Raw genomic sequence first — 69,602 nt, 5'->3', positions numbered from 1 at the left:
CAGGGGCCTAGGACATGTCCCTGGTGCCCTTGTTTTGAGGAATCCTATAGAGAAGAGCTGTCCAAGGCAAGCCGGCTGTCCTGTATGCATTAGCAGCACAGCATAGCAACAGATTATTAAAGAAAAAAAGAAGTACTATCCAGATTAACCTTTAATCCAAGAAACACATGCAAGCTGTTAAGAGTTTCTGGTGCCAGCCAGCCTCTGCAGCATTGGCAGAGGTAGGAAGAAACAATTTCGAGAGCAGGCTTTCCCGTAACTCTGCACTGCAGTTCCTTACAACTTCACCTGACTCACTCACTGGTGCCAGAAACTAAGTGGCTGGCTGGAGTCCTGCTCTGATGCCATCACTCCAATGCCTGGCTGAGGTTAAGCTTGCCAGGGGTGCTTTGGTAGCACTGGCAAGACCTAGCTACGCTGCCACATGCGACTCAGGAAATGCACCCCACCCCCTGCCACTTGTGCGGCTTGTGCTTTGTGACTGACATCATAGCTGCGTTGGGCTGCTTCGCTCCACGTTATAGCTACCAGAGACGTCTCAGACAGCCCCATTTGCCTGCTGAGGTGCCTCCATTAAGAGCCAGCTTCAAGCCCCACTGAGGATGGAGAGGCAACATGCCTTGAGGGAACAAGTCAGAAACCAAAGTGGACACTTAAGATTCTTTCCATGGAGTATCAGTATTCGTGGAGTATCAGAACTTCTACGATTCAGGCTCCTCACCTGCCATGAATCAGGGGGCCACACTCCACCCAGGAGCTGTGGTGCTCCTGGGGAGCTTCGTGAAGCTCTGCAGGAGGAGAGCTGCTTCCCTGCTGGCAACCAATGTGGCAACCCAGTCATTGTATTTTCTCCGTTCCTGCAGGAGATGCAGGATACAGGGCACACCATCGCTCTGCTGTCAGCAGAGCTGTCCTGGCACCACAGCTTTGCGCGAGGACATCAACAACTCCCTAAGCCCAGAGGAGCAGCCACCCTCCCTCCCATCAGCGTGCTTCAAGTTCTCATCCATCAAGGACCACCCATCCCAGGTCACCTCTGCAGAGCTATGACTTATCCCGTGGGTTAAAAATTAGTAAGATCCTGACCTCCTTGAATCAAAGTACTGAGTAATGTCAGAAACGGCCTTTTGCAAGCTCCAGTCTTCATCTGTCCTTCACTGGCCTTTCTCACGCACGCACATATATTTTCCATTCTTTTTACAGCCACACTGCATGTTTATACCAACAGAAGCAACTGGCGGAAAATAATTCAGCTGTGGAATTAAAGCAAGAGGAAGTAAATGACCACACAGACCATTAGATAAATGTCAGTTCTCTTATTTAATATTTTCATAATTTTGTTTGCAACATTTACCACATAAATCATCTAAATAAATAGATGCTGTACAGTCTCTTATCCATATCAGTACAAAAATAAAACCACGCTTTGTGTCAAATTATACTTGAGCCTGCCCTCCCTTTGCTATTACAATCTCCTTTTACAGCACATATTTGCTCAGAAAAGGCATTATACTCTGATTGGTTTGCTTGGAATTGGTTTACTCCCTATTTCCCCCCCTCCCCAAATACATTCAATTAGTCTGTACAAAAGATAGAAGCTCATTCTGTGCAAAAGGAAGCTTTCCGTGTGCAAAGACTCAGATACTCTAGCGTGTAACAACAGCAACAACCGAAGGGACAAGAACAAAAATAACCAAGGACCCCTCCTCTATCCAACCCAAGCCCCCATCTACTCCTCCTTCTCCCAGCTGAAAGGGAGCGTACCAAATTGGATGAGTCAGTGTGCAAAAGGGTCCCAATGCTGTGCATACGCTGAGGGGAAAGGTTGGTGCTGAAACCCGGGGTGGGGGGAGAGCTGGGGTTCCCGCGGCTGCAGAACTGGCTAGGTGAGGAAAAAGAGATTATCTCATCTTAGCCTGCTTAAAAGGTTCTCAAGATACACAGAACAAAAAGCTTCATCTAAATGATTTAAGTTCTTTTGTTGCTGTTATGCTGGGGATAAGGTGAGGAAATGGCCTCTAGAAAAATCCAGCAGCTACTGCAGACAGCTCCTGCTTCACCCGCCCTTCCTCTCCCCGTTCCACAACAAAGCTAATAAGGTGCAATTTTTCAGACAGTAAACTCTATAAAGATGTCTCCAGAGCTGGCATAAATGGTCGTAGTTCCAGACTAGGACCACTCAAACTGAAACTCAACTTCATTTTTCCCTTTCTTCAGACAAAAAGAGGCCGTGAGGGAGGAAGCCAACCCGGTTCCCAAAGGTGAACTTGGTCACTCTCCCCAACTGGGAAGCCTGCCTTTCCTTGGTGCAGTGGAGCATGCTCCCCCCTTCAGCCAGGCAGGGAGGCAGAGGTCTGGGTGGCAGCTCTGGGAGAATGATAAGGAGCAGCCAGTGGCCTGAAGCAGATACATCTTTTGCTTTTCAAATGCCACTTTTAGGCGGACAATAAGGAGTACTTAGCACTCCTAGTGCTTTGCATTTCCAAAGTGCTTCAAAACATACTTCAGATTTAAAAGCAACAGGAACAAAAACTTAAAAAGCTGCTTAATATCTGACAGGTTTGCAAAAAGCTTCTTTGTGCTGACACTACAATTTCTGGTTAAAAAAATAGTAATAAAGGCTTTCCACTTCCTCCTCCTCCAAAATCCCACCCCCAGTGCTCCAGTAACGAGATAAACTGGGTAGAGGTTTGGACTGATCTTGGGAGCTTTCCTGTTCCACATCTTACCTGTACTCTCAGACAAGAGCACCTGGTGTCTTTGCAGAGCAAATGATAACCACCTCAGGACCAAAGCTTGTACGTGATCCCAGCTCGGTGGCAGCCCATGTCCTTCTGCCAGCCATTATGTGCTCTGCTTCTCCCTCCAGCTCCTGGTCAGCTGGGGATCATCACTCACCTGCTCCCTGCTAAGCCACTGCACTTTGAGAAATTAAGGGTGCAAGGGAAAGAGAGATGGAAGAGAAAAAGGGGTCACCACTCCAACAAGTGCCTATTACATGAGGGGATCTGAAGGGTCTGACCATGTCGTTCCACACCCAGAAGGTTCACCTTTCTCTGCGAGGAAAGTAAAGCTCAGCAGGCAGAGGACAACATGGTCTCTTGATCAAAAGCTATTGTCTCAAAACAAATTTACCACACCCCTGGGAAAACTGTTTTACAACAAGCATGGCAAAACCAACGCGTTCCCTTTACCTGTATGTGCCAATGCTATACATTCCCTGTGCGAGCTGTTAACAGGCAGGTGTACACATCTCCCTTGCTTTCCCAGATGGTAAAAGATGGATATATATATGCAGCACTGACCACCTCCTCTCTACAGGACCAACTCAGAACTCCAAGAGGCATCCATCCACTGATGCAAGGGGTCAGCTTCACTATAAGGTCTTTGCACTTTTAACATGGCTTTTCTCTCATGCCAGCCCACCCACAGGCCAGTCCTCAACCACCCACCAAGAGCAATTCTGAGGTAACTCCTTTCTTCCCTCCCTTCCTTGACAAGCAGCTGCCCCTACTGCCTTCCTAGAAAGGCCCACTACCCTCTTTTTTCTGGGGTTGCAGGTAAGCAAGTGGCACCAGAAGACAGGTAGATACCTATTAGCTTTGAAAAGGAGGGGTTTGCACTTCCCCGACTTCAGAAAGCACAAACTTAAAGCTTGAGAGAAGAGGAAGGGGTGGGGAGGCGGTGGTAGATTTAGCTTTGCTCAAATACCTGGATGTGGCTGACAGTGCTCACTGCTGTCATCCACACCCCAGCCTCTGTTGTGGCCAAGGGTCTTTGTGTGAGCTATCCTGCCTATTTTCTGTCCTGTGTGAGTCTTCCTATCTCTGTTCCAGTGAAACCATCAAACAGCACTGGCATGCAGCAGGAAACAGTACTGGGGCCAAGGCCCCCCCATGAGGTGAACAAACAATTTTATACATTCAGTCACAAAACACCAGAAGAACAATTCTGGACACTTTCACAACACTAACAACAAAAAAAGCGCCACTCATTTATCAATAAGCTTCTTTCTGTCTGAGGGTCTTACCTAAGCAAGGGTCAATTCACTAACAAATTTGAGCTTATTTTGGCAAATAGAACTGCTTTTGGGTGTTCTCACAGTAACATCCTGACCTTGCTTTAAGAAGAAAAAAAACCCCAAAACAAACAAAAAATAAAAACCCCAAATCCCCAAACCAAACGAAAAAACCCCACCTTGGTCTGACTTCACAAGCAGAAGGGCCCCCAGGCAAGTGCAAGACAGTAAAGAAGCATGCAGGAGCTTCAAGGCTACTTAATGCCACTATTATGTGTTGAAACTTGCTGTTCCAAAGCATCACACAGAGCACTAACATCTAGTTTACAACCATTCAGGAACAGAGGCAGTCCTTTCCGCTACTATTTTTGGTTTTTAAACACAGTTTTAACAATAAAGATTTTCCTGCCTCACAAGCTCCTCAGTTCTGTCATATATATATATACAGCAAGTTCACTGTGAGAAGATCTATGAAAGAAAATCTTCTGTCCCCCAAACGTGGCTGATGACTTCTCACATGGAAACAGTTCAAAGTATGACTATTAGAACAGTTCTTCATCAAGAAGTTTGTTTCTTGAATACAGTTCAGCCATTTCCACTGGCTGAAGTTTGGTTTTCTGGTTTACAGCCATGGAGCCAAACGAGGTGTGGGAGAGTTAACCCATTTCTATTCTTGGCTTGTGCTTCAAATAGAATTATTAAACTGAGCTTCAGCTGGATGCTATTCTGGCTCTTCTAATCAAACAGAATGCTTAACAAAGCTCTGAGCACAGCATCTGATTTTCATCTTAGCCCAAGAAGCCCCAGCTCGATTTTCAGATTTTGGGTTGAAATGGCAGATGGATGGTGTTGGAGAGAAGAAACAAGTAAACCCAGAGAACCTCTCTTGCCATCACAAGTAGAACCCCCATACATCTCTACACCTGCAGAAGTGGAATAAAGGTATTTTTTAAAGTCCCTGAAGACCAGCTCTACTAAGGAAGTTTATGATAATATGTCACCAGACAATATGGAACTGAGCCACATTTTAAACATATCAAGAGAAAAATCTCAAATCTTTTAAGATAAGCAAGAATTCAAGAATGCAAAAACAAAAGTCCAACCCAACACAGTAACTGCTTAGTTTCCTACCACAAACTCCTCCTCACACTCACAAACCAAACCCACGCACACGCAACTTGCTGCATCTTAACCTGATGAGGGTTAACTCCTCACTGACCTGTACACAAAGTAGCGTGGCAGCCAGGTACTTTGTACAACACTTCATGTGGCGAGATGATTAGTCACCAGCGGAACACAAGCTAGACTGATCCAGAAAATGACTGAGATATGAAGCTGTGGGTGGATTCTCTTTGAAAGACCACCACAGGTCTTTGAAAACTCCACTGCAAGAGGAAAAAAAGATGTTTAAAGAGAAATGCCAAAACAAAAGGTTGAGAAGTCTCAGATGGTGAGTGGAGAGAAAAGCAGAGGATGAAAAATTTCTTTAAACTGAAAGAAGGGAGATTCAGATTAAAGGAAGAAATTCTTCCCTGTGATGGTGGTGAGGCCCTGTGGCTGCCCTATCCCTGGCAGTGTTCAAGGCCAGGCTGGACAGGGCTTGCAGCACCTGGTCTAGTGGAAGGTGTCCCTGCCCATGGCAAGGGGCTGGAATCTTTATGATCCCTTCCAACCCAAATCATTCTATGACTGTGTGAAATCCAGTTTATTAGAACAAGCTCTTCCCTACCACAGGACTGAGAACACTTCCCGTATCAGGTGAAGACAGGAACCTTAGAAAGTAGGAAGCTTTTTTGGTGTATTTGTACACTGAGATGAAGACAGGGCTAAAGCAGCAGTAGCTGCATTAAAGAAACCAGATCCTATAAAAGCCATGAATATTTAGCAGGATGAGCTGGAGTTCAAGACTTTTTAAAAAAATAAGCTAAAATATTTTGCTTCTGCAGCTGTAACTACCTGACCTGCTACAACCCTCAAGATAGGGCTCAGCTGTGTGGTGTCCCCACTGGTGACAAGAGAGAGATGCAGGTATTCAGAGCATTTGACAGGTGCTGGGAAGAGGGGGGCTGTGGAAGTGATGACAACACTGTCTGACCCCACAACCTCCAAAAGTGGGTGCAACTCCAGATACAGAAGCCTCGTGCTGGACACCCACATTCAACAAACATCCTCAGCCTATACGCTTACCTCATCGATTTGCCCTTGCTAGCTCTTGCAGGCTTCCTTCCCACTCGCTCTTCCTCCCACTACATTAATTCCTCCCCCTGCCAGCTTCCACTTCTCACCCTTCCAGATTTCTCCACAATAAAACTCCTGTGTCACTTTTGAGAGACAGAAGGTTCATCCAGAAAGTCAAGATCTTCCCAGTGGTCCTGAAACTGCTGTGACACAGCGAAAGAAAGGCCTGCTCAAAAGAGATTTGAGATGGAAGGGGAGATCCTGAGTCTACACTGAGCTGCTATATATCCTATCTGAAGTAAAACCCACTTTTAATGAAAAAACATGGAGGAAGTCCAAGCACTTTGCAAAAAGCAGGTGTTTTGAGGACTGGAAGCCCTGGAGCTCCCAAATTCTGCAGGCCAACAGCCTAGCCCTTCAAAGGAACACAGTGAGGATTTCCATGGGTGTCCTTACTTCAGAGCTCAGAAGGCTCATAGCTTCATTTAGGATAAATACAGCAGGTAAGAGATGCTTCAGGAGGGGCAGGGAGAGAAAACAAAGAATTTAAAGGACACTAATCATGAAGGTAGTCAATGTTACCTTGCAGCACTCTGTCCTGCAGTTCCCACCTTAGATTCTAGCCTACTTTTCTTTCTTTCCATAGGAAAAGGTCTATATTTAAAAATCTAAGTTATTTAAATAAAATTTGCTTTCAAAAAAAATTGAAGAGAACATGCATGTGCAAGAACAGATGCTATGCTAAACTACCAACTCAAAATACAGCAATTCTTCACACACCTCCAAGTGTCACAGGCAGTCCAGCACAAGACATTTTTAAGTGCAAGTTCAGGCAGGGCCTATTGAAATGCAGACCGCTTTCCTTGGCAAAGATTTTTAAGCCTTCCAAGGGGAAGTTCCTATCAGAAAAGCAGTACAGGATCACAGATACTGTGAGGAGAGTGGAGTCACGGAAGATTATTACTCAGGCAGTACAATCCAAGAATTCTTATTGCTCAGAAATGTTTTCCCCTCCTCATGCCTTCCCCACATGTTGTTTACCTTGGACCTCTCAATGGGATCCAAGAACAGAGTTTTCTTCTAATCAAGGTCCATTTCTAGCTCAGTCCTGTCCAACTCCTGTGTCCTGGGCCTGTGCCAGTATCTCATATGTCTTTGCAGTGCCAGGCAATGCTTTGGTTGTCCTATTAGCCCCTCCTCCCAGGGGAGAGGAGTCAGTTTTCAACTAGCTTATTGCCACACATTCAGGGCAGCATTTGTTACTAATACTGAATTTTGCAAAGGGTAAGAACACCCCACTTTCCATAACACATTCCTCACACTGCAGAGCTGAGCCTGGAAATCCTGTTTAGCATATCCAGAACGGTATGTTCTCGTCTGCGCCGGGCTTCTGAGCCTTTAATGAGAGCAAATTGAATGTACATCACCAATCTACATTGCAGGGATGTACTTCAGTCTTTCCACATGATCAACAATCAAAGGGAGAAACCTCCGCAGTCTGTACGGACCCATGCTGCAAGGACTGACCACAGACAGGCAAATATGGTTCTGAAGTCCTAACAGCAGGCCACAGGAGAGAAACTCCTAACAGGCTGGAGTTATCTACCCAGGTAGGATCCATCGCCTCTCACTGCTGCAGGAAGAGAGGGAGGAGGAAGGTGGGAAGAGCAATGCACAGAGAAGAATCTTTATCCAAGGGCTATCAATTGCAGAGCAAGGCGGCAGGACAGAGACCCAGCTCTCTTTCAACCTCCACATGCCCTCTCCCCACAAATGCAGCTGCCGCCACTTGACAGGATAAAAGGTGAATTGTTCAGCTTGCTTCTTTTACATCTAGGAGGGTAGTCTTTGCCAAGGAAAGGGCTGTCAGGTTTTCAGCTGGACAAAGCAATGACAAACACAGCCCCTACACTGCTCTTTTTTGCGTATCTGAGAGGGAGAAAAGGAAAAGGGAGGAAAAAAAAAAAAAAGGTCTGTGTAAACATTTTAAGAGGAGACATTTTGGATTTGTTTTTTTCTTAAGGGATAAAATAACCCTTCCCTATAGCCCCACCCTCAAAGCACTGGTTTTGGGGAGCACTGAAAATGGAGATTCAGAACTGTGCGCTCCGGTCTCGGAAGAAGCCCTCAGCCACTTGTGCTTCTCTGAAAGTGACGGTAATGGAGTTTGCTGTGATGTCTGTCACTGTCACTTCGCTGGGGGGCACAGTGGGAATCCAAGGGAGACTGCCATCCACATCTGCTGCAGAAGGAGAGGCAGATAAGAGCATGTTAGTGGGAGAGAGAGGGAGGGTGATGGAGAAGGAAGAAGGAAGAAGAGAGGGAAGGGAAGGACTGAAAAGGGGTCTCCCTTCTGACAAACAGTGGGTGAAATGAGCCAGTACCAAGTCTGCACGTACAAGGCAAGAAAGAGCATGGGCAAGCCCTCCCCTCACAGGCTAAGGGAAAATGGAGGATCACTGCAGGATATAATGGGAAAGGAAGGAGAAGCAAAGGTTTCCAGACACACAGGAGCATTGGAGCAACCTACGCAAAGGTCAAAAGACCCTGTAACAGCACACAGCTCATCTAACCTTGCACAGTTCCCTGGTAACTCTCACTCCATCTCAGTCCTTAATTTGGCTCTGTGTCAGCAAAGCACACTCATCCAGGTGTGAGCTCACCTACTTGTACATGCCCTTCCCTGCTGAGAAGTAAAAAAATTACACACTCTTACACATGCTCTTCAGATATTCCTATGCGGAGTCAAAGGGATCCAAAATGGAGGGTCTTCCTTGTACTGCACCTGCAATGCAGCCTGTGCCATTCTCCCCAAAATCCATCAATACTGCTTCACAGAGAGGTCTCTCTCCCTTTCTCGCACCCCTCCTTTGCTCCTGGATACCTCCACGTAAGAAACCCAAGCATCCTTGCATCTTCTCACTCTAAGAATAATTATCAGTCCCTCTGCCACCCAAAGCCTCACTTCCCCCAAACCCCCAAAGGCAGCCACAAAAATATAGAGAAAGGAAAACATCCCCTCTCCCTGTCACTATACCTGTACTACATACCTTGCTGTCCCAGGCTGAGCAAGGAATGAGGGCCCCTTAAGGCCTCTGTCTCAAATACCTGGGGTGCCTACTTTCACTTCAGAAAGAGCCCAGTCCCCCCTAACAGTAACTGGAATTCCATGCAGGCTGTGTGTCAAGTGGATAGCAAAAACATTTCTGTACTGCTGTCCACTCTTCTACTCCCCAAGTGCTTTAGAGCCCAGTGCTTCTACGGGTGAAGCAGTCCCACACATTTTCTTGTTGCCATGATGCAACACTGGGCACCTCTGTGCTACCCTCATTGCTGCCTTCCTGGATTTTGTACACTGGTCAAGTCCCTCCCAGAAAGGAGGCCATAGTTCTGATTCCCAAAACAATGCCCTCTTCCTAAAATCCTGTATAATCCAGCAACTCCTTGCAAGGTGTAGCAGGATTCCCTTAGCTACTACAACCAGCACAAGCCCTGTTTTCCACTCCTCAGGAAAGCTACGCCTTCAGAAACTCTAATAATGCAGGGGTAGAGTTTCCCTGGTAACTCAGAACTACGCATGCATCCCACAGCCCTCCTAAACAAGATGCTGGTATCCCTCCCCAAAATGCCAAATGTGCTTGGACATCTCCCATGCCTACATTTGTGCTGCCTACTCAGTGGGATCAAGCAAGATTTACCATCCTCACTTCATCTCTCTCATCCCCTCTCATGTAGCTCTATAGCAAGGAATTTTAGAGGACATGGGGTGTAGAAAGGAAAGAAAGGAGGGGTCAGAGAAATGCACTACAGCTTTCTAGCGGCATTCCTGTATGCTCCTGAGAGCAGCACCGTGAGAAGAGTTCTGGTGCCCAAGCCTGTCCACTGCCAGCCAAGCTCCTTTTAGCAGGGCAGCAGACTGAAAATACGTGGATGTATGGACAGAGGCAGAGTTCAGTACTACCACACCTGCATGTCACCTCTGCTGTGAGCAAACTGGCAGAGAGGAGTAACTTGCAGCATTGTCCACGTTTTCCAGCCCTGTGGGGGGCATCACTGATGCAAGTCTACAGAGAGGCAGCACCAAAAAGCAGATTAACCTGTGCTATTCATCCAAACGAGAAAGAAACTTGCAGACAAGAGTGTGAGCCAGTGAAAGCTGCTCTGATCTGACCTATACCATAATCCCAGGATGAGGCAAGCAAGGAGGAAGCATGCAGAGCATCCTTCTTATGCCCCAAACTTCACAGCCAAGGTGTGTCTGGCCTTACCTTCTTTGTTGGTGTGCTGCATAGCCTCCCAGTCCTCAGGGTCCTGCCTGGCCTCCAGGCCCACTGCATCATTCAGGAAGAACTCATGCCTGCAGTTTCGGCTCTCCAGGCTCGAGATGCGGGGGAACTTCTTCCTTGACAGTCGCAGGTACTTCTGGTTTTTGCGCTGCTTTCGGAGAGAGAATGGCAGGACCGCTCCCCCAGTCTTCTCTGAGAACTCTGCCTGCCCTGGCTTGGCCCCTGGCAGGCTGCTGTCTCCTCCTCCAAACCTCCGTGCAAGAGAGAAGCAGAGCTTCTCCTTTCCCTTGTGGGCACTCCTCAAGTCCATGCCATACAGCCGCTGCCAAGACATCAGGGCAGCAAGGGTGAGAGCGGAAATCTGATAATACAGTCAGGGCTCCCACCTGGGAGCTAGGAAGCTATTTTTCGTTCAGTCCCTGAACATATAGATGAGTAGGGTAAGTTGTGCTGCTTCTAGCACACTGCTTCTCTCACCTCTTCAACTGCCGTCTAAGCTCTTCCTAATAGGGACTTCCTAGGAGTGGATGTTTTGCTCAACAACAGTAAAAGCATGCTGGAACTCTGCTTCCAACCAGTGGCTACCTTTAACACGATGGGAAGTCCAAGCCCAGCATGAAATTAAAAGAGCACAAAAACCAGGTAACCTGCAACCAGCCAGGCTCAAAGTTTCTAAACCCCTAGTACAGATGGCAAGAGCTGTTGTTAGTTTGTTGGGGTTTTTTTGAGGGAGGAGCTGCTTTGGTTTTTAAAGACAAGTTAGCTGGCTCTTCAGCTAACAGGTTAGATCTAGCTGCCTACCAACTGATTTCATGTTGTTGTGTTGCTTGTTACCACCCATTTTGTCCACCTAACAGCAAATGGACAGCTTCCACCTCCCTGCGAGCAGCTAACAAGTTAGAAATACACAAAAGAGCAAGAGGCTACCTGCAGTAGGAGACGCTTTGGTTTGGGGCCTCTTTTCCTGTACCCTGATGCACGGTCTCTCTCTTCCCTGTGAAAGAGGAACACAAATCACACCAAGTACTAAATACCACAGGACATCTACCTTTTGCAGCACAGCTCCCTCATTTCTTTCATTAAAACCCAATGGTGACCACTGGGCTTTGAAAACATTCCAGAATCACTTCTGGTAGGAGTGAAAGCCTTGCAGTAAGGGAATTTCTCTGACTTAGCTGATCAAGGGTGTATTTAGAGAAACTTAATCACCTCTCATCACTCCAGTCCAGCCCTGGACCTGATTAAAACCTAAAACTGATTGCTGTTCAGCTTAGTGCTGCTTGTTCTTGGTGTTGTTTCTTAAACACTGCTAATCAAAGCTGCTTTAACCCTTTTTTGTCCACCTAAGCCAACACCAGGGTACAGAGGTCATGCAGGATCTCATCTTTTAAGTAGGGACAGCATGGGCACTTTATGCACACTGTGAAATAGACACTATTTCCTTTTCTTGTGTGCAGGGAGAGAAAGAACATGCGCCCTTACTTTTCTTCATAAGCCACTACCAGGCGAGGGTCCAAGATATGATCCTCTGGCTCCCATGTGCTGTATCTGAAGACAAACACAAGGCATATAAAATAAACAGTACTTTAATGAAGTATTCTCTCTGCAGGCCTATTACCAGTGTATTATGGCCCTGGATACTGTCTTCACAAGGGTCGGTGGGGCCTGCCACGACATTGTGAGAGCTCTGAGGAATCTCAGCCATTCCCTCCCCAACTTCCCATAGACACCACCTCCCTTTCCCAGAACATGAAGGGCCAAGCTTCAAGCAGATCTTTGTAGGAGAACAAGGAAGACATTCCTTCTCAGGGCCCCCTCCACGCTGTTTGCAAAGCCTGTATGGACACTCAGAAACTGATTTTAAATCAATCCTAAACAGGTCTCATCTGCAGCACTCCCTCAAGCCCCATGGAACAACGAGACGTGATCAGATACAGCTTTCTGGAAAATAGGTCTCTCTTAATTTAGAGTGCTCAAGGAGTAAGTACGCTTCCTCACCTGCATTATTAATTACCTTTAATCACTGGAACTGAAAGTATTCATTTAAGAGGAGTTTAATTTTTCTCCACCGCTGGCATTCAACTAAACATGTTTAGATCTGGGCCCTGAGGCAAGTTGATGGCGGCTTTCCAACTATTCCTCTTACTCGACTCCCCCTGCAGGTTATTTCTATTTAGCAGAGGTCATCAGTGTTTCCGTACCAGCACAAGGAGGAACCCAATCGCCCTGTGATTAGGGCTACCAAAACTACTCAAAAAAAGCTTGATGCTTTAGAAGTAGCCTGTGAACAGTGTCACTCACTGCCCCATCTCCCTCCTCAGCTGCCAGAGAGCTGTGACAGGAGTCAGATGCTCAGGAAAGGACTGAACCCACCAAGAAGACAATGCCAAAACCAGTTCCCAAAAAGAGCAGCTGCACTTAATACTAGGGAGAAGCACCCAAAACCTCCCACTGTAGAAAGCATAATGGATCACAAGGTGGTCCTCGTGGCATATTTGCTTCTAAAGGAAAGGTGGCATGTCTCTACCACACAAACTCAAAGGCAAGAAAGCAAGTCTGAAACCCTGAATGCCTCAGAACATTAATTTTCCAGGAATGTGAGGTCCAGGGCCTGGAAGCAAGGACCCTCCCATCCCCTGGGGAGGAGGGTCAGAAGGCAGCCACACTAAGGTATGTAAGGGTACATTTGTATCAGTGCCTTTAAACAGGGGGGAAAGCATTTCAGGATCTTTATGTTTCTGGACAAAGTGCAGGCTGTGCATGAGGACATGTGACGCATGCACATATGTACACAGGGGAAGTGGTTTGGGAATGCTTTTCCCTTTCATCTCTCCATTAGGTAGAAGAAAGGTAGGAATTAGAGGAGCATTCCTGGAGAATGGATCTAGAAATGAAAGTACAGTTCTTTTGTAAAAGGGAGAAACAAAGTGATGAAATTCAGGTATCCCTAGGTGTACTGTATATCAGAGAGTTAAGAACAGCCATGTCTTCATAATCACCTGATCCTTCCCTCCCTCCTTTGCTGAAGCCTCCTGCAGCAACCTGGCAGTAAGCTGTCAATGCCAAGATACTGTTGAACAGAGGAAGGTTTCCTCCCAGCTGCAGGGATTCTGGCACTCATTCTACAAATTTAAGAAAAATAATAACACAAGGAAGGTGGAAAAAAAAAAAAAAAGCCACTGGATTGCTTTTCATGGGCAGAAGGAAAAAAATAAATAAATAAATAAAAGGATTTGCTTTAGAAAAACAGCCAAACTGGTGGGTGTTGCCTTTTTCTCTGCAGTTCAGTTTCTGGCTTCGCTGCAGTGGCAAAACACTGCATATAAAAAAAAACCCACAACCCATGGTTCAGTCTGAAACGTGCGCGCGCGCACTCAGAGCTGTATATACGGGTACACACAGCCGAGGCTGCAGCAGAACTGCAGAGAACAGGCACTCTGGAAAACAGATCATATGATCTTCCTTCCCCCTCCTTCTACTCCTCCTCTTCCCCCTCCCCTCTTAACTCCAACACAAGTTGTAAACAAGCTTGTAGCTAGAATCAGACTGTAACTCCTCCATTGCCTGACTCCAGCAGCACAATCCAGAAATCTGAGGTACAGGGTACTGACACAGATTTTTTATTAAAAAGAAAGGAAAAAAGTGAACTATCAATTACGTGGGAAAGCAGCAAACTACTAACCTATCCTCATTCCCTTCCATAAAGCCTTCAATGGGAATGATGGGATAACTGGTACAGAGATTAGAAAAAGCAATGCAACAAGGTTGGGGTGGGGGGAATGAAGAGAAACACAACAGGGGATGAGGAAACAGAATATATCGGAAGACAAAGATGCAAGCAGCGTGTGGTGCTGCATGCTAGCACAGGCATGTGTATGTTTAGCAACAAGGAACAGAGACTGCCAGCAGGATGAAAGTGACTTCAGTGCTCAAAGCATCTTGGTTTAAAGCAACTCAAACCACTGAGTGAACAGTTAAAATGGAGCTGGGGGGTAAAGAAGAGAAAAAAAGTCAGTGCTCCTCAGAGTCTGAGTGAGGAGGGAAGGTCTTTGGATATGTAACATTCAAAAGAAGGGAACCCTATCATCCCCTTGCTCCCTGAGCAGAAGGCTGTGCTTTTAGCTCCCAAAAGGGAGTTTCTGGCACCCCCAGAGTTCTAAGGTGCAGCGCAGGGAAAGGCAGCAGTAAAAATAACGGCTGCTCTACCCAAGGAAAAATTACGCCATGCCTCACCCCACCTTCTTGGCAAGTGGCCTTAAAAGAGAAGGACCTCAATGCATTTGTTGAAAGGAGAATGGGATAAACGTCGAAAGAGGATGGTGCCTGACAGGTTACATTTCCCAACCTCTACCAGTGATTAAATAAGGCTACTTAGAAGGCTGAAGCAGTTCAAGAACTGATGCACACTACATGGCAACTGGCAGTCAACGAGTGCACAAGGTTACACTTTGACGGCAGAACTTACAGTCAAGAACAAATTTACCCTTTCTCACCACCACCAGAGAGGGGAAGCTGCTCATATTTACACATGCGCTATAAACCCTAAGGATTAGACACACACGAACACATTTCAACTTCTTGGACACCGGATACAATCAGCAAGCACTATCCTAGTGGGCCCCACTTTGCAGCTGTGAGGATGAATCCATAAAAGCAGTCCCCTCTGCAGTGCAACTGTGTGTGTAATGTAGTGGTACCCACACACACAGTGTATGCACACACACACAGTTACAAATAGAAAAGCAAAGACAGGGCCCCATATGGGTTGGCCAGGAGGCTGTTCTACAAGACTGCTAGCTAACATAGTAATATTCTCCAGTCACCTAATCCTTTTAATCTCAAAGCATTTTACAGACTGTTTAGGCACAGAGCAATCACTCTTCTTCAGAGGCAGCTGCATTTTAATAAATATCTGTAAACAGTGCAGAGCAATGCTTTAGAAAGCCTTTTTTTTTGTTTCCTTTTTACCACATAGCAGCCAAAGCAAAAGCAGAAGAGGCACTCAAAATAACAGAAGGGTCTGGACAAGGCAGCATGGCAGTAATTTTCAAAGGACAAAGATCACCTGCATTTGGCTACTATCAGGAAATCGAAAACATTACCCCTTTCTGTTTGTGAATTGCAGAGGGGAAATGGTAAGACAAGACCATCAACTGGTTTTCAATTTTAAAAGACTACATATAGCTCTAAAAATAAAGTGGGGTCTTCTTGGTGCTGACTCAGAAAAGCACAAGCCCTTCCAAATTCAGAAGAACAGAATCACAGAATCCCAAGGGTTGGAAGTGACCTCAAGAGATCATCTGGTCCAACCCCCCTGCAAGAGCAGGGTAACCTAGAGTACATCACACAGGAACTTGTCCAGGCAGGCCTTGAATATCTCCAGTGTGGGAGACTCCACAACCCCCCTGGGCAACCTGTTCCAGTGCTCTGTCGCTCTCACAGTAAAGAAGTTCTTCCTGATGTTAACGTGGAACCTTCTATGCTCCAGTTTACACCCACTGCCCCTTGTCCTGAGAACCAGGGTTCCCTGTCAAACTCATAATGAATTTGTATCTAGAAAACATCTCAATGGAACATTTCAGCGGTGGCAAAACCCAGTCAGAACAGACAGGCACACAGTTTGTATCCCTCAGCTGCCCGTCTGGAAACAGATTTAGTTTTGGTTTGTGGCTCTTTGGTTTTGTTTGTTGTCACTGGAATGAGGGACAAGACCAAGATGCTCAGTTGCAAAGGTACGGGGTAAGCTATTATTGAGTATTAAAGAAACAAGAGTGAAAACCAGGACTTACTTGGGAGGCCATCCTTTCCATTTCACGAGGTATTCTACTTTACCCTAAGGGCAGAAAAAGGAAGAAGAAAACAGCTGAACTCCACAACCAGATATGGACTACAGCAAGAATGCAACCGATCAACAGGACTCAGCTCTGTGACTGAAAAGCTCATTTCCCATTGCTCTGTTTTCAAAACAAAGCCACTTCCTCATTTACCTACACTTGCTAAACCTTTCTCCCCAGAAAACGGGCACACAGGGGGATTTAAACATGCTTCGGTTACCATCAGCTCAGGATCATACCTTTGCAGAAGCCTTGCAGACAGAACCCCAAAAGCCAACCAGAGAGCAAGACTATAACCATTCCCACTTTTACAGGCAACCCTACAAGAAGTCAGCACACAGAAACACGAGGGGAAGATGTATGCCAGGAGCAAGTGTCAGAGGAATTTATTTTTTTAAGCAGAGAGAAAGAATACAGTATTTCAGACTCTATGAAGCATCTCTTTGACATGTTCCCTTCCAGTTGCTACATGCTTTACACAAACACCATTCCATCCATCACAGTCACTCAGCCTTTCGACCCAAGCAGACAGCAGCTCAAAGCTGAAGTTCAGTTACCCATTTATTTGTTCACTCTAAGTACAAGATTTAAAAAGGAAAAAAGTGTAGTGATTGGAAATCACGTTCAAGGCCTTCATGAGCAATGCATACAAGTATTAAAACCTTTAATATTATCCTGAGGGGCTTGTCAAGCACTTCCCAAAGCACGGCATGCATGCAGGATGACCATATCTTGACGAGCCGCTATTGCAGCTGCAGACACCTCTATGTGACTGCATAGCAAGCAAAGCACCTGCCCCAGTACTTGAGCCAGAGAACTGATTTTGTTTTCCTCGTGGGGGGATCAGCAGCTTCACGGAGTCACAGACTGGTCTGGGTTGGAAGGGACCTTAAAGCTCACCCAGTTCCAACCCTCTCCCACGGGCAGCGACACCTTCCACTACAGCAGGTTGCTCCAAGCCCCGTCCAGTGCTCAAAGCCCCTTCCCCACGTTTGGAGACGCTGCCTTGCAAGGAACCATCCACCCAAGATCACAACACGCTGCGCACTTGCGGGTTAATGCCCACAGCGCCCCACCACGGGCGCCCCGAAGCACCCACCTCACCGGCACCTCCCACCGTCACCACACGCGCGCCCCTTGCCCGCCGACCCCAGCCGGTTGCAGGGGGCTGGGGCCGGTGCCGCCGCAACCCCGTTACCCCGCGCGTGGCGGCGGGGGGCAGGGAAGGGAAGGCAGGGCGCTTATGCGAGGCGCGGGGAGGGGGGGGGGGTGTCCCGGTGAGCGTCCCGTCCCCCCTCCCTCCCTCCCCTCCCTGCCGTCGGGGCCCGCCCCGCCCCGCCGCGCCGCGGCAGCAGCCCACCTTCCGCACGCGCTTCTTGCGGATGCTCTCCACCGCAAACACCTGCTCCCCGATGGCCGACAGCTCCATGCAGCGGGCGGGACGGCGGCGCTGCGGGACGCGCCTGGCGCACGGCGGCGGTGGCGGCAGCCGTTGCCCGCTGTCGGCCGTTACCCGCCGCTCCCCCTCACACGCCCCCTCGCGCGCGGCCGCGCCCCCTCCCGTCCCCCCGCCCCGCTTTAGAACCTGCGCAACGTTTTCCCCGGCGCGCGCGCGAGGGGGGAGGATCGGGGGGGGGGGGGGGGGCGCGGCGCGGCTCGCTTGGGCGGGAACCGGCGGAGAGGGCGCTCCCGCCGCGCCGTCTCAGTCCGCGTCCGGCTCCCGACCCACATCCCGTCTGCTTCCCGGCGTGTCTACGGGTGTTCCGCGCAGGAGCGGGCCTCGGCAGCGGGGGGGGTGACAGCGAGTGTTGGGGCGGCAGAGGCGGGCGGCACCGTGTAGCTGGCCCGCCCGCTTCAAGCGCCCCATCGCGGAGCGCTGAGGGGCTCTGTAGTTAAGGCACACTGTGGCACCTCGAAACGGGCAGGAGCTAAGGCCGCCTCGGCAAGGTGGCCGAGGTGTCCCTGGGTAAAATGCGAATGTCGTGTCCGGTCTGCACTGAGCACCAGCCCGCCTCACAGAAACGTGCTTGTGCTTCCTAACCACCGCGTTAAACAACTGATTGTTATCTAAGTCCCCTAAGACATTTTTTCACCAGAGCAGGGACTTGGTCCTTGTATATGTAGCTACCTGTTATCCCACAAGTGTGATGATTTGTTCCTCCACAGTCATGGGATGCTGTTTGTATGCAAAGTATGATACCAGATGAACATTACAAACGGCAAATACTAAAACAAAGGGAAGCCCACAGTAAGACCGAGTTAACGTTAGTTTGAAAGCGTTCGTTTGCACACAACATACATACCCAGTCCGTACCTGTGGATGCAGTAGCTGGCAGGGTGCTTATTCGTGCTGCAGCCGTTGAAGAACTCAGAGTTCACTGTTGGGGAATTGTGGCTGCTGGGCTAACCATTAAGCAGAGCTACCAGTTTATAACACAGGTCTGGCTCTGTAGCAGCATAGCATTGTCTATTCCAAGGTGGGGTTTTTTCTGTGCTGTGTTGCAAAATAATAATAATGAAAACAAAGCTTGGATCTTTTTAATCCTTTTTTATATTATGCCTCTATGTTGCAGAGGGAATAGAGAAAACTAAGATTTACTTTGTTTCTCAAAATCAAGACCTTCAGAATAAAAAAGCAGAGACAAAAGAAGATCAGAACGTTTCTCTGAATTGCAACAACCTGTTCGTAATCCCTTTCCTTGCACTTCAGTCCAATTACTGTGGTGCTGAACCAGAAAACGGAAGAAGCTGTGCGCCAATGACCACCTTAGGATAAAATAAAAGAAACAAAACCCAGAGTCACAGCAAACTTAGAGATGAATTACTGATAAATTGTTGCACTTCCTAGCATAGGATATTTGCAACCTGTTACTTGATATGTGTCTTTTTAGGGTCAAGAATTTATATATTTCAAAACTAAAAAAAAAACTTTGTTAATGAATACTAAAGGAGTTGCCAAAATGAATCAACCTGCATTTTAATCACAAGTGCAGCACTCTTTTCATAGACAGAGGAATACAACAAGAACCCACGTGCTCAATACCATCAGTAGAGTTTCTGCATGATTAGTCCCTTCTTTCTTCCTGCTTGTCTGTTTTATCATGACCCAGGTGAAGTCTAAGCAGTATTTGCATCAGTTATGCAGCAGCTTTCCAAGGAGCACTCCTCTTCCCTGGCAGGATGAGTGATGAAATCTCACCACAAGATGCTACCAGCACACAGCAAAGTTCCAGGCGAATCCACAAGATAACAAAAATACATACTCCTTCTTTGCAGGAGGGGTGTTTCCATGCAAGTCCACTTTCATCACAGGGGCTTTATTCTCGGGTGCGGTTGTCCCAGCCATAGTGACCCGCGTGAGTCAGGACTATTCCTATCACAAGTCCACTGCTTCCCCCAGTGCCCTCAGCACCACAACAGGCTGCCTGTGTCTCGTTTTACTTGCCAGAAAATGCTACTGTCTCACCACAGTCTGGTCAGGGTTGTTCTCAGAGGGCTTGTTTGGCTGCGTTTTTTTGGTTTGGGTTTGGGGTTTTTTGGTCAACATTTTGGACAAAAGTGTTACTTTTTAAAGCTGTTACACCACTGTTGGTGTTCATTCTAACTAATGGTTCTAGTGTAATCTGAGTAGGCTGGTGGTTTTTTGCATTGACAGTCAAAACCTGAACCCTAAGGTTGAACAGTGAGAACATCTCCCTTCCTCCTACTCAATCCCAAATTCTGAATTACCGTTAAGTGAATGTTACTAAGCCATTCGTAGGGACTAGAAATAATTAAGACAATTTAAGCAATCAAGCTTTTTTTTCAGATCTTACAGCCTGTTTTAGCAGTACTTTAAAAGCCATTCTGTGATAAAAGACCTTTTCTAAAGTATATCAAGAACTAGATTACAGAAATCTTTATTGGAGTTGTTACAAGTAATTGTACAGTCACACTAATATATAACAGTGAACTCAGTGTGCAGAAAACCAAAGCAAATATTGAACCTTCCTTAGTAAGAATTCAGAGACCCAGATCCAGGAGCCTTTAATCAAAATTACAATTAACTTCAAAGAGTTTTACTTGAGTAAAAATTGCAAGCAGAATCTGTACAGACAGAATTACCATTTTAATTGCTACTAGCCTGATTAAATGGTTCGGCTTCCACTTGATGCAAGCAGTTACATTAACACTAAAAATTTATTAACATTCATTTATATTCTACAAAGCCCAATCCTGCCACCAGTTTTTTCCCTTTATATATTTTTTTCTCTCTCCAGAAGACTGCAGAAAAGATCAGCACGGCTTCTGAACAACCCTGCACATCCGTGAAGAAATGCTGCTTGATGAAGCTCCAAGAAATGACCTTGCAGCAGGGGCAAGCCTCTCCAGCCTGCGAGAACAGTGCTGCCGTGACTCCGTAATGTTCCAAGGGTGGCAGCCACAAAGAGCAGTTTGTCGATGCTGTTTGCAATGTACCACTGACTAGGTGGCTGAACCGGCGTCTCTGCAGTGCTGTATGTTTAATCCTCAGTAGATGGCACTCATCGTGCTGCTCTGCAAGTGCAGGTCCATTTTATACACAGATCATGGTTTTGGCAGGCATTCTCATAACATGTCACAGAAATAAAAGGCACCAAACAGGCATGGTCAGTGCTGCCCAGGCCCAGAGAGGAGCTCACTCAGCCCCGTGAACTGGCTGAAAGCACGGAAGCACAAGCAGGATACAGGGGGTTATCAGCTCAGTTAAACCCAAGGGCACCAGAAAAACTACCCTGCTGGTATGCCCACATCAATTAGTGCTTTTAATGTTAGTTTCTTAAAATCCACAGAAAGAATGCAGCAGCCCCCTGCTGCCAGTTGGCAGCTCCTCTTGTGGTTTTGAAACAGCAGCCCTTGAAACAGCAGCCAGTGAAAGATCAGTTTAAAGCTTCACTTCTGCTGTGTGCCTCTCACCTGGTATTGATCTGCTTCTGGCACAGTGCATGGCCAGTGAGCCACAGCCCCAGTGCAAAGTAGTGCTTTGGTAAGTGTGTTGTGTGGGGTTACGCAACAGACAAGGAGAACAAATACGGAAGCTCCATTGCCTTAGCCAAAGGAGCTAGTCCTGGAGATTAGAGAAAAGATCATCTGGACCAAGCTTACATCCCCTGAGAGCTCTGGTTAGGGTCTGTCATGGAGAAGAATACCTTCTGTGGGTTCAATATGATTTTGCTTGATCCTTAACTTCTTTTTGCCCAGCGTGGGGTTTCCCTGCCTGTTACAAGGCATACCTGACAGTTGTCTACTTCAGCCTTTTATCCTCCTTAGAGGAGAGCACCCAGAATTCTCTTTCATTGTGGATGTGTCTTGGGCACAGATCTGAGGTAACCTGGAGCATCATCTAAGTGGCATGGTAAGCGCTGAATCCCAGGCTGTGATCCTCTGAACATGGCACAGCTAGCACTCATCCCTTAACATCACCTCCATTTGGTGGGTAGCACCTCTGCACCTTGGCTCACACCCAGCTGCAACTGGGAACCACGAGGTAGATGTTTCTTCCCAGTCTTTCTTGAGCTTATCTACTTCCAAGAGCAGGATCAGTGCAGAAAGTAGCAGCTTGAAAATGCCACTGGAAGAGGACATGTTTTCTTACCTGTTGAGCAATAGTTCAATCATTATAGCACACACCTAGCAGTGGTGGTTATCAAGGTATGGTCCCTCCTTTGTCTTCAGGGCTATGAAATCCTATCTTATGGGAGACTGCCCCAAACACCGGTTTAGTACCTACCTCAAGAGCAAGGGGATTACACATTCACCCATTGAATTTGTCTCACTTGGTGCAAGATGAATTCAGGGTTCACTGGGCTAGGGAACGGGTGTGACATGTCTCACCTTCATGGTCATTTTCCTGTATAGGAGGAGATGTCTGTCTTGATCCCAGTCCCTGAGTGTGTTTATATATTATCCAGTGCCCGATTCATGTGAAATATCTAGATGGGTGCTACTGAAGTTGCTGAAACACTGATCTCTGCTTTCCAAGATAAACACTTAGCTGGAGAACAGTCTTCCTTCCCTCTGGGCCACTTTAACTGCTGAGTACTTCTGTGTCACAGCAAGAGAGAAGTGCGCTGCTTTGGTACACAGAGCACACAATTGAGATACGTTCCTCTACAGGGAGCTGTAGTAGGATTTTCAGTGCTCTGAAGCCTAGACTTGAAATGTGGGTGGGCAAGGGAAAACAAGTGCTTTTGTGGTTTGTTTTTTCAAAAAACATTTTTGTGGTTTCAATAAAGTTGAGTTCTGTTGTTTCAGTTAATTTGGGTTCTGTTGTTTTAGTGAGTCTGCCCACCTGTGGACATATGATGTGTCTTTGAAAAGCCTTGGCTTCCACATTCTCTAGAAAAACGTATTCAGCTGTTCACTGCTTAAAACTCCCAAAGACTCCCACTCTCATGTATGATCCTCTTATGGCCCCCCCTGTCTGTAGAGCATCCATGCAGTTTCTTTAGAGGACTATTTCCACGTGAGACAGTGCAAGCCCCCTGTTCCTTCCACTAAGAAGGAGCCAGAGTTGCAGTGCTCACTTTCTTCACACCCAAAACTCTGACAATTTTGAAAGTCTTAAAAATCATGGGGCCTGAGTCTGTTTCATACTTAATCTGAGGGTTCAGCATCCGCACAGTCCATGACTTGATTGTCCTTTCAGTTCAGATCTCCTACTTTGGTGCCATAAGCAGGCACCCAGTTTTCACAGCAGGACATGTCTGGGTTATGCTCTTGGGATGCAGAAGCTTAGGGGTGGTCTTCATCCATATCACAGGCATGCCATGTTAAACCATGTCCTGCCACACCGCGCCATGTGGGGTAGAGTAGACAAGGCTGGTGGGAAGAATGCATTTACAGTCCCTCCTGGCTGAGGTGAGCACTTAGCTCAGACTTCCCAATTTCTGGGACAGGGCTCTGCCCATATAGCTGCCATTTACACATATGCCACTCTCTGTGACAGCACCTTATATGATTCTTTGCCTCCCTAGATCAGCAGAGGCCAGAAACTCGAATGCAGTCCTGGGAAACATCTCAGTGTCTTGCTCTCTGGGACTGAGAAGGCAGTTATTGTGACCAGCATGAAGCTTGCACTTTGTGCGGAGCATTCGTCCTCCTTCTCTTTGATGATTTCCTATGTAAAACCCAAGCACCAGGTGGTTTCTTCCTAAGGGAATGTTCTTTAGGCCCTTTAGAGTCATTCCTCATCCTCATGCCCGACCACTGCCCCCACCAAACAAATGGAGCGCAGCCTCTGCCTCCTGAAACAAATGGGAGTTTGTGGCTTGTCACACAGGAGGGTCCTGAGGCTACACAGGGAAAAAGCTGGTGAGTCCCAGTTGCACCCTGTCACCTCTCTGCCCTATACCTTAGAAGTGACACAGAGAAAGCAGTTCCTCTGATTTGTTACTCAACTACTGTTGACTTGTCTTGTGTATTTCGGAAAACACACAGAAAGCTGCTCTGTGACTTCTCAGCGGAGCAGGATTAGTATTATCTGCTGCCTAATGGATGGGTTGCAAGGATCAACTAAGTAGTTTTTGCAGCTCTGCGAGAGGGACAAAATACATCGGAGAGGAAGCCTTTGCAACCACCTTTGCCTGATTTCCCCACGCATAACAGCAGGCGTGTGGACTTCGATCTTGTTCATTAGGTGTTCGGCTTTTCATTAGGTGTTCGGCTTGTTCATTAGGTGGCACTACAGGCCCACGGTTTCACGGGCGAGAGCCGTCTCCAGAGGGCTCCTTTGGGTCTGGTTTGTAGGCTCAGAGCTTCTTTGCCCTATTTGCATGTATTTTTCCTGGTGAAACGCGCTGCCCTGACAAACCCTGGAAGAACACGGAATTGGTATTGCAAAAGCAAGGCAGCTGCAATCAAGACTTCCGATCCAGGCGCCCGGGCCTGAAGTCTCCAGGAACTGCACGGGGTGGCCTGGAGCTGCTTGGTTGGGGTAAAACCAGTTCAAAGGACCTGCAGTCCACCTGCCTGCCATGGCTGCACCAAGGCCATGCAAAGGGCAGCGCTGTGGGGCTGCTGCTTTGCCCTCAACAGCAGAGCCAGTCCTCTCAAAAACCTCATCCCTTCTCCGACTGTATTCTGTTCCCTGGCAGAGTTCAAGGCCAGGTGGGACAGAGCCTTGGGTGACATGCTCTAATGTGAGGAGTCCCTGCCTATTGCAGGGGGGTGGAACCAGATGATCTTAAGGTCCCTCCAACTCAAACTGTTCTATGATTCTATGATTCTGTGATTCTACCTGCCAGCAGAGAGGCCTCAAAAGGCTGCTGGTGATCCAGAGGCATGTGGTCTTTGAGAAGGGGGCACCATGACACAGAGCCTGTGACTCCTGCCTCTACTGCGGGGCCAGCAGCAATGCCTGGCTGCTGCCCTAGGGTGTGGAGCCTCCTGTGCTTTTGAGTAGAACATACCTGGGGCGTCTCGGGTTGTACCTCTTTCACTGAAATGTCCTGAACTGAACTGGGGTAGGGAAGGTGCCTGTGTTCCCTTACAGCCCTACCAGCCACCTTCTTCCTCACCTTGATTTCCTCGGCGTTTCCTTGGATAAATGCTTATACAAGTTTTCAAAGCCAGGGAGTGTGCGGGAAAGATCCAGCAATGCTTCCCTTGAACCATTTGGTTTGAGGTGTTTTAAATCCTTCCCCATGCTGCCAGTTACTCCTGGCCTGGCGCCGTCCTGGCAAAAGCCTGGCTCTACCAGGGCACACCTGACTTGGCTGGCAATTGCCGAGGCTATTCCTGTTCCAGCACCCTGCCAGAGCTGGGCCTGGGTTCCTCCATCCCAGCTGGCAGCGCCGGGTCAGTAACCTGCAGCCTACTCAGTGCCCCTCTGTCTGAAGCTGAAAGATAAATGCCCTTGAAATCTGAAGTAACCACGATAATTTTATTTTGAACAGGAAAATGGACTGGTTTTTCCCTTATCTAATTGATTAGGAATGTCAAATATTCTTTTCTGTACACCGCACATGCCTCTTATTTATGTAGGAAGCAGCTGGTCTAGGGATTGAGCCAAACACTTTTTTTAACTAGGAAAAAATAAGCTTTCTTTTGGGGCTGGGGGCGTGGAGTGGTGTCACTGTATTTCATTGTGAGTTGACAGGTAGACTCCATCCCTCTCTTCTTCCCTCTGCGTCCTGACTTGTCTCTGGGAAACACTCACTGTGTCCCCGCTTCAAAGAAAACCGCAGGTGAGGGACCACTGGGACACGGTCAGGGCACGGGGATGTTCGCAGCTCAGGAGTCGTGCCTGGGCACCTGAATGATATCAGGAAGAAAGTCTTGGCTTTTGTCTGGGTGGATTTCTGCCCGCTTCTATTTCTGCACATTGCTGAGCAGTACTAGATGCAGCAGTTATTATCTAGAGGATGACATTAGCTCTGCGTCGCATGACTCTCTAAGTAATTCCTTTCTGTAATGGGCTTAAAATGGAGCGTATGTTCCCGTTTTTCTCGGTAGGCAGTTACGCTTCCCATCTGAAAATATGCAAGCTCATACTGTATTTCAGAAAGTTTTCTTAGGAAGAGGCTGAAATTGCAGTGTAGTTAGATTTGTTGCCGAGGAAATCTGTTCATTCAGCCTTATGGACGAATACAGCGTTGTCTGCTTGCAAAACCTGACAGAGAGATGGTTCTTGGTACGGTTTGGGTAACTGAACCCCCCTAAAAGATGTAGGACTCTGCAGAGTCACTAGTCATCGTAACACCTAGCAGTTCATGCAAAGAAAGTGGCCAATCAATATAACTGTTCTGTAGGCTACACGTGTAAATTTAAACATGAGGAAAAATAGACAATCGATGTGATAGGTGTCACTGTAAAGTTGTCAATATGCATGTGCTTTGTCCCAGTGCATCCTGCTGCAGCTGTGCATGACCACAGCGAGTGGTTCTGGGAGTGGATAGTTTGTTAAAGGAAGATATAGAAAAGAAATGGTAATGGAAACATTAAGCAAGGCCACATATTGCATGAGGAATGTAAAACTGTACCTCCAGTAGCACCTCTTTTCACAGAAGGTGAGAGCAGTGATGTTTCATACATTGGTAGATTGTTGAACTAGCAATCTTGCGTTCAATGTAGGGTTGGCATCATCTGCAGGAGGTTTATACCTCAGTGGAGAGAAATGGGAGATACCAAATAAACATGGCAGTGTCTTATATCTCCTTTTAAAAACGTTCACATGACTTTTTACCACTCAGTCACCACCATTGCTTCCCACTTTCTGTGTTACAGATCAGCTTGGGGGATTTCCTTCACACATCCCAGATATGTACCTGCCTCCGTAACCACAATGGGATCTTGCTGGACTTTGCCATTATAGTTAGCAGAGCAGCCACAAATGGGGGGTGCAAGAGCGGGGGTTAATAGAGCTAGAGGTGGACTTTCTCAGTCAAAACAGCATTTATGCCTTGTGCCAGGTTGCTATGGGAAGTGGTTGTTCTGATAGTCACCTTAAAAATACCTCAGCCTGGTGAGTTGGCACTGATACGGCTTTCAGCATGCTCACACATGAGGTGTCCCACAGTAAGCCAAGCCCACCACTTATCTACGCAAGCCTCCAAGCTTGAGTCCTGAAGACCATTGAAAATGCTAGTTGTGCAGCATTTCCAAGAGCTGTTCCAAAGCTGAAGTTGTGGATGTCATTAGGGCCAGAAGGACACTCAAAGCTGCCTCAAAGCTGAATATTCAGCAGTAACCGAGCTGCTGAGTGCTGCTGAATGATCTCGTAGGGATGAGGCAGCTGAGAAGGCTTGACTTCAGCTGATCTGGCAGGAAACCCTGGGATTTGTTTAATCAGCTAGCCAAACAAACTCCAGTACTTTCTCCCTTAGCAGAGGAGGCCCAGCAACAAACACTGTACTGGGTAAAAGTTTCCACCAAGTCCTCACTGGCAGGAGGGAGATCTGCCAGCAGTGGTGCTCTCCATCACCAAGACCTGTTCACAGGGGCTCACCTAGGCATAGAGGCAAATATGGTCAGCCTGGCTGCTCCCAGCAGGCATGGGGACATGTGTACACGGTAATTCAGGCTCAGTGTTTGGTTTTGGCTATTCCAGGTTTTGACTTGTGTTATCAGGAGCTGGTGAATTGCCAAAGGTTTGGCAGCTGATAAAAACAATTGCTATGCCAGACCCAGGGGAAACCCCATGCTCAGGAGCAAGTTGCTAGCCCCAGCAACTCTTTCCTACATGCTTTAAGGTTCCCAAGGGACGTATTCTTTGACAACACTGTTGGAGGATGACACATGCTCTGCGTGTTGAGCAAGTTGGATTTTGCTGAGGCAGTGGTTCCCATGATCATATTTTAGCACAACAGTAGATGTTAAATAAATCAAGACAGGAGCTGTGTTTCTGGACTTGCTGCTGCTTGTCATACACTGGCACATTGTTCTCCTGAGGTGGGATTCACTGCGCTTGGTGTTTGCCAGCTAAAAATTAAACACGTGAAATTGAGCTGACTGAAAATGAAGCAGTCAAACACCAGCAGCCCTTGCCTCCTTCTCTAGACAAAGCAGAGCGTTGAGCACTGCCGCAGCAGGAATCATCCCAACCTTAAACAAATTAAGCCAGGGAATTGAGTTGCTCTCTGGATATGCCCATCTCACCCTGTTGACTATCGAAGGAGCTGAAACAGCTGGCTGAGACTGCAGAGACAATGCTGAGATACCTGCTGCAAGGTGAATCCCACTGTTGGCCAGGAAGGTGAGCCTCCTGCCTCAGTGAGTGATCAGTTACCACAATACACGGACAAGTTTGGGTATGCAAGGAGAGCACAGCAAGCACAGGGGAAGGACAAACACATAGCCTTCTGTGGGGCTGTGTGCTGCATCCCAGCTCTGCTCCAGTTTCCTTCCTAATGACCTCCCACTGATCCATCTCCAAAACCTCGTTGACATGGCTAATGTTTGCTCAGAAACCGGCTTTGACTAACCAAGAGGTTCCCCTGGCTGCTGATCTGACTGAGCACATACACCCTGTGCAGGGCACAGGTCGATCTTCTGGGCAGGAGAAGAACAGACCAAAACAGTGCCAAGAAGATGTCGCCCTCACAAAGCATTTATTATTACCCAGAACACAAGTGCATCACCCAGAGGCAGGACCTGACGTCTGAGCCCAGACAATGCAGGTAGGTGGGACTTTGGATCTGGCTTTTCTGGATTTCCTCAGGAATGTCAGCACGCAAATTCAGTCCTTGAAACAAATGAGGATTTGAACAATTGAAGATTTGAACAAATAAGTTTGTTCAACTTAGGGCGTCCATGGCCGTGTATGTCAAATGCCTACTTAGACCTGCCATCTGCAGGTCATTTCTTCTTTTCTTGTGGCAGGATAAGACTGGCCACTTGTGCATGCTGTGAACCAAGCACTGAGCCTTGTCAGTGACAGAGATGGTGGCAACAGAGATATGCCACGTTTGTGAGCACCCAATAACTGGGTCTATCCTGTCCAGAAGCCTGTATCCTCATGTAAGAAAACAGCAATCTGGGGAGACCCGTTGTACAGCTGAAGTAATGCCATTTGGTGTACTAAGACCCACATTTTGATTTAAAAAAGGACAACTCCTTTCTTTCTTGCGCCTGCTATTTAACGAGAAATCCCAATAATCCTCAGATAGAGCGATATGGATCTGATCAGCCCCATGAAGACTGTTGATTGACACTGCCAAAAAATGAGAGGCGTGGTGCCTCAGATGCTAAATTTCTCAGGAAAGAAGTTGGAGTAAACAAGAACAGTTTTACTTGTATTCCCCCCCAACACAGGCATTTAAACACAGCCGGTTGGGTGCCAGTGTCACTGGGAAGAGAAATCCCGAAGAAAAGAAAGCTGAGCACAAGCCAAATGGGAACTGAGAAGCCAAGATATAAGTAGCAGGGTTTCCCCTCATCCCAGCTTGGAAGCCTGGCCAGGAATAACATGAAACCGTGCATCCCACGCATGAGGTATATTGTTTTGTTTTTCTGTTTTATTTAACCTGGCAGTGTGGCACTGTATATGATATGACCACTGTGATTAGCTTGCATGGATGTCTTCATAGCTTGGGTATGGCTACATGGGGGTGGCTTGGGATGCCTACCTACTTACTTTGAAGAGACCTTATCCTGCAAAGTGGCTAAACCTGGATCATAATGGTGAATGGCAGAGGCTGGAAGAAGCCCCCTGCAGGAAAGAAGCCAGTGAGTGACAGGTAGCCCAACTGCAGGGCCCTCGCTCCTTGGTGGTGCTGGGAACGCAGGAGACCCACGGCAGCAGGGATGAGCGGCAGCCCCCAAGTGCTGATGCTCCCGTGACGGGAGCCATCCATGCTGACCGACCCCCACACCACGGGGGGAGAAAAACACAAAGCAGCCCAGGAGGGCCTTGTTGCGAGAAGGAAGTATTATTTAACGTGCATTGTGTTGGGAAAGGAAAACAAGGGTCCTGGCATGGGGCCAGATTCATTGGCCTCTTTTCATTTTTTCTCTTTTCTTCTGGGCAATTGTTCTAGCGAGGCCAAGTTTTTTGGGTTCTTTTTTGCTTTGTTTTGTTTTCTGTGGTGTTTTTGGAGTTGACAATGCACGGGGTAATTTCTCAGCGCTCTTCCTGTGTTTTGGCACAGGGGCTGCCCAAGCGCTCAGCCACGCTTCCTGTGGCAGAACCACCACCACCACCAGCACCACCAGCACCGGTGGATGCGTGGGCTGCATCCTTGGGCGAATGGGGTCTTTTTGCGTGGCCGGTGGTTGGGGGGCAGGAGGGGGAGGCGGGAGCAGGGTGAGTCAGTGTGGAAAGGCAGCGCGCATTGCTGCGGGGTGACTCACCGGCCCTTAGGAAGAAAAAAAATGCCATAAAAAAACCTTACAGCTGAATTCTTTCTGGGAGGTAAACAAGGTCACGCAGCGCGGCGAGATCCTGTTTACCTGAGACAGGACGTCTTTGCAGAGCCCGTCCTGGAAGCGGGGATTCGGTGTTGACATGACTCAGGGCGGTCGGTCGGCACAGGGAGATGGGGCTGGAGGCACCCCTCAGCCTGAGGGTCCTGGCTTCATCATAGCATGGAGGGGTCTAACTCTCACCATGGAGCTGGGTGCTCCCCTGTGTAGAGGCTCGCCCTGCAGATCTGCACAGAGGGAGGGCAGGGGGTGAGGGACCACTGAGCAATGGCTGGCACTGGATGCTCACCTCCAGCCCTCACCACGCCAGTGGCCCCGGCAGCTCTGACCCACTGCTGCCCGCTTGCCCGTACCCCACCACAAGCTGGTGCTTTCCCTGCAGCTCCACAAGGAAGCCCAGGGGCCACACAGTTAATCAGAGCCCATTCCAGACGCTGACTGAGTGTTTTTTCCTGATAACAAGACGTGTGTGAGTGTACATCGCTCGGGTGAATATCCTGTTCTTACGACCGGCTGGAGAAGCAGGGGGCAGCTGGCGGGGGGGGGGGGGAAACGATGACGGGACAGCGTGCCAGGATTTTACATTCCTGGCATTCCTGCCTTGTCCAGTGACTGCAAAACAGCCCAGCAGGGACGACAGGGCACCCACGGATGGCCACCCTCACCACCAGTGCACCCATGCTTTGCCTCCGTCACTGCCTCCCCAGGGAATCTGGCCACTACTTCAGGGGTTCAGGACACCGTCTGCAGGATAAAGGTTCTGGGACCTTACTGAGTCCCCATGGAATCGTATGGGGACATAGAATGGTTTGGGTTGGAAAGGACCTTAAAATCATCCAGTTCCAACCCCTCTGCCCTGGGCAGGGACACCTCACGCTAAACCATGCCACCCAAGGCTCTGTCCAACCTGGCCTTGAACACCACCAGGGATGTCCTGCCCTTGGCCACCCTAGCCACCAGCAAAGACATACTGCAAGTACTTCATGTTCAGGTCTCACAGTCTGGGGTTTCACTGGATGAAAAAGCCTCACTCTCTTTCCCACTGGTGTGTTGTGCATGGCTAGGACAGGGATATACAGGAGTAGAAGTTGCCCTGGTCTGCACAGTTGAATTTAGGTCTCAATAAACACATTTTTCCTCCTCCTCCTGTTGTATTCCCTGACCCATCACCCAGACTGGGTTGCTCACTGGGTCCAGACAAGTGCAGGATGCTTGGCACTTCCTCTGCTCCCAAGCTGTCGTCGGGAACCAGCACAATGATGGAGGAGCCCATGGGACACCCTACTTCTGCTGTCACTGCTTCAGCTCTCGGTGGTGCACGAAAGCACCCACAGCCCTGCTTCACTCCCAAAGCACAGGGCTCAAGAGTGCCCCTGGACTTGCTCCCAGTCCCTCCACCCTTGCAGGGGTGAGCCAGGATCTGCAATCCAGCTATTTCAAGAGCTGCAGCAAGAAGAGCTCTTTTCTTTCTTTATTTTCCCTTGACATCACAAACCAAACAGAGCCAACCAAATGAGCCCAGCCAGAGCTGCGTCACGATGGTTTTGTCTCACGGTCAAATCAATGTCTTGCACAACCAGGTACTTGGAAAGAAGAAATCTTTCTTTCTTTCTTTCTAACACACACTGTTCCACCTTCTGAGCTTCCCGCTTCCCCCTTTCACAACCTGCCAGGGTTGGGTAACTTTCTCAATGAAACAGGCACACACAGTCGTAACCCCATCGACCGCTGAAAAGCGAAGGAGACTCCCTGGCTCCCATCACCAGCTGTGCACACGAAGGGGAAGGGACCAGCAGGAAAGAGGACAGTGCCTCTGGTCACATGCAGAACCCTGGGTTTGGGGAATTGAAAGCATGTTATATCTGCAACATCTCAAAAAAACCAAGGGTGCTTCTGCATTTTAGGAAGCACCATAGCCCCGAGGTACACCTGGGGCCTGGCTGGCTTGTGGAGGCTCTCAAGGGACTCTCAATAAGAGCCCTACCTGCAGACACAAGGGAGGATACTGGGACATGCTGGGTGTAGGTTTTACGCATGACTAAGTGTGTAACAGAGACCTCAGCCTCATCCCAGTGCCTGGTAGCAGTGGGCTGAGGAGCTGGAGAGGTTTGGGGTTTGCTTGGTGCTTGTCTGTTGGTGGGGGATGCCACAACTTACCACCAACCCACTGTGATCGTGGTAGATTTGTGTATTTCTGTGCTGTACTTTCGGTGAGGGCATCCCTGCGGCAGAGGGTATGTGTGGGGTTGCAGTGGACACCACATAAGCTGCCTTTGCTCAGTGTAGAGGGAGGCAGGTCCTCGCTGTCTCAGGGCCTGTCTCTGCAGGGAGGAGCTGCTGTACACACTAAGCCATGCTGCAGAAGAGCGCTCAGTACAGGACAAGGCAAAGGGGGCTTCTGCACTTTGAACTCAGCCCCCAGTGCTATGCAGGAGCTCCCTCTGGAGCTCCATTTATCCCTAAACTCCTTAAATTCAACTTCTTTGCAAACAGCCTTTGACACCTGCAACTGAGGACAGCCCTAGAACTGGGGAAAGGCGAGGAGGTTTTGGACAACGCATTGACAAGTGCCTTATAAACACATCTGGGTCTGCAGCAGAAGCAGCATGCAGGTCTGACTTGGGCTGACAAATTCCAGCCCAGTCTGAGAGCACTTGGGAAGTGGTATGCGTGAGTCCCGTGCTGTCCAAAGATCAGGAGTTTAATCCGAGACACAAAGCTCCTGTAGCTCATGGACTTCAGCCCTGCCCAAGGGCTCCCAAACAACCTGGCTCCTTGGGAATGGGAAAACCCCAGCAGGGATCTGCTGGACTCCCGGAGGATTACAGCCTCGATGACTAAACCTGTTAGGTCACTCAAATGATCTGCTTCCTTTTATGGTCAACATCAAGTGTCAGAATCACAGGTTTCCTCTTTCCTTAGAACTGGGCTTTCTCGATACCACAAATCCTTCTTGCAATGCTAAAATTAAATGTCTGAAAGCACATGCAGAGTGTTGCAATCTCGCTGCCTGCTTACTGGCCTGTGTAATGCATGAGCTGAGCAACAAACAATAGGGGTTGGAAATAGCTGGGACTGAGATTTCCTCTTTCAATTGCAGAATTGTTTCCTTGACTGGTGCGTGCATAAGCCAGGTGGCAGAATGCTTGCCCCGACCAAGCTTCCTGGCATGCAGGAGGGGGGCTTGGGGTGCGGGGTGGAAAAGAGTGAAAGAAAAAGATCCCCAAAAGAGAGTCCTTCCTTTATCGGGCTTAGATTCACCCTCCTACTCCTGTACAAGTTCAGTCTGTGTCTCAGGAGCTGCTGCTTGCAGCTCCTCGCAAACTTCTCTTGTCCTTTTTCAGACCTGTGTCTGGGAGCCATTGGCACCCCAAACTAGAGGTGGAGACCTGAGATGCAGATGCCCATACCCATAGCACCTCTGAGACTGCCAAACCCTGGCCTTGTGACCTCTCCCATCCAGTGACACATACCACAGGGAGCCTAGGGAGCAGCGGAGCTTGCTGTTCTCACAAATTCAAGCACTGCAGGCCAGGCTGGACAGGGCTTGGAGCAACCTGCTCTAGTGGAAGGTGTCCCTGCCCATGTCAGGGGGTTGGAACTGGATGAGCTTTAAGGTCCCTTCCAAACAAAACCATTTCCTGATTCTATGACTCTATGACAATGGCTGTTTCTGCCACACTCAACTGTTGTGACCCACAAAAGGGACCCAGTGTGAGGTGGCTGCCTGTCAAGCTTGTGACACTTTGGCTTTGTGGTCATGGGATGCTGCCAGGAGCAATGACATCCTTTCCCATCTGCACCACGGTAGTCACAGCAGCAACCTGCCTCCTCCCACCGTTTGCTGCCTGAGGGCCCCCACTTCTCAGATGGGTGTTCACATGTGCCTAGATTCCCTAGAGGATGTTTTTAATCCAGGTTCATAAGCACTCCTGTTTTCCAGCTAGAATAAATATTCTCTGGTGCTGGCTGGCCTTTCTCGGGGACCGGTGGTTTATCAGCCCCTGTTCTTCATCCCCATGCACTGGGGAGCCCCCAAGATGCCAGGGCTTTTATCCACCCAACGTATCCCTCTCTCCCAAACCACTCCAACCAGCTAACCTCCTGCTTGGAATACAACACATAGGATGAATTTGCTGTCACATATCCCATTTTCTGATGTCGGGGTTAGAGCAGGAGGGAAGGGAATGGGGTTCGGTGCTGGTTTTGGGGGTTGCACCTGGCTCCCCATCTGTGTGCCTAGTGGGAAACTGGGGCAGGTTTTCTGTCCTGCTCGGTGGCAGCATCTGGTTGCTCCTTCCTGGCCGTGAGCTTTGAAACCATCTACAAAACCTGAGTAAATAAATAAGTACAACAATAGGTCACAGCATACCCAGTGGGACGACGCATGGAAAAGGGAAAATATGTATAACAGGGAAAAACTGCAAATCCTGCTCCTTTCTGTTTCATTTAATGCACTTGAAGGCAGCTGTGCTGGGAAAATGCTTTTATTTGATTACTGGGCTGCTCAGCAGAGCCAGGAGAGCCTCATCCCAGCCAAATCTGCACGCAAAGGTCACCCATTTCAGTCCTTTTACAACCAGCTCTGATGAGCAGAACATCCCCATCCCTCCCGGGGAGCAAACCTGTGCCACTGCCCATCCACCTCGCCACAGCAGGCATCAGTCCTGCCTCACCTGGAGCTGTGCATCTTTCTGGGAGGGAGATGCTGGGGTGCTCCAAAGCGGGGTCTCCCACAAGCAGAAGCTGTGCTCCCCTTTGCTCTGCCAGCGCTGCCTCAGACTTTCCAGGGCCAGGCTGTGCTGCGATTGTGGTGTTTTGTCCACAGCCACCAGGTTTATGGGACACCAGGGAGACCCCCTCTTCCTCCCATCCCCATCCCCCCCCAGCACACGCATATTGTTTTTCTTCTTGATTAGTGGAAAAAATCCCTGAACCTGTTGGAGGGAAGGAAGGTTTTCCCCTCTCTCTCCCTTTCTCTCTCCTCGCTCAATTAGAGAAATACAAACAATTCCCATTGTCATGGTGAAACACTTTTTCCACCTAAATAACACCTCTGCAGGCTTTAAAGGCACAGGGCCCTTTGCGTAGATCCCCCCCCCAGCATGACAAATGCCCTCCCGGGGCCACACCAGAGCAGGAGGCAGGTGTCTGTTCCCCATCCTGCTTTACCCAGCTGCATGCAGCCAGCACAAGGCTTAGGGCACTGCAAGCACCTCGCAGGGCTTTTCCTTGCAGACATCGTGCCAGGGCGATCAGGCTCAATGCAAACCTCCCTTCCCTCCCCTCCGGGAACATTAACACTGCGGCATGCCCAAATGTCAGCTCTATGAGTGTCCAAGCAGCCTGCGGACACCCACAGAGCCTGCGGGCAGCCCTGCAATGCCCTCCATGGAGGTGGCCATCCCCAGGACCTCCTGCACACCCGGCAGGCATGCGTGCTGCAGCGTGCCTCCTCACAGCCTCATCTGTGCTGCAGCCAGAGCACTCATGCAGGTGCATGGGGTGGCTTGTGCGTGACCTCGTGTGGGGCTGACACACTGGGCTGACAACGTGCCGGACCCTCGTGTGGCAACATCCAAAACCACTGCGGGAAAGGATCATCTAGAGGGCATCCAGATTCCATGCATGTCTGGATAGGGTATTTTGTCTGGGAGCTCACCCTGCTCCATTAATCACAGAATCCTAGAATCAAGTTGGAAAAGGCTTTTAAGAGTCCAACTGCTACTCCAGGACTTCCAGGTCCACCACTAAACCATGTCTCATCTATAGGGTTCTTGAACACTTCCAGGGATGGTGATCCTACCAGTTCCCCGGGCAGCCTGTTCCAATGCCTGAGCACCCTCTCGAGGAAAAATTGTCCCTAATATCTAATCTAAATCTTCCCTGGTGCAACTTGGGGCCATTTCCTCTTGTCCTATCACTTGGTACCTGGGAGAAGAGACCAACCTCACCTCTCTCCATCCTCCTTTCAGGCAGTTGTAGAGAGCGATAAGGTCCCCCTGAGCCTTCTCTTCTCCAGACTAAACCCCCCCAGGTCCCTCAGCCATTCCCCATCACACTTGTGCTCCAGACCCTTCACAACTCCATTGCCCTTCTCTGGACCTGCTCCAGCACCTCAATCACTCTTTTCCTGTGCTGACCTCATTTACTTCTGTGTCTGATGTCCTTGCTCACAGTCCGCTCTGTGCTGCAGGGACCAGCAGTAGCTAACCCCATCTCCTCTGCTCTTCCCTCGGTCTGTGCTGAGATTTATGCCGAGCAACAGTTGCTCTTCATGCAGAAAACACCATGGCAGAGCAGAGCTTGCCTTGCTGACTGCACCAACCAGTGGTGGGCAGGGCAGAAGGTCAGGGCGTTTGGGACTTGGGAGCTTCCAGAGCTGCTAGGGGAAGACCTGCGGCAGTTGCTGTTTGCCCGGCATCTCTGCACCATCTCTGCACCATCTCTGCACCATCTCTGCACCATCTCTGCACCATCTCTGCACCATCTCTGCACCATCTCTGTACCATCTCTGCACCATCTCTGTACCATCTCTGCACCATCTCTGCACCATCTCTGCTCCATCTCTGCACCATCTCTGTACCATCTCTGCACCATCTCTGCACCGCACCATCTCTGCACCATCTCTGCACCATCTCTGCACCATCTCTGCACCATCTCTGTACCATCTCTGCACCATCTCTGTACCATCTCTGCACCATCTCTGCACCATCTCTGCTCCATCTCTGCACCATCTCTGTACCATCTCTGCACCATCTCTGCACCGCACCATCTCTGCACCATCTCTGCACCATCTCTGCACCATCTCTGCACCATCTCTGTACCATCTCTGCACCATCTCTGTACCATCTCTGCACCATCTCTGCACCATCTCTGCTCCATCTCTGCACCATCTCTGTACCATCTCTGCACCATCTCTGCACCGCACCATCTCTGCACCATCTCTGCACCATCTCTGCACCATCTCTGCACCATCTCTGTACCATCTCTGCACCATCTCTGTACCATCTCTGCACCATCTCTGCACCATCTCTGCTCCATCTCTGCACCATCTCTCCACCATCTCTGCACCATCATCTCTGCACCATCTCTGCACCATCTCTGCACCATCTCTGCACCATCATCTCTGCACCATCTCTGCACCATCTCTGCACCATCTCTGCACCATCTCTGCACCATCTCTGCTCCATCTCTGCACCATCTCTGCACCATCATCTCTGCACCATCTCTGCACCATCTCTGCACCATCTCTGCTCCATCTCTGCACCATCTCTGCACCATCTCTGCACCATCTCTGCTCCATCTCTGCACCATCTCTGCACCATCATCTCTGCACCATCTCTGCACCATCTCTGCACCATCATCTCTGCACCATCTCTGCTTTTGCAGTGCCTGCAAAAGGAAAACCAAGCCAACCAATGTTTTGAAATGAGCACTGGCTGTGAAGCCACAAAGCTCCCCCGCTGCCGGTCCCGCCGTGTTTGGGTTGCTGCTTAATCACTTGCAAACAGCTCCTTTTATTGAGTTAGTCATTATAAGGGGGTTGTTTCCCTATGGTCTGCTCTCCTCCCAGCTGTGGAACCAATGCAGTCCATCCTGCCAGAGTCCCCTTTGGTATCTGCCTGGCTTAGGGAGGGATAACGGTAGGTGAGACACGGCATCTGGGGCTCCCTCCAGTTCTCACCCTCTCTCTGCTCATTCTGGGGAGGCTCTGTTGTTCCTTTAACCCTGCAATGAAAGCCAAAACCAACCAAGGCTGCCTGGCTTCCTCACAACGGCTTTTAAGACGGGAAATTCCCAAGCCCGCAGCAAGTTCATTTGGTCACGGATGGATCAAGGCCCTTGGGGGGGCCACACCATTTGGTCACAGGCTGTGTGAAGACAAGGGGGGAACAGCTGCATGCTCAGGCAAGGGGTGTTTGTTGGGTTTCTTCCTAAGTAGCTTTTAATTCTTCCTATTTTCCTCCCTCTTTGTACCCAGACTTTCCCTTGGCACAGCGAGCTTCTCCACCCCCAGGCACTGGTGCATGGACAGTGAGATGGGGCCACCGGGACTGGGAGCCAGCAGGATGGTGATGCTTCCACTGAGCCATCTCCAGCCGTGTCTGGAGCAGAGGCAGCAGGACAGGGCATGGCTTATGGCAGGGAGGCACAAGCTGAGCCCAGGGAGGAGAATGCCTTTGTGGCCTTCATGGCTAGGCTGAAGAAGGCTCTTCCTTCCTCACAGCCAAGTGTGGGGTGCGCTTAAGCCCTTTGTATTCCCGAGTGCCAATAAAATAAGCAGTCAAGGGTTTTCCCTGGCCCTCAAGGGAACTCTTACAAGATGATTTTTCACTTCATTTAGCAACGCAAGAGCTTTAGCATTGCAAACCGACAATGCTGAACAGCCCGAGGCCCGGCTTGAACACATAAGGGTTTTCTTTTTGCACCTGGATAGCCCATGAGCTCGCTCTCCCATCTGCCTGCCGCTTTCAGGAGCAGTAGGAGCCCTCTCTGAATCCTCTCTCCGCTGCCTGGGAGGCTGGGTGCGTTTCCTCCATCGGAAGATGCACCTCCTGTTGAATGACACATCCCGAGGCTGGGCCTGCAGGTAAAGCTGCAGCTGAGCCATTAAACCAGGGACAGCTGCCAAGGCTCCCTGGTGCCTCTACGATCACCTGTAGCCCTGGTTGAGCCAACCTGGCACCCCTGCACGGAGGAGATGCTGCAGCCCTCCCGGGGCTTATGCGGGGGTTTGTTTCCTGTGCTTGGCTTTGTGGGGTCGATGTCAAACCTCCTGCTCCCTCCTCCCTGCGCCCCACGCTGACCTGTGCTGAACGCGCGCCAGGGCGCTGCAAGCAAGCGGCGTTCAAGCACGCTCCGGGCGGACGCCAGGCGCTGTGGAGGTGTGAGCTCCCTTTCAGCACCTCTTCATTTCAAGCTGTTGAAAGCCTGCGGATGGGGTTGCATGCTTCCCTCGGGACCGCTGCGGCTGGGCGGTGTGCTGGTCCCCTGGGATGCCAAGCCCTTCCGCCCGCCCCTCGGTCCAAGCTGATGCTTCCCGTGGCTTGTATCCCTCTGCGTACACGTTGCTTCACAGATTCCCTGCTGACAGGCCATCAAGCCAAAGAAGTCTCAAGTCAAACAAATCTCGCTTTTCACTAGATTATCCTAAGAAAATCAGAGCAGGGATGTGATTATTACCCTCGCTGTGATTTTGCCTGTGTGTTCTGTCCTTGGGGGTGGATAGAGCTCACCCCTGCACCAGCTTCCTTTGGAGGATCAAGCAAAACACATGCTTACCCGAAAATGGGCCATCTGGAGCAAAGCACACACCTGGGAGTGCCAGGCTTGTCCTGCAAGGACAGCCTGGAGCACACCCAGACCCTGAGCTCCCCGGGTTCACCATCCCAGCACAAGTCCCCACTTGGGTCTGCGCTCCTCAGAGCTGACCCATGTATTGGGGATACTGTGTGTGTGCGGAGGGAACCCCAGAACTGAGGCACGGGGATGCAGCTGCCTTCACTCCCCACGGCCCATGCCCAATGCCAGATGTGCGGCACCCTCTGTGCTGGGAGGAAAGGGAAACAAGAGCCTTTCTGAGCGAGGGAAGGAGGGCTGTTGTCTAGACGATGTGACTAAGGAGGGAAGGGGCCGACTGTTTGTACAGCTTTGGGGAGTGTAAACACTGCTGACTGTCCCAAGCCCTTCAAAGCAGAGGAATCCGGAGATGGGATGAAAGTGCAGGGAGATTCTGTCCGGGTGTCCGAACAGAGCAGCGAAGGAGAAGGGGTCCAATTCAAGACAAAACCCCCAGCGCCTGAGTTCTTTCAAACCGGCCCGAGAGCTGGGTGATGGGCAGGAAGGAGGAGCACGGCTGCTTCTCTCTGCCATCTCTGCAATAAGCATCCTGAAAATGAAACTGGAGGCCCTGGGAATCCCACTCTGCACCATGGGGAGCTGGTTTGGCCTCTGCATTTCATTCAGCACACAAAAGAAAGAGAGAATGTCGTCTGAGAGGTGGTTTCCTTTTTTTTCCTTTTTTTTTTACAACTTTAAATACAGCACTGAGTATAAATTAATCTTACATTAAAAAAGGGGGGGAATCAAAATAAAATAAAACCTTACCATCTTTACAAACCAAAGGAAACAGATTTTGGAACAGGAGAACAAAGTGTCTTAAGACTTCAGGGCTTGGGGATGGAGGAAGGGAGCAACGTGCTGCATCGGCAATGGTAAGAGAAGTGCTCTGGGCTTGCTGGAGGCGAGGGCTGGGTCCCTCCATGACCTGTAACAGCTCCCAGGTTGTGGCTTCTCCTCCTTGCCCGGGGCTTTGCCTGTGTGTGCGGGAGAAGCGGCTGGAGCAGGAGGGGCAGGGGCTGCCACCGGAGCTGTGGGCAGGCAATTCTTCATGTCTAACCGCAGCGCCCAGCACAGCACAATCCGAGACCGGGTTTCTGCGGTAGTGCTGGAAATTCCCATTCCACGTAACGTGTCTGCTAACAGTGGCTACCAGGTGTGCAGAAACAGCCCTTGTCCCCGGTGTCCTCCTCCCTCCGCTGGAGCAGGCAGTGGCACAGGAGGGACTCTACAACTGACCTCCTGCTGTTCTCTGAGTCCTCCTCACTTAGAAGAGCTCGTTTCTCTCTCAGATGGCTGCTGCCAACTGCAAAGACCACCCTCATTTGTTTCTCAATACCTACATAGAGCTGCCCACATCTCGGACAAACTTCCAAGCTATGTGGGAACATCGAACAGGCAAAAATCCAGAAGGAATTTGAGAGGGAAGATGGGAGGAAAGTGATGGGAGATAGGGGACACTGGCAGGGAGAGAGCGGGTGGGGCACGGTGTGCAGGACACCCGTGAAGGGGTTAAAAACCTCAGGGGAATGACATGATGCTGCTCTCAGGACCACAGAGCAGGCAAGGACAGCTCACTGAGATTAAGTCATGCTTCTAAGTTTGGCTGTTGTTGGTCTCGTTGTGATGCCACTTTGCCTCCTGCAAGGAACTTGTGTTGGGGAGAGGGGGGGCTGGTGCAGAGGGAGAGAAAAGGGCAATGAGAGATCAGATGATGCCTCTGCCTGTCCCCTCCCAGCCCTTGCAGGCACGTTGCAGTAACAGTGCGCTTTCCTGCCAGCCCAGCCAAGCCACTGCGCGTGCCTCTGAGCTTCCTGCCGCTGGGGAATGAAATCTGCTGAAGAACATATATATATATATTTATATATGTATGTATAAATACACATACACACATACACACGCACGCACACGTATATATATATATACACACACACACACACACACACACACATATACACACGCACACATACAGAGTGAATTAAAAAATACTTTTAAAGTCCGAGCCTGGAAAGTTGAATTCTCCACCAGCATGTGCAAAGATGGGGGTCCCCTTTTGGCAGGGGCCTGCTGCCGTCCGCTCCTTCCCCATGATCCAAACACCTTCCAGTCAGCACCAGGAGCCGGAGGGGAAAGGGAAGAAGGGAATGCTTTTGGCTTCTTTTGTTTTGCTTTGTGGTTCTTTTTGTGTTCTGTTCCCCGAGATGTTGTATATTTTAGTGGTTTTGGTTTTCCTTTTCTTAAAATAAAATATACACACGCACGTTAAAAATATATAGATCTGTCCAGGTAGGGCGATAAAGTCCATAGTGCATTTTCCATCATCGCAATCTGAGATATGCCTGTTTGCAAAATGAAGGTCCAGTGCAAGCGTTGATCTCAGCCAGGCCCCCCAGCCTTACCAGAAACACGAGGGAAAAGGAGAACATTCCCCTTCTGCCCTCTGTCCATGTGGTTTTCTCCTTCCCTCGGAAGAAATTGGACCCACTTTCGCATTTTCTATCCTGTCCTCTGGAGCGGGGAAGGCATTGTCCTGTCCTCATCGCATGTTGTGGCTGTCGGGGTTCATGGGTTTATCTGTACTTTGTTCTTTTCTCATATATATATATATAGATAGATAGATCTTGTCTGTCCTTGTTTGTGAGTGTAAAACTTTATGCTAATAAATGAAAGAAGGGAGAGGTTTTGGTGGGAGAAGGTCCACTGCTGGAACGGGAAGCACCAATTGCCGTCTGAATCAGACGTCGAGGCAGACGGACAAAGAGGAAAAGTGATCACTCCAAGGACCCCATAGGGGCAATACAGCAAATATATTAAATAAACCTGGAAATGAAACAAAAACACACGTTAGAACATGGAACCCTCTCCCCTCCAACTCCCCTTCTCTCCTGCTTTCTCCTCTGGATATGATTCTGTTGAAGCACCAGATTAGAAGCCCAGGAGGGCTTTTGACCATCTCTATTTTTCCTCCTGGACAGCTTGAGCCACAGCTGAGATTTGCCAGGATTTGCAACACGGGAACTTTGGGCTGTCCAGGAGGATTCTGGGATAATCAGAGCCTCATAGTGCTAAGTGTGGGAATACCAATCCTAAGGCACTGCCTGGCACCCCTAGTCTCCAGCTCCTGAAATATCACATGTGGAAGCACCTCCATCCCCCCTCCCGAAGAGGCAAGGGGAAGTGAATGTGAAGCGAGTGGCTTAAGCTCATAGAAGGGTCTGTGGCAGAGCTGGAACTGCTGAGTCATAGGCTAGGGCTTTCCCTGTTAGGCTGTGCTGCCTCTCTGTAAATTCAGCCTCCTCCCTACGGCTGTGCCCTGGCTGCTCTGTCTCTCTTTTCTGCTCCTTTCCCTCTCTCATAGGGAACCAGGGATTATTCTCCTTTCCCATGTACCAGTGACATTCTTCTAGTGACGAAGGAATTACTCCTGTTTACACAAGTCAGGGAGAGAAGAATCAGACCCTGGACTGACAAAGTCCAGATCTCTTGCCAGAGATTCCAGTTCTCCTTTCCCCTGGTATGACCTTTCTTATGCACACAGCCTTCCCGCTAGGAGAGAAAGGAACCAAAAGTGTTGCTGCTTTCCAGTCTTTCTGCCAACACAACTAATGAAATAAAAGGAAAAGGGATCCCCAGAGCAACATTAATTGTCTGCTTTCAACGGAGAATCAATAGAGAAAGGAGAACAGGAGTTGCTCCACAGAAGAGATGAATTACACGGACCCCAAGGGGATTTAGGTATAGAGAGAAGTCAGCCTTACAGGCTGCCTGTAAGGGAGGCAGAGGAAGGAGAGGGCAGGGCCTGAGAGCAAGTGTGGCTGCAGCATGATGCTTCCACCTCTCTCCTTTGCAAAGAGCCATAAAGCCATAAATAGGATGCACACGTTGTATCCCAGCCTAGTCCTCCCCCCTCCTTCAAGCTGGGTTTTATCATGCCCAGGCCCTGCAGTAGCCCCACACTGAAAACAAAGAGTGCTGCAGGTAGGCTCTGAGATGCCTGGGCAGAACCGTGTCCCAGGAGAACATCTCCCCTGACTGGAAAAGCAGCTTGCTGTTACCTGCCTTGTGCTCTCTCTCCCCTGCCAGCACTTCTATGCTATGAGGATTTCTTTCAGCACTTTCTTAGCGTTGACATGCTTGTACTTCTTATGTTTCCTCTTCTGCACTGGCGGCCGGCGTACTCGCTGCCTCTGTGAGACAGCGGCTGTGGTGAACGACGGTGACAAGCCTGCCAAGACAAGGGGAGAATGTCTGTACAGAGAGGGGCAGGGCTCATGTTGAAATATCTTTCTCCATGCGCTGTCAACAAAGAGCTCTGCAACAGGAGGTCCACAAGGCCTCCTTCTGTTCTTCTGTCCCTTGTCCTCTGTTCTCCGCAGTCTCTGCTTCTCGCTTTTCCCACGATGCCCTTCCCGTCACCCCTCACCTTCCCCTCCTTCCTTTCCCTCAGTTTCAGCCCCTTGCTGGCAGGCACACATCCTGGGAAAGGTCCCTCAGCTGGTATAAACCAGCCCATGGGACTCACTGGAGCTTAGCAGACTGAAACCAGTGGAGGGTTCTTTCCTTTCCCCCCCCAGCCTCTCTTCTCACACCTCCCTCCACTCTACCCATGCCAGGATCCTTACGTCTCTGTTCACGTGGCACTGGCCGGCTGGTCCTAGGAGGTGGACGGGACACAGCTTCACACCGACACTGCACATGGTCCTCCAAAGGCACAATGACTTTCCTGAAATTTGGCTTCCTCTGGACAAATTCGATCTTGTTCACCTACGTGGGAGAGAGAAGCAAGAGATTTATAGAGCTGCAGCTCCCACTCTGGTAAAACAATCAGTGTCGGTGCACTTCACTGCTGGCTTTCTTCCGAGAGGGTCAGAAGGCAGTTTATAGAGCACGGTTCAAACTCAGGGGTGGTGTGTATGGGAGCTAAATCTGCACACACCAGCGTAGAGCAAACCTAGACCAGACAAGTTCGGATGTGACTGGTTGTTCTCCTCTGTTCCTAACCATTGCCGCTGCTTAAGCTGGATGACTGGTGGATCACCAGACAGACACATGGGACGTGCAGAGCATGCCAGCCTGTTTCTGACAGATGTGATGGTGGGGACCTGGGGGCAACCAGAATTAACTCCCACAGGATCCTACATGAAGGGCAAAAGGAGAAAAACTCAGGCCTGATGCAAGCAAGCGCAGCTTCACCAGCGCTGCTGAGGCCTGTCTGAATTTGTCTCACGCTCTTTAATAACTCGCAGGGCTGAAGCCCTCAGCTCCGTGTTTCACAGGAAAGGCGGTTCTCTGGAAATTCCCTCGGACTCTCCACCAGTGCTGACTCAGAGGACAGACTTCACTGCTCCACATCCCACCACAGGGCACAAGCTTTCTAGGGGGTCCCTCCCACTGCAGGAGCAGCCAGGGCTGACCCCACTCAACGAGACTGTGGTCCCTGAAGTGCTCCACGAGCTATAAATACTCGCTCTGGGATGGAATTCCTCAAACCCACTGCCCCCAGCAGCATCCCTCAGCCGGCGCAGAAGCAGCCAGGCCTGTTTATCTTTCCTTGAAAGCCCACTCCGCACGCTTCAGACCACACGCTGCTCGCTAGACAAACACTTCCAGCCAAACAATAGAGAGACCTCTGTCCTCAAAGAAACCATTTCCAGGTCACTTTTTCAGGCTGCCTTTTGACCTCTCACTTGTTTTTTTCCACAAAAACAACTCCTGCTCCCCCCCACATTTTTCCCTCAATCGGCCTGGCTTTTCTGAGAAAGGAATTTCCTGATGAAAAGGGCTGTGTGAATACAACCTCTCTCAGCCAGCCTCTGCTGCCTGCCTGCCTGCCTGCCTGGGGGAGTCTCTTACGGCTCAGGCAGAGGATTAGTATGGGATGAGTATTATTTTTAAACCAGCTGTCTGGGAGGAAGCTGTGAGGAGATCACTGGTAGCTGTGAGGAGGGAAGGACCAGAGCAAGAGGTTAACTATCAGGTGTCTGCTTAGTGCTGGAGCGGGTCAGGAGGCAACCGTGGGGCTGAGAAAGAGGAGGAGCTGCTCCAGTGTGTGTCTTGGGAAGAAGCTGCAGCAGCAGCAGGGGAATGGAGACTGAACTGCAAAGCCCTCCTCTTTCTGCATCAAAACCAGTTCCCATAATGAAAGCATCCTGTTTCTTCTGCTCTAAGACAGCAGACAAGGCCGCCTCGAGCCCCAGAAATAGCCAGAGTGTGGAGCTGCATCTGGGGACAGTGCCCTGTAGCTCTGCTGTGGTGACAGTCCCCAGCTGCTGGACAGCACCAGCCCTCCCAGTGGCTGGCACGGAGGGATGTCACCCCGCACCAGAGGCTGCAGTGCTGCGTGGCTAATGGAGGAGATGTGACCACAGAAGCGGTGCAAGGGAACAGATATGTGAGCCTGAAACCCACACTGGTTTGGGTTTTGGGGGATAAGGATGGAGGTGAGCTGCAAGAGGAGGGAGCAGTGGGAAGTGTCTCGCTTACCTGGACATGCCGCACGCGAATCTGCATGGGGCGACACTGCACATTGCGGTTGTTGCAGCACCCGGAGCAGCGCTGCACCTCCACGCAGGGTGGCCACACCACGAAGTTGGCGTTGGTGCTGTCCACCATATTGCGGGAGATCTCGAAGACCACGGTCCGTGTCTTGCACTCCGCAAGGACAGCCGGCTCTGCTGCTGCCAGAGCATCTGCAGGGGGCCGGGAGAAGAAGGGGGCATGAAAAAGGCTTTGCTGCTGTTACCAGCCTGCTGCAGCCACCTCTACTAGAAGGGAACGACCACACATGGCTCTTACACACACACACATGTTCTCTCTCCCAGTCCTCCAGTTCCCTCCCTGGACACAGCCACACCTTGTAGAGGAGGCCCCAGGAGCTCAGCAGGAGATGACTCTTCTGTAGATAAAATCAGCACCAGCAGGATTTAAAGCAGAGCAGCTCGCAGAGCTCCAGACTCCCTCTCCTGCCCTCCTGGGGTGTAACACCCAGCTCCTGCATGAGGCCCAGACCCTCCTTCTTGTCTGTCTACACATCCAAGCACACTGTAACTTCAAACACCACACGTGTATCTCAAGACATGCATCTGCATCCACCTACAGCTGCTCAGGTGAGTGCCCCAACAACCACAGGGTGCACCCCAACTCACCTAGGCTTCGTCGCTCTCGAGACAGGACCATTGGGTTTTGACCAGGCTGAGTTGTACTCAGGTTCAGGCTCGAGCTATCTTGCTCTGCAAAGGGAAAGACACGACTTAATAGCACCGGGTAGAGGCAGGAGAAGACAGCAGGCACTCTGCTTTGCTCATCAGACAACATGTAGAGAAGTTAGATAAGCCACGGCCCCAGGACGTCACGCTAGGTGTAAATCCACCAGCAAGGTCACAGCTGTGCTGGGCATGGACACTCTTGGTCTGCAGCTAGCTCAGACTGTCCAGCTCAAAGCAAAAAGCCTATCATGAAAGAGGGATCCCAGTCAGGTCTGGGAGAGGAAAACTCCAGCCCAAGTATGCCAAGTTCTATGGCAGGGCTTTCTGGTGTCAGAGAGGAGTAGCAGAGGGACTCGGATCAGCTGGCTGAGACCGGGATACAGCAAGGAGGATCAAAGATAAGATGGGACCAGCGGAAAGGTTGGTGGGTGACACCGGGGTGCCTTGATGGCATGGCTTGGGACTGGGAGAGTTGGGGGGTAAAAGAGCAGGTGAAGGGGATGATGGGTGAGAGGTGGGGCGCTTGCTTTTTCTCTCCCAACCCACCGCAGCTGCTTTAGGTCAGGGTCACTTTTATGAGAGAAGAACTGAAAAAGAAAGTTAAAATTACTTTTCCCCCCTACCGCTCTAAGGTAAGCTGCAGGATCTGGAGGTAGTTCACTCAGTGATGGGAGAGGAAGACCGATAGCATTCAGGCCAGTCCTAAGCAGTTCCCTCCCACCCCACTGCTTTTTCCCATAGGAAGCGGTGAATAGAGAAATGCCCATAATCCCCATGGAGCACTCCAACACACAGCCCCTCCTGAGCTCCGGACAATGGCTGCACTCAGAGATAGCTCCCACCCAGCCACAGTTCTTTCCTTCTCTGACCTGCTTTAGCAGCTGAAGGAAGCTGAATGGACGTCAGCATCAAGGGAGCAATTTTCTTAAAGGGAATTTGGGGCCAGTGGAAGATCTCTGTTTATCAGATGTGTGCTGGAGCAGACTTCCCATACCTATCATGTCCCATTCCTCTTCCTCAGCCCTGCCCTAGTGCAGCTTCTTATAAAGGGGAGCAGAGACTTTGCTGTCCACTCAGCACTGAAGCAATTGCTGAAGGATTTGGGATGAATGCACAGGGGCTATATTCACGAGTCAGAAATCATGTGCATGAGCACATCTACACATGAGGTGGAGAGACAGACACCCTTTAAAGCAGCTGGAGAGGTATGATCAGATCTAGGACACCATTCATCTTGCCCTGAGGCAGACACCCAAAAGGAGATCTGATGGATCATACACTAGAAGGGCAGTTGTTCTCTAGGGGCTACAGAGGCTGTCTGGATGACTGGCTTAGATGGGCTTGCCTGCTTCTAGGGCAGCCACAGTTAAGGGTGATGAGCCCCACTCTACACCCCTCTGTTGTAGTGTCTAAGGTAAGAAGAGCTCATCTGCCTTCTGGAGCTACCTAATCCTGGCTCCCTGAGCAGGCAGTGGGGACAGCAGCTATGACACACACAGGGTGCATTGACAGCACAGCGAAAAAGTCCAGCCACTTTGGGATTGTTTTGCTAAGACACTAACTGCACACAGGGCAAGCGAATGGTGATGCCCCTTGGTCACTACCTGGGAGCAGATGAAAGCCAGAGGGTGCAACAAATGAGGCAGCACCTCATTTATTTTCTGTTTCCCTGACCAGCCTTTCCCCTGTGGGACCTGAAATGAAACCAGTGGCTCAAAGCTCTGCAGCCTTCTCCCAATCCAAGAAGAGGAGCCCATGTTATTTCTTCATTCTGAGGGTGGTTGGTAACCGCAATAGAGATGTATCTGTTCCTTAGACACCGGGACATGACAGACTGCACGCATCTTCTCAGCCGCTCCTTCTCCACCCTGCCTGGCATTTCATCAAACGAGGGTGGGGGCTGCCTTTTGTGCACAAGTTGAGTTGATGAGAGGAGGGAGAGGGGGGAAAACAGCAACAACTGTTGACTCGAAACAAATCTCCTATTGAAAACCAGGTCCCTCCCTCCCTCTCCCAGGTTGTCCTTCTACTACACCCCAGGTCAGCGCTGAAGACAGTTGGGGTGGAGGGGACCAGCCTGGGACAATCCAGCCCAGCTAATTTTGGAAGTTGCCCCATTGTGTGGCTCATGGACGAGGAGGAGGAGGGAACTGGTGAGGGCAGGGAGTGGCCGTGGCGGTGGTGGGGAGCCTCGTCGCCTCTTTCTAAAGCAAACAATAGCTGAATGCAGCTGGTGCCCTCCCCCTTGCTTTCCCCCCCCTGCCCCTCCAGGGCCGTTTTGAAAGGCAGCGGGAATGCTTTTGAGACTGCGCCAGTGGTTGGACTGGCATAGGAAACAAAAGCAGGAAATTCTGTTCCCCCGTAGATAGTGTCTCGGCAAGGATTACAAAGCTCCAAACAGACAAAACACGAGAGAGAAGGAGAGCTGGGGGGGGCCGGGGGCCGACGGGCGGGAGCGGGGTTAGAATAGAAAGGAATTTGCTCTGAAGAGACCGTTTATAAATAAATTCCTGGGCCAGCCCAGCCGCTGCAGCGTGTGCTCCAATTCCCACACGTGCCGACCCCTCTGCGCTCCACCGCTCCTGCCACTCGCTGCACTCAGCCCTGCCCGAGTGACCCAGAGGCACTGCAGACCCCACAGCTCTTATATGTGGGCAGAAGGGGAGCCACGCTACCCTGACTTAGCCCCTTGTGCCCTATCTCGCCCATGGACACTTGCTCTGACACACTCGTCCTAAGAGCTTCTGGGAGCCTATGGCCTTTTGTGGATGCTAACCCTGGACACCCGCTCAGCCCTTTGCTCCTCTATCACCCTATTTGTACCTCCCATTTCTCTACCTCCTAAACTGATGCTTGCTCAATTGAAGCTCTGATGCTAGCGCATCTCCCAGGGTGAAAAGTGCTGACCTCAGTTCCTGGCACTCACTGTGCCCATCTTCTACCACTTTTGAAAGCCAGTGTCCCTTGATGGGCCAAGCAGTTAGGAGATCTAGAACAGCTCCTAGTTGCCTAATTCCCACAGGTTGTTGGGGTTTTTGGGTGTGTAAATAGCCAGGCTCCTGAATGGTTCCTATATTTATAGTGATGTCTGTTGAAAACAGACTACTCCCTCCCTCCCCACCAAAGAGTGAAGAAAAAATAGAGGAGCGTTTGGTGAAGAGGAGATTTACCTACGGAGTCTATCCGCAGGGCGCGCTGGAGGTCACTGATGGAGCGCAATGAGCTGTCACCCAAAATCTCATAAATGTCTTCAGGTATGGGGTCCCCCTGCCAGATGACAAAGAGGAAAGAAGGTGAGAAACAAGCATTAAAGAGGCAACCTCCGAATACTGACTGCGTCACGGAGCGGGAGCTGGGGGAGTCGAAGGAGCATGGGGGAGGCATGACAGAACCAAAGACATGCCCACGTGAAGGCACGAGCCTGAAACCTGAGCAAAAAAGCAGAAGCCCCTGTCACTGGCTCCTACAAAGTGACTGACAAAGCCGAGAAGTATCCAGGCCGTGCAGCAGAGCCCCAAACGCTGTGCAAGCAGCCAGCAAGGCTTCCTTCTCCGGTGCTGTATGGCTTCTCCAGGTGGCCTCTCATTCCTGCTGCCTGCAGTAAAGGCGTTTTAACAGACTTCCCTTACGCTATCTGATAAAAGCTTCCCAATATTTCCCTCCGTTATGAAACTCCCTAACGGGCTTTGTCAGATACGGGGTGTATGTGCGTGTGCTTGCGCGTGTGTTTTCAAACCACAGTGGCCCAATAATATACACCATTTGCATACTCTTCAGAAAAGAAAAAACACCAGATTGGGGTTGGAGGAGAAGACAGACCTTCGCAGCTGAGGCTGCTCCGGCGTGAGCCTGTTTGAAACCACCAAGGCTGCAGGGAGGACATGAAAGACTCTTTGAGGTGGTGGGCTGAGGAGCCCATTTGGATGAAGAAGCACACGGGAGTCAGGATGTCACTGCGTGCCAGTGCCAAAAAACCCCTGAAGTAAGCAGGTTTGCAGGCATCGGACGATGGGACAAATTCAGGGTTTGTGCAGGCAGGTGCAACGCCATCAGTCTCTTGGGAATTTGACTCTGGCCCCAGGCTTGAATGGGCCCTAGTGACAGCACTTCTCAAGACTACAAAGGAGCGGTGTGGGAAAGCAAGCACTGATTAAAATGTACTTCCGAAAGGCTAGAAAAAGAGAGGAGGAAAGTACTGGCCAAAGTGTTTGCTTAGCTCCTCGCTCTCTTCATTCAGGGCTACTCATGCGGAAAAGCTGCTCTTTCAGCCGGGTGCTGGATGCCGTCTGAGCCGCAGCCCTACACATGCCCCTGTAACTGAGAGGAGAATTTGGCTCGTGTGCTTGTGAAACGCAGGGATTTTCATGTGGGGTTTTTATGGGCAGTAGGTGGCATGTGTGTGGTCCTTCTAGTGTACCTCTCTTCCCTCCCTGCCTGCGTTCCCTGCAGAACATTTCCCTTCCACTTGGAGCCGAGGAAAACCCCCAGGCAGGTGGTTAAACACTGGCTTTTAAACCCTGAGGGCTTTAGCCTAAACCTGCAGCCACTTTTGCATGGTTGCTTGAGCCTGGCACCCTCCCACACGTGCCTGTCTCTTGGCCACCCGCCCTTCGCCTCTACTAACAGGGCAATAGGAGTGTCCTGCTAGCCCACCCGCTGATACTGTGACTTAAACTAGGACATGGTGCCTTGAAGGCTGCTGCAGCCTGAGTCACGGGGCAGACACCTGCTGGGATAGCCACAGAGTAGACAGCACTAGCATCTTAAACCTCCGGAGCCAGATCCACCAGAGAGCTTGAGTCAGAGCAAGCCTCTCTGCCCCGCTCCGTCCCTGTCACTGTCACATCTTGCCACAGATCTGGCTGTCCGCCTGCAGCGAAAAGCAGATTTCACATCCCCAGGCATCACTTCCTCAGTCTTTGAGGGAGAAGGGAGCGGCATCAGTGATGAATGCACAGTGAGAGAGAGACTTGTATAATTCAGGGATCACTGAATAGCTGCGAAATGAAGATGCCTTCTGACAACTCCTGCTGTGTGAGGAAGAGTGGGACCAACAGCCCAGTGCCAGAGAGGCTCTGCAGCACTTCCCTGCCTTGTGCCACACACGTTTACTGGAAAAGGGATCATCTGCAATTCCCAGGACTTGCAGCCAGAGCTCAGGGTTTTTAATGCTTGCACCTGTCAGCCAAAATGCATTTGTGTGCGAATGCTGCTGTGCACGGATGCCCCTGGTCCTTCCTGACACTCAATCCGTGTAGGAAATGGAACTTTATTTTAACCTCCGGCACTCGCTGGGGGAGATTGTGGCAGGTGCTACGAGACTCGATGACTCTGGAGGCGAGCTGGGAGGTGTCACCTTGCTCACAGAGCAGGGGGAACAGATAGGAATCAGGGATTGCAAATGCAGGCCCTCAAGAGCCGGATTGCTGGAGGCTGTCTGTAGGAATAAGCTCCGCTCCCTGCTCACAGTAGCAGTTTTAGGTGCCAATTTTTTCTTGTTGCAGATACTACCAGCATGGCTGTGGTGTATCACCAGCCCACACAGCTCGTCATCCCCAGGCTTTGCGAGGCAGCTCTGCCAGTGACAACCGCAAGTCTGTGAGGCTCCTTCCTTTCCTCTTGTGCCGCAGAACCGTGCCCAAGGCTGGCCTAAGAGGAGCTGCACAGACCTGAGCTGCATGGCTTGTCCTTGTTCCCTTTGGGGTCTCTGATGGGAACAGCCATGCTGCTGCCCCCCCCAGCCCAGCCCTATGACCGGGAGGCTCTGAGACTGGGGGCACTGCCCACACTTAGGCTTAGGGCACTTGGTGGGGGATGGCATACAGGGACACAGAGGTTCCTCAGCCATCCATGGGGTGAGAAGGTGGAGGAGCATTGCGGGAGGTGCGATCCCCAACAGACCAGCCCAAGCAGCTGGTGCCTTTCCTGCTTAGCAGCTCCTCTGGAGTTATTTGTCTAACACAGGTTAACAATCTCTCTTTTTTTACTGCGCGGCACATCAAAGAAGACTTTTGTCTCAATGGACTCCTGGCTGGCTGTCAAGTGCCCCAAGGCCTGGCCTCATAGTCCCACGAGGCCCTGAATTCCTATAAGAAAGTAAGTTTGTTCTTCCCTCTCTCCCTCCCTCCCTCCCTCTGCCTCAGTGCAGTGTGGTTTGCTGGCTCTGCACCAAACCACAGGGTCACCCCGCATTCTGCCAGACCCTGGCAGGGATGTCCCCATCCCTTCTCCCAGCTGCTGGTGCTTGGGGAGTGAGACCCACAGCACACAAGGCTGCAGGGGCCCTGCCTGTGCTGCACTGTAGCTGGAACACCGGGGCCTCTTGGTGCATTGGCTTTGCCTCCCTCCTCCCAGACATCAGCAGTAAACCAATGCACATGAAGCAGTGCCCTGCAAACAGAAGGCACACACAGACACGTTCTCCCAAAATCAGCCTCCTCCTTTACCCCACCACCTCTGGAGGTGCCTCTGGAGCTTTCTGCCACCACATGCTGTTGAGGACCAGGGATGCTGCAGCAGCAATGAGCTGCTGCCAAGGTGGCGCAGGGAATAAGCAGGGCTGTGCTTGGGTCCTCCCTCCAGCTACTCAGAGGCAAGGGTTGCATAGTCTTGCACAAGCAGACACAGAGGAGGACGGAGCAAGGATTGTGCAACCGGCAGGGAAGGTAGACCCTCAGGGCTCAAAGAAACCAGCCAAGGATACTCCCGAGGTGAGGACTCCTCCAGTCCGCTTTTTGGAAGTGATGTGTCTAACACAGCCACCTCTGACTGCACCCGGAAGGACAGAAGGGTACCAGCAGTACCAGTCTCCTCTGCCCAGCAGGGAAGGACTTTCCAAGCACCTCCATGCTGACCGTGGTAGGGGATCTCGGCAGCAGGGTGATCAGCCAGGCAAAAAACCCCAACCCAAACAAACAGCATTTTTTAATTCCCTCTGAAGCTGATGTGAGGACCCCGAGGGGAGACTCCACTGCATTCCATGGCAGGACTGGCAGTACCTGCCATCAGCCTGCTGAAGCCCAGAGGCTCTTGCTCCCTTGGCACAGGGCTTACATCCTTCCATCACCACTCCCTGCTACAGGGCACTCCGACATCGACCTGATAGTGGCATAACCCTCCTCACATGAGCCCCTTCCGCACAGGATGGTGGCTTACGTCTTCCTCCCTTAGAAGAATCAAACTTAATGTTTGATCTTGCCCACGTTGCTCAAACACAGCCAGGCCTACCCACCCTTTTCCCACTTCAGAGGGGGCTCCGCTGCTCCACCCTGCTCCTCCACACACCCCCAGCACCTCCCCTGCGAGGGCTGGAGGCATTTCCAACCTCCAGAGCCCGTTGTCTACCAGCAGCACTGGAAACAGCACAGAAACCACTGTCATTCCCTCCTGCTGCTGCGCATCAGCTGACAGTGAGAGGGAGGCAGGGAGGACTCACCCGGCTCCTTCCAGGAGCTCACCCCACACATGTCATCCATCCGGGCTGACACTGCTTTGTCCTTGTTACAGCCTCATGCTAGGAAGAATCGGGAAGTGCCACCGAGCGTGGCACCGGGAAGACGTGATGGGGAGCTGGGCCGAGGTTACAAGCGAGCTACCAGCCGCACCCCATTCCTCGGGAATTCCAGAAAGCCCTGCCAGTGGGGCTTCACCCCAGCACAACCACACTGGGCTCAGCCCAGCTCTGTAAATGTTGCAAGGCAACTATTAGAGCCCGTGGGGCAAATGCAAATCGGTTCAGCATCCTCGCTTCCCAACTGGCAAATACCTTCCCGCTGAGGCTTGTACTCCCTCCGGCTGGAAGAGCTCCAGGGCCCTGCAGCTCCAAATGGGTGTGATCGAAGAAGGGAGAGGGACTCAGGAGGCTCCATCTCTTGGCTCAGGCCACTGCTGATTAGGGGGAGCTACTGTTCCCCAGGCACCTTCTCCAGCAGGGTACCAGAGGAGGTGCAAGCCCTATGCAGAGGATGCCTATGGGTCAGCCTCCCAGTAGAAGTCATGTATGCATCTGGTACAGAGGGTGCAATGTGTTACCCTCAGAGTAGATGTGGGGATTGATGGCAGGCAGCAGCATCTACCCAAGCAGAAACCTTCTCGGTTCTCTGGTTATAAAATGCTGAATATCATGATCCCTCCCAAGGAACCTACAGCCAGATTTCCCAAGCTCTAACCCTACTAGGCTCTCACAGAGCTGTGCAGTCCTTCAGTGTAATTATAGCACAGAATAACAGCCCCCTGGGATCAGGCACTTCCATCTTCACCCTTCCTCAGCACCAACCATAGCTGATGTTTCATGCTGCATGGGAGAAAGAGATCTGAGCCACCCACAGAGGAAATACCATCCACTGCCCAAAACAAACATAACCACTGGGCAGCCCACAGCTCTAACTGCTTCCCTTTGCGGCTTGGGCAAGGGCAAACTGGGCCCATAGGAAGGTGATATGATGCTTCACACCCAATCCCTTCCCTGCCACCCCCCGGAGGGCTGCACCCACCCACCCTGCCCGAAAATGAGGAAGGAAGAGAAAGAAATGATGCAAAGGGAGGAAAGTTTTAGTGGAGAGGTATTTTCCTGCCCTTGACAACCCCCAAGCTGCAGATCTAACCCATAGCTTCACCACCTTGGGTAGAGCTGGATGATCGGGGCTTTCTGATCCCTTCAATCTGCAAGCAGTCGGGCAATGAAATGTGGCAGCACAGGACTGGGGGTCTTGGAGCTCCTTTTCCTCAACCATGGCTCAGGGTGAGGCTTTGATTGCCACACTGGGAGACCACGGAGGGTTGGGGTGCACATCCATCAGCCAAATCCACCACCTGGTCCCCACCCTGTGCCCAGCTCCCTCCTGAACGGAGCATGCAGGAGGGCTGCAGGACAAGGCGCTGGCGTGACTGTGCAAGCACAGGCAGCAGAGACACCCATCTCCTGCCTCTTCCCATGGCCCCAGCTTGACACGCACCTTACCGCGTAACCATGCCACCCGCGAGTCAGTTGTCTGTAGCCACCCCGTCCCCCACCTCGCCCCTTTCTCCATCAGCCCCCCCCCCCTCGGCAATGGGTTTCACATGGTGACAACTGGGACTCGGTCCCTGCCTCACAAAACAACCGGAGGAGGTGAGAGGCGCAATGGCAGCGGAGCCCCCGGCGGGCACCGTGCCCCAGGGTGACAGCCCCGCGGGAAGCCGCTTGAGGGGCAGGAGGCTCCCCGGCAGCACCCAGGGACCCGGCCTCCCCTTCCCCTCCAGTGTGGGGGCCATGCACGGGGTGGGCGGATTTCCACGTCCTGAGGGGACACCGCTCCTCCTGAGGGGCTGGAAACCGGCCCAACGGTCGCTCCCCTCAGGGCCGGCTCTGCCCGCCATTAGCGCAGCCCTTCCCTCAGCGCGGGGCACGCAGCCGCCGCCCGCCCGGCCTCCGAGTCCCCGCCGCGCAGCTCCGCTCCCCGCCGGGGCTTCACCCCGCCGCACCTGCGGGTCGGGAGGCGCCGCCGCCACCGCCGCCGGTCTCCCCCCCGCCCGGCTCCGGCGCTGGCAGCTCGGCAGCACCGCCCGCTGCCCGCGATAGAAACTCACCTCCAGGCGGGCCAGGGGCAGGGAGAGGATGAACGCGAAGACCACGCCGAGATTCATGCCGACTTCAGGCCCCGCCGGCTGCGGGCACATGGACGGCGAGCCCCGGGAGGGAAGCGCTTCCCGCAGAGCCGCCCGGCCTCAGGCATCGAGGGCGCCGCGCGTTCCCATCTCCCCTCCGAGCCGGGCTGCTGCTGGTGGGAGAGTTGCGGGCGCCCTTGGAAGAGGAGGTGGTGGTGCTGGAGGGGGGAGGCAGAAGGGATTCTCGGTGACTCGCCTGCCTCGGTGCTATCTCATAAGCCCGGTGGAAGAGAAATGCAGTCCCTCGAAATGATCCGCATCCAGAGTCCGTGTCCCCCTTGCCGAGAGGGATGCTTCAGTATTGCCTTCTGCTAGGTGGTCCACATGCTGGTTTTCCTCTTGGCTGTCTTGCTTTTTAAAATGTGTGTATGTAAAAGATTTTACATGCAGGCAACAGTAGCTCAATGTTCTTAGAGAAAAAAAATGCACAAAATAATAATTTAAGAAAAAGAAAAAAAACTTCCCAAAGTTTAGTGCGAAATAAAAAAAAAAAATCTTCCTTAAGGTGTCCTTCTCTTAAAATGCTCCCTTTCTTCCTCGCACACACTTGCTTTTTAGCGAGAAGTTGCTAGCATACACTGAATTTCTTCTCCTTACATTAAGATGCTGGCTTGGGTGCCTTCTCGTTCCAAGTGTTGGCCGTTCGCTCGGACGTGAGGTTTGCTTTGGGTTTGGAGACAGGTGAGAGCAAATGTGCTCTCCCTGGGTTGCGTGTGTGTGTATGTGCAGGCGCTGAGCCTTGACAAGCCTCAGAGCGGAGCTGCTGCTACCTCCCGCGCTCTGTTGCAACAAGACAAGACAATAAAAAAGGGAAAGAAGCAGAAAAGGTAAAACTGACGGGGAGGTGAGCGAGCCGATGGGTCTTTATTTTAGTCTGCGAGCTGCAAGAGAGACTAAGCTGGCACTCGGGGCTGCTCCTTTTATAAGGAGAGGAGATGGGTGGAGCATAACTTGCCATCCTCCTCCTGGCTGGGTATCAAGGCGAAAATCTAGTGAGGGAGTAGCAGCCCATTGCTGACAAAATAAAAAGTGTGTTAATTTAAATGATAAATTAATTAAAAATGACTAATGCGGCAATAACCCGTGTAATGTGGCTTTAACATCGCGTGAGGAATGGCGACAGAAATTCCTTCCTCCTTAGGAAGAGATAAGAAGAGAGGAGTTCCCGGCATGGTAGTTTGTTATTTTTTTGGCCTCGGGTTCTCACTGTTGCGAGGCGAATGGAGCGTTTCTCTCAGCTCCACTGGCCTTCTTCCCTGCCCTGCTGCACCGCTATCTCCAGGGAGAGAGACGGCTTTAATACCTTAACATCTCTTTGTGTGCAGGGGGAAAGAAAAGAAAGGGTAGGGAAATCTAAACGTTGCTACAAGACAACCTGGTGGTGCTCATGGCACCGGGAGGTATTTTGCAGCGTGATTATCTCCACAATATAATAAACGTCTGAAGGGAAATGAAGCAAGCAGGTATCTGCTGGAGAGTGGGGGGAGAGGGATGGGGAGAGGAAGGCTGCTAACAGGTGAGTTCAAGAAAGAGTCATATCCTATGGAAATAAAACCAGTGTGCACACCCTGTCATGTACATACGGGTGACCTCTTGTCACGGAGTTGCACACTTGCAAAGCACACTCCCGGCACAACCAGGGGGGGTTTCTGCACCATCTTTGTGCAGGCTCATATCCACCAATACATTCCTGCACCGTCATGCACCGCAGGCACTCAGCAGGCGTTTGCTCTGAATCCCAAGCATCTTCCCTGCTTTTTCTATGCTACGCACATGCTTCTAGTCGAGCCGCTCGCATACACAGCTACGTGCAAATTTTGTCTCATTCACACATCCCTGGGCATCCATGTGTTCTCCTTCACTCTCCCCCTCTCTTTTCCTTTCTCACATATATCCACCCACTGGCATAACAGTGGCCTCATCTCACAGCATCACACATGCTCCCTTTAGACTATCTAGGTGCCTGTGAGCCTCATGCAGCCAACCCTCTCTAAAGCACACAGTCTCGCACCAGTGCTCGTGTGTGCACTGTCCAAAGTGTATGAGGACCGTATGTCCAGGTATGAGGACCAGCTACTAGAACCGAGCAGCAGGCAGCTCACCAAATGCTCTTCTGTAGTAGGCATCTGACAACACCTCCCAGTTTGGCTAGCTACACCCCTGAACGTGACTTCACTCTCATGGATGTGGATGTTGGTCAGGAGGCACAGGGACACAAGGAGGCCTGGGTGTCCTCTGTAGCTTTCTTAGAATAGCGTTGCTCCTCTGCTCCTTCTATCAGGGACACAGGCAACTCAAGCACAAAATGAAGGGTAGGGCAGCATGTCAAGGTGCTCTTGGGTTGCAAGGGATCACTGTAATTCACCCTGTCCAAGAAGAAGAGAGCGCAGATTTCCCCACGGGTGGGGAGTTTGTCAGAGTCATGGTAGCTCCAAAGCCCAGGCCATCTGAGGTGCATGAGTGCAGAGATAAGGAGCATCCTTGGAGTCCCTCACACTGACTCTGAAGTCAGGCTCTGTCCCAGTTTTAGAGCTCAAGTGGGAAGAAGTGGAAATGCAACACATACCTTTGCTCTTTTCAACCTCCAGAGACCTTAACAGCACTTTATCTTAGATGCTGCAGCCATGCAAGCCCTGTCCCACCCCAAATTCCTCAGGGCGCTTAGAATTCCCCTCATTCTCCATCCTGGCCCGCCAGCAGTATACCAGCCATTTCACGTGATGACAATTCGGCTCCAAACCCCGACTACCCTAATGTCTACCTGGGTGCTGAAGGTCCTTCTGAATCGGCATAAGGTTCCAAAAAGAAGTTATAAAAGGGCCTGGATCTATCCCAGCTTGCTCCAGATGGCACCAGGCAAAGGAATACATAGCCCTGGGTTCCCTGGCAATCAGTGGGGGGAAGGCTGAGGATTTGGGATGGCCAAACCAGCTTCTGGAAGTCCTTCTGTTTGGGTAGATGGAGTTGAGGGCAGCAAGGTCCTGAATGTCCCTGACAGCATTACATGTTCAGAGTTTGTAACAGGTAAATGGAGGCTCATGTACCCTTTGAGGATCTCTGCCCTTGAATAACCTGGCATGCCACTTTCATGCCACCTTATTCAAGCTGTGTAGGGTGTCCCCCACACCACAGCGGCTCCCTGGCCAGGCCAGAACAGCCTGTGTGTGGGGAGGTTGATCAAACTCTTCAGCAGGAAGAGATACCACCACCAGAGAGGAGGAGTCAGGAGTAAGCTAGCAGGGACTGCTGCAGATTCCTTGCTCAGTAGCAGCATGAGCTGCTGCAGGGCCTGGTTTTGGGGATGCTACGTGTGGGTTTATATTTTTTAAATATCCGGCTACGTTACATGCAAAATGAGATAGAAATAGAGTTATTTATTTTCATGTGGATGATGCTGGGCAGTTTTTAGAAGCTTGACATCAGAAACAAACAGCTAATCCCTGCTGAACCTCCAGACAGCAAGGAAGAGGATGTTTGGAATTTGACTAATCAGCTACCTATGACCCTGCCTGGAAATAGAGCAAAATGATATTCAAACCACTCAGGCTTCAGTCGCTTTTCCTTACTCTCTCTGCTTTCAAGACAGGGACAGACTTTTTCTCTAGTGAGGTCTTTAGACTGACTAAAGCCTGGGCCAGTCTCGTTGGCATTGAGCTCCACAGGGGCACGTGCACTTTAAACTGCTGCGTCCTTGATCTGGCCAGCTGCTCATTGGATTAGCCTGCTGTCATGAAATTACCTTGTCATTTATCCTACGAACCCCTAAATCCAATGGGAAAACTCTTACCTTCCTCCTACTGGCCTGCGGGGTGGCTGTGGAAGCCAATGGGGCTATCAGTGTCCCAGATGTGACAGGACAAGAGTTTGAAAATGCCACTGCATATGGTGGGAAGGTACTTCAAGGCTGCATGAAGCTGCTGGATCGTAACTATATCCCGTTACAGCACTGAGACCTGACGAGGTCCAGTCACAACTGTACTAGCTGGCAGTGGCCCCACAGACAAACCACAACAAAAGCAGAGATTTCATAAGAGCCTGCAGCAGGGTTTCTTATTAAAACGTTTTCATCACCACTACTGCTTCCTAACCTGCAAACAGCTGAACTCATCTCCTTGGTTATTTTCTTATCACTAGGGAGGAGGGCAACACGTGTCTGAGGACAATAGGCAGTTCCTTGCTGCATGTTTGTTCTCCCCTCACCTCGTGTCGGTGGAAAAAATGATCTATGGGCCACCCTCCACAGCGATACGAAGTGAGGGGTGGTATCTTTTTTTACCTATTTTAGTAAGGGGAGGGAATTGTGAAACAGCAGGAAGAAAACAGGGCTGGCAATGGAAAGCAAGACTCAGTCTAACCAGCTGAGATGTCTCAGCCTCTCCATGATGAGTCCTAGTTTGAAAAACAATCAATGGAAAGAAATTAGGAGGTGTTGACAGCCAGCGTGTAGTCAGACCGCCCACTCAAGGTACCTAACTTAGGTGTTGCTCCCTCTCCGGTCTCTGTGTTCAGGAGAACAATGAGCAATCCCTAACGCCTACTCCACGGGGCTGCCGCAGCCGTCAATGAAGGGGAGCAGCCGCGACACCGGAATGAAGAACCTAGAGTAAGCTGTATGCCTAGTTTATGCCGGGAGGCCCGTTCTGTGGGCGCATCGTTTTTATGCCACATCTCCTGTTTGGATGAGGTTTATCCTGACTCGAGCGATCAGAACAGAGTCATCGTATGCAGCTTACGCGGCAGTTTGCACCATTTGCCGCAGAGGCGGCTGCCATGGGAGCTGCCCTAACAACTGAGTTGGGTCTAACAGAGGAAGAAAGGAGAAAGGAGAAGAGAGGCCAAAGGAAGGAGACAGAGGCAGTCAAGGAGCCTGGTGTTTATATTTGGTGCTGAAGAAAGGCAGAGCCTCCGGGTACCCAGGGCTTGCATAATTCACCTTCTTGCCCCTGGCGCTGGCAGGGAAAATGCTTTCCAAGGATGAGTAAAGCCCTCACAGAGCAACTGGCTCCAGGGGAAAGGGGAGGTGTCACCCTGCGAGCAGGCGCTCAGTGGCACCTCGCCAGGCTTCCTCCGGGAACCCCCTCCTCTGCCTGTCTTTCCCTGGTGGAGGGATTCCCCCAGCCCCTCACCACCTCCTTCACCTCACCCATTCCTGGCAGAAACCTGGCAGAAAGGAGAGGATGGGGAAGGGGAACGAGGTGCACGCAGAGGGCAGGGCACAGCACCTGACAACAGCAATGAGGGAGAGGGCTCGTGCCCGCTGCGGCTTGCTGCCCCGTGCTTTGGGGTGAAGGAGAAGGCAAAAGCATTTCACATCTCTGTGGATGTGCAGCTCAAGCAGGATTCAGAGAGAACACAAATAACCGTATAGCTCTCCCCCCACAATTCCCAAGTTTAGGGTGAAAGGGAACAATTTCCTTACTCTGGCAACCATCCATTATGTCTATGGATCTGCTCCCCACCCCATTCCCCCTCTCTTTCCTGTTTTGATGAAAGGAAAAAATGTTCTGCTTTCCTTCTTTATTTTTCCAGACTGGTGAATAGCACTCGAAAGGAATTTCTCTCCCTCCCCCCTTCCCCTCTCCCAGTATAACAAATATATATGTGTGTGTGTGTGTGTGTGTGTGTGAACACACCACACGCCGCAGGTCATCTGTTGTTTTTCAAGAGGCATAGACTATTTTTGTTTCCAGATTGATCAGGTGGGCAGCAGTCCCCCTTTCCACTGACACCACCCCAAACACCGCTTCCCCTGCCCTCGGCCTCTGCCACTCACCGTCTCCCCATCCTTTGCCCCTGGCTCCGCAGTGAGCGGCGGTGGCGGTGGCAGCAGCGAGAAGGAAGCTTGCTGAGCTGGAGTAAAAATAGCCCCAGCAGTTACTCAGCTCAGAACGTACCATGACTCATGATGTGAAATGAAGATGAGGGTCGAAAACCAAAAGCAAGCAGCTCTCCTCCCCACACACCTGCTATTGCTGCCCACATCACAGAGCAAAACCCACTCTAAATACTGCTCAGCGGGGGTCAGGGCATCGGCCGACTTGGAAAGCCCCATGTGCGCTTCCCGCAAGAGCTGGTCCTCCCGCCTGCACCCATTCGGTCACACTGACACCAGCAGCAGGTGGATTTGGTGACACTGCGCCCAACCCTCTGCTTACTTACCTCCCGTAAGCCATGAGCCCTGAGCAAAACTGGCCTCCCACTGATACAGCAGGACGCAACACCCTGTGCCACCCATACGCCGGTGCAGCCAGCAGCTGGGTTGCAGCAGCACTAATGCAGCCGGGCACCACGTTTTGCCTGCACCCTCCATGGCCTGAGCCTGTGGTGGGGGAGATGAGTGGGTTCATGCCCATAGCCCACCCTGTGTCCTGTCCCCATCCCCGGGAGGGTGGTGTGGAGGACATCCTGCTCCCCAGGGAGAGCATGGCGGGAGGCAGGCCGTTGCTATCTGCTGGGCTGTGTAATAAAGGAGGGAGTTTAAAAATAGACTTTGAGCTGTGCTGCCGGAAAGGCAGTGAGACGTATAGAGCGGGTGTGTATTTATCCTACACGCCCTGTATCTGACACCCCACTGGCATGGGGACCTGCCCCACACAGCAAAGGCACCGCTCACTGGTCACGGCTGCTCACCGTGGGGCCCTCGTGCCAGTCCTTACCACTGCCTTGGCCATGGATGGTGGAGGGCAGCAGGTACCAGGGCTGGTCAGAGACCCACCACCACACCCCAAGGCCATCTGGAGCAGTGGGACACACACCTCTCACCCACGCCAGACCAACCCAATCCGCGACTCCTCCACCCCCCCCATATACCCAGACAAAGTGGCATCTCTCAGGACAAAGCCATTCAATAGATCCCCTGCCCTCTGCCCTCTCCCGAACAATGAGAAATCAAGGAATATTGTCCGAGCTGAATAAAAAGATCTAAATTTAGAGTGTCTGATGTGTTCTTGGTTTCCTGCCATGACTCCCCTCCTCCTCCACGGCCTCTCTTTTCATTGCTCGCTAGCCTTGTGCACAGAAAGGTTTCTGATGGGGTGAGATCACTGCTGAGACCCTGTCTCCTCAGTGATGAGACAGAGGGGAATTCCAAGTTTGACTCTGCTCTCTGTTTTTGCAGGGCAGGGAGGAGGAGAACACACCGCTTTTCGCCTCACACACACAGATAGGCAAACTGAAGGTCAAGAGGGAGGGGACGTTTCTCCCACTCTCGGTCTCCTCATGTCCTGACCCTGAGGTGTCCCAAACATTCTGTCCATCTGTTTCCACCTGCTAGTGGCATCCTCACCTCCAGCTCTGCCACAGCAAGTCCTTGGAGCAGCGCTGCCCCTGTGCTGTTCCAGCCCAGAAGCCCTGGCTCGTAGGACCCTCACCGTCCTCCCACTTTCTCGCAGCGCTTCTGGCAAGAAGCAAGCAGCTCAGAAGGAGCAAACAGAGGCAGAAACAAGCCTGTCCCAACTGAAAAGAAAGGCCAAGAGGGGAGGGAGAGGAGGGCTGTTATCCAGCAATGTACTCCTGATGTTTAAACAAGGGACTCCCTTGGGTTCGTGCCTGATAAGGCTGGGTGTCAGGGGAATCTATTCATTTGTTTTCCTTTTTAAACAAAAAAGCCTTCCCATAACCACAGTGAGGAGGGAGCCAGCACCTCTTGACAAACAGGCTTGTCCTAAGTGCACATGTGGGAAGCCTTTCTTGCTCCTGGAGAGGAAAACGAGCCATGACTGTGAATATTGACCACACTGCTCAGTGTCGGTGGAAAGGGGAGTATGGACCAGTAGTATTTTCTGCTCAAAGATAGACACCAGGAGCTGACTCAAGCTTGCCAGCATGTCTGTGGGGTGTCTGGAGGTGCAGAGGTCCTTTCCAATGGTGGAATCCAGGCAGATGGGCTGGAGGACTGCCTCAAAAGCAAGGAAAATTCCTCCCGCCCTCCTTCATCCTTGAACAGTGTCCCCTAAGAGCCTCCTCCTACTTTGGTGGCCGAGTTGGTGAGCAGGTGGAGCTTGCCAGCCAGCCAGGCTCTCCCACGCTGCGCTCTCTTTCCATGGCTGCATAATCTGGCAGGGAGGGGGGATTATGAGTATTTTTATTATTATTATTACTATTAATCTCCATTTTGCCAAGAGTTTGGGGGCAGGGTCTATGTAACCACTGTCGTGTGTGCCGAGGATAGCACGCCAAGCGTGCCAGAGCCATCGGTGGGACAGGAGAGGGAAGGAGCAGCACCGGGTGCTCACAGTGAGGAGGAAAGCTGCCACAGTCGTGTGAGCAGGCAAAGACACTGAGCAGTGCTGGACCCATGGGGGCAGATGGGAATGCCCCCAATCCTTCCTTCCCTCTTAGCCAGCGTGCATGTCACATGGAGCTCAAGAAGCGAAAGGGAGAGCCAGGAGCCATTTGTTGGTGGAGAGTGAGTTTAATGCCCGTTCCCAGCTAGGAGGGATTGGCAGAGCCGAAGACTGGGGAATGGAAAAGTTCAGGTCTCCTGTTCCATGTGCAGTTGCTGCCAGAAAGCATCAGACTAAAGCATGCAGCAGGGTGGGAAGGGAAAAACCAGCATCAAGGCCACTGGAGATGGGGCCGTATACCATGATCTGGATTGTCACCAGTGTGAGGGATCAGCAAGAACAGAGCTTACTCCACAAGAGGACATCTTGATAGATGGAGTGGAAAGCCAGCACTGAGGTGACACAGAGACAGAAAAAGGGATGCAGAAGTTCCCTAGGGTCACTGGGGAAGCAGTGGGGTGCAAGGCCCATGGCCTTCACCCAAGGATGAGGCGTGAAGCCAGGTCCTGCACAGCCCAAGGACCGGGCTCCTTCGTGCGCAGCTCGGGATCTCAGTTCACAGCCAGCAAGCAGCAGCAGCGGTGCTACCCCACACAGGGCACCAGCCCAGCGCCAAGCATGCCTCCAACACAGCCCCACAGGTGATCAGCACTGCCAAGGTGACAATGGGGACATATTACAGTCGCAGCCCTAGACAAGGCACTGTCTGGTTAGGTGCAACACGAGACAGGGCTGGAGACAAAGCTGCAGCGTAGGTCCAAGTTGCACCCTGGAGACAGGGATACAACCAGCTAAGGTCTGGAGTCCATCTAGGACAACCAGTCAGGAGACTGGGACAGCTGGGCACAAGGGCAGGCACAGGTACACCTACAACATAGCTCAGGCCAGAAGCAGGTATCTGGACCTGAGCTTGAATAGAGCCAATGGGCAGAAGGGTTGTGTTCCCACGTGAGCCTGGCTGAGCATGTTAAGCCCCACTGATGCACTGAAGGCGCTGCCAAGCCTCAGCCAACCCCATGGCAGGGCATTCCCAGCTTTTCAGGGAGTAGGGCCTGTAAATCTGTCCCTGGTGAGGCTCACCATCTGGGCAGGATGTTGATTACCTAAACCAGCCAGAGGGAAGAGAGGCTCAAAAGCCAAGACACACCTGAGCAACACGTAGTCAAGCTGAACCATCCTTACCTGGCCTCATCCTCCTCCTGCTTGCTCTCCCTTTCCCTCTGGAATGACAGTGCAAGATACTGCCTCCATCTCTGAAATCCATGCCAAGAAACTTTTCTTTTTAAATTCTCAAACAATGACCTAGCAGCTGCTCCAAGGGTTTTTTTCTTTTCCTTGCTAACAGAGTGGAAATTAAATATATATTTAATTAGCTCATCGCTAAATTTCCCTTCCCACCATTCTTCGTTAAAGGCAGATGTAAAATGACCCCCGACTCCAATCTCTATGGAAGGGGGTGTGACCCCTCTCCATCGAGCAGAAGTTTCCAGAAAGCCAGTTTCTCCCATCCTGCCTCTTTGCTTTGTCCAATTGTTGGTAGAAGGAGCCAAGAGTTTAAATGCCATTTTGGCTGCCTCTCCATTATCTTGGGCAGAGGGAGGGTTGAGATACCTCAGAGGACGGAAAAGTCCCGATAAAGCAGGGGAGCATGGGACAGATATACCCTCATGTCTCGCCGGCCCTTGGACCCAGCTGAGATCCAAGGATGCTTTCTTGCTCTTACAAAACCCCAACCCTATTTTTCTCTTAAATACCAGCTACCTCAGGTTCTTGAAGTCAAGCACCTTCAGGTCTTTACCTCCTGCACCCAAACGCTGGCCCTTCCCCATGCATTGGCCACGTGGCACCTCAGGGACCTCCTGAAGGGTTTGGGAGCTCCTCACAGCCTTGCACTGCCCAGACAGGGCTGCCTGCACCTCTCAAACACACTGCACTGCAGGTAGTGCTGCCAGTGCTGGCAGAGGACCATCGCCACTGCGTTAGGATTGTCTAACACAGTGCGTGCATTCATCAGCCTGAGGCACGACAAGGGGATACAGTCTCCTGTTGACACCTCTGATTAAAAACATGCAAAACACCTTGTTTTCCTCATAGTGCCCCTGAAGGGATTCCCCGAAGGCATTATGTTGCTTCTGTCCCCTTTTTTGAGGAAGGGTGCTGGGCTGACCGTCTTGGCCCCTAGGGTCCAGAAGTGAGGAAGGAGAGCACATCTCCTTTGTTATCCCCACCTCGCCAACCTGCCAAGCTGTTTGTGTGGACAGAAGGAGACAGGGTTCATCGCACACACGCCTTCTACAACCACTGCTCCCTGGTTTGAGAAGGAGCATGTGCTCTGAGGTGCAACAAGACCTTGTCCTTTCTACTGAAGCTGCCAACCAGGGATATTTGAAACATGGATTTTGGTACCTTTGCCACATCTCCATCTTCTTCTCCCCCCACTCTTCCCAATTATTTATAGCCTGACTCTCGACTTGTCTTAACTAAGCAGAAAAGAATAGCATGGTGGATGCTTCTGGCATGCTCGTGTGCCACAGCAACTTGGACATGCCTCCAAGCCATCAATCTAGGTGGTTGGCTCATTCTTTGAGAGATGTCCTGCAGGATTTTGGAACGAACAGTCACTGGATGCATATGCTGTGAGTTAGACCCCTCTAGACCAAGGCAGTCTGCTTGGTACAGGTCCAACACAAGATATGCCAAACTGGCTGTTTTGGACCTGGTGGTTGTTGGCAAGTCTGCGCTTCTGTGTATTGCCAGGGCCCCATGCCGGGTATGCCTCAAAGTTTGGGATTTGTTTGATTATTGCCTTAATCTTCTGCAGTGTCTGAGCCACAATAGAAGGTCAAATCAGACGTAAAGGCCAGCCCCAGCCACTGCTCCGGAGTGACTGCGAATAGGTCAGACTTATCTCGAGAAAACACAGCTCCGGGAATGGCGTGGCCCCTCTTGTCAACCTGTTTGGCCTCTCTTTCTCCTTCCACCCCCTCCGTTGCCACTTGCTCCCAGTGGGACCCTCTGCGGAGCTGCCGTGGCTGCGGGAATCTCAGCAATGCCAGTCACACAAAGCCCTCTCCGGTGACAATAGCTCCTTCCTTCCTTCCTCCATTCCTCTTTCCACCTCTGCAGCTCTCACACGTTCCCAGATCTGCTCCCAAGGCTTTCCAGAAGGTCCTGAGCAGACCACCCCCTCCCACTCTCCTCTTTCAGCCTGGCTGGCCCATGCGGTACAGGGCAGCCAAGCGGGTGCTTTTGGGGAGGAGGGGTATCCCTGGGATGCGGCTTTGCTTGGGAACAGATGTATTTACATCTCTGTCTGTGACTGAGGGTGTGGTTTCAAAACTGGCGCGATCCTCTTGGAAAAAAGCTTCTGGAGAAAGTGTCTCCCCTGCCTTTTCCCCTTTCCCTCCAGCTGTGCATTCCCTCTTTTCTTTTTTCCCTGGTTTGCGAGTTCTGCTGGGATCGTTTTCAGCCGGATCAGCTCCAGCTTGCCACCCTGCCACCTGTTTGCTCATGGAAGCTGGAAAAGGCATGGGCATGATGGAGGCACCATCCTTTTTTGCTGGCATCTGAAGCTCAGACCAGTGGAAACCAGTCCTGAAACACCCGTTCCCAATCCCTCTCTCTTTATGCTGGGGAGTATCCCTCTGGCTATGCAGGGTGTATGTTATCTATGCCTCTGCCTCTATGCAAGGGATGCTCCACACATCTCCAGAAGACCACAGAAGTGTGTGCAGGGAGATTTTTGCCGTGTAATTTCTTACATGGAAATGACCTAGATGTTCTCTATAGGCTCATGTGTGCGTCCCTATCAGTGCCTGTGGAATTATCTGTGTTTCTTATGTGAGGCAGCCATGCACCATGGCACAGCTTTGCCTTTTTTAACTTGCTCACATGGAGTTGGATGAGCCTGGAGCTGGGAGCCAAACCCACACGAGCTGCTCTGTTCTTTGGGCCTCAGCTAAGAGAAGCGAGGCTGAAAAAGCAGCAGGGTTGCTGTAACCCACTGTCTTCTCCCCCTCCTTCTCAGCCTGTTTCCTGACACAATTCCTATATAGGACAAGTTTCTGTTGCAATCAACTGTTAGGTTAATGAAACCCTGAATTAACCCCCCCTTTTCTCCCCCTTCTCCAGGGAAACAGCCCCAGTGGGCAAAGCAAATCCTGGCTATCTGTTCTTTGCTCTGAGGGAGGCACATTCCCAAGGACATGTGTGGGAACTCCAGCTGGAGTGACCTGTGGGTTGAGGGCTGCCTTTAAACCCCCCTGCATGTGTTTGTGCAGGGACACTTCCCACCCTCACTGTGGATGGTAGGAAGAGCGGGAGTGAGAGTCGGGATTGTGCAATTGGAAATTGTCTCACCCTACAGACAGCAACCCCGCAGCGCACCAGCAGATAAGAGGGCAGTGGCTGGTAAAGGTGTGAGAGCTCTCAGGCATTGTCTTAGCAAGGTGTTTGCTGGCCCCAGACTGGTTCTCTGGTTTCGTGGCGTGTGATCTGGCTGTGTGACTTGGGAGAAATCGTTTGGTTTGGAGAGAGGCTGCTCCCTTCCTTTGGGTGCCTTTCTACGTAGGAATAGAGCCATTCAGACTACTGGCTTAGCCATGGGTGGTGAGCATCTTGTAAGACATGATGATGATGCACTAATCAGTGTATTTTTCTTATGCAGTGCCTTTCCTCATTCAAGGTTTGCCCTGAGGTTCCTGCCTGACTCCGCATGTTCCCAAAAATTACCAATCTAAAGACTTAAGTTTATTAATACTGTGTGTTTGCTTGCTTTCCTGACTCTTCTTCTGGATTGAGGGGTTGCAGCTTAGCTCATGGTGGGACTAGAAGAATCTTTCCCTCTGCCTTTTATGTTCAAGCTGGCACACTAAAGGAGTAGGCTTCCCCTTCATCTGCACCTTTACTGCATCCCAGGTATGGAGTGA

General features: G+C 51.0%; 2 protein-coding genes and 1 long non-coding RNA gene across 7 annotated transcripts; 1 reads left to right on the top strand and 2 right to left on the bottom strand.

The window, feature by feature from the left end:
- Window positions 1-60: 60 nt before the first annotated feature.
- CBX7 (chromobox 7) lies at window positions 61-17,920 on the bottom strand. 4 transcript variants are annotated; one of them, XR_009727088.1, is made up of 7 exons: window positions 17,677-17,917; window positions 16,272-16,315; window positions 11,965-12,030; window positions 11,410-11,476; window positions 10,465-10,804; window positions 7,724-8,438; window positions 61-1,253 (listed from the first exon to the last, which is right to left on the bottom strand). XR_009727088.1 is itself a non-coding variant. In XM_061364580.1 (6 exons), the coding sequence occupies exons 1-6, from the start codon at window positions 17,743-17,745 to the stop codon at window positions 8,290-8,292; spliced, it is 561 nt and encodes a 186-aa protein (XP_061220564.1). In that variant the 5' UTR covers window positions 17,746-17,920; the 3' UTR covers window positions 5,618-8,289. The 4 variants fall into 4 exon arrangements, 3 of the variants coding, with proteins under 3 accessions (XP_061220564.1, XP_061220540.1, XP_061220554.1); XM_061364580.1 differs by lacking the exon at window positions 61-1,253 and having other exon boundaries at window positions 5,618-8,438; window positions 10,465-10,630; window positions 17,677-17,920; XM_061364556.1 differs by lacking the exon at window positions 61-1,253 and having other exon boundaries at window positions 5,618-8,438.
- On the top strand, window positions 17,406-22,593 carry LOC133218364 (uncharacterized). The gene is made up of 2 exons (XR_009727112.1): window positions 17,406-17,585; window positions 20,576-22,593. It is a non-coding gene; the product is annotated as an uncharacterized LOC133218364 (long non-coding RNA).
- Window positions 22,594-40,195: 17,602 nt separating this feature from the next.
- Window positions 40,196-57,281, bottom strand: PDGFB (platelet derived growth factor subunit B). Of its 2 annotated transcripts, none has more exons than XM_061363410.1 (7): window positions 56,312-57,281; window positions 49,915-50,011; window positions 46,685-46,768; window positions 46,023-46,228; window positions 44,162-44,303; window positions 43,595-43,764; window positions 40,196-42,359 (listed from the first exon to the last, which is right to left on the bottom strand). In XM_061363410.1, exons 1-6 carry the CDS (start codon window positions 56,399-56,401, stop codon window positions 43,628-43,630), a joined length of 756 nt encoding a protein of 251 aa, XP_061219394.1. In that variant the 5' UTR covers window positions 56,402-57,281; the 3' UTR covers window positions 40,196-42,359; window positions 43,595-43,627. The 2 variants fall into 2 exon arrangements, with proteins under 2 accessions (XP_061219394.1, XP_061219403.1); XM_061363419.1 differs by having other exon boundaries at window positions 43,599-43,764.
- Between the last annotated feature and the right edge of the window lie 12,321 nt (window positions 57,282-69,602).

Source organism: Neopsephotus bourkii, unplaced genomic scaffold (genome assembly GCF_033783945.1).
Source record: "Neopsephotus bourkii isolate Nb327-2 ecotype Australia unplaced genomic scaffold, CSIRO-AGI_Nbou_v1 NB_107, whole genome shotgun sequence".
Lineage (NCBI taxonomy): Eukaryota > Metazoa > Chordata > Aves > Psittaciformes > Psittacidae > Neopsephotus > Neopsephotus bourkii.
The sequence above is the reverse complement of the archived record's forward strand: the minus strand, read 5'-3'. Positions and strand labels throughout refer to the sequence as shown.

Excerpts from the sequence above, each read along its gene's own strand:
- CBX7 (XM_061364556.1), bottom strand. The coding sequence starts at position 17,745 with ATGGAGCTGTCGGCCATCGGGGAGCAGGTGTTTGCGGTGGAGAGCATC. Across the intron at positions 10,805-11,409 it reads CAAAGCGTCTCCTACTGCAG|CGGCTGTATGGCATGGACTT; the intron begins GTAGCCTCTTGC and ends ATGTCTTGGCAG. Across the intron at positions 8,439-10,464 it reads GCAGCACACCAACAAAGAAG|CAGATGTGGATGGCAGTCTC; the intron begins GTAAGGCCAGAC and ends CTCCTTCTGCAG.
- PDGFB (XM_061363410.1), bottom strand. The coding sequence starts at position 56,401 with ATGTGCCCGCAGCCGGCGGGGCCTGAAGTCGGCATGAATCTCGGCGTG. Across the intron at positions 50,012-56,311 it reads TGCCCCTGGCCCGCCTGGAG|GGGGACCCCATACCTGAAGA; the intron begins GTGAGTTTCTAT and ends GTCATCTGGCAG. Across the intron at positions 46,229-46,684 it reads TCGAGAGCGACGAAGCCTAG|ATGCTCTGGCAGCAGCAGAG; the intron begins GTGAGTTGGGGT and ends GGCCCCCTGCAG.